General features: G+C 38.2%; 4 protein-coding genes across 7 annotated transcripts; 3 read left to right on the top strand and 1 right to left on the bottom strand.

Moving 5' to 3' along the window:
- Positions 1 to 25479: 25479 nt before the first annotated feature.
- Positions 25480 to 27802, top strand: LOC134844245 (MYG1 protein-like). The gene is made up of 2 exons (XM_063860833.1): positions 25480 to 25886; positions 27008 to 27802. The coding sequence occupies exons 1-2, from the start codon at positions 25547 to 25549 to the stop codon at positions 27706 to 27708; spliced, it is 1041 nt and encodes a 346-aa protein (XP_063716903.1). The 5' UTR covers positions 25480 to 25546; the 3' UTR covers positions 27709 to 27802.
- Positions 27803 to 27914: 112 nt separating this feature from the next.
- On the top strand, positions 27915 to 29768 carry LOC134843936 (tether containing UBX domain for GLUT4-like). Its single transcript, XM_063860289.1, has one exon. The coding sequence runs from the start codon at positions 27929 to 27931 to the stop codon at positions 29606 to 29608; it is 1680 nt and encodes a 559-aa protein (XP_063716359.1). The 5' UTR covers positions 27915 to 27928; the 3' UTR covers positions 29609 to 29768.
- A 9458-nt stretch (positions 29769 to 39226) lies between these two features.
- On the bottom strand, positions 39227 to 52776 carry LOC134843774 (ecdysone-induced protein 74EF-like). 4 transcript variants are annotated; one of them, XM_063860044.1, is made up of 6 exons: positions 52755 to 52776; positions 43135 to 43697; positions 41884 to 41952; positions 41502 to 41564; positions 40290 to 40829; positions 39231 to 40094 (listed from the first exon to the last, which is right to left on the bottom strand). In XM_063860044.1, exons 3-6 carry the CDS (start codon positions 41915 to 41917, stop codon positions 39721 to 39723), a joined length of 1011 nt encoding a protein of 336 aa, XP_063716114.1. In that variant the 5' UTR covers positions 41918 to 41952; positions 43135 to 43697; positions 52755 to 52776; the 3' UTR covers positions 39231 to 39720. The 4 variants fall into 4 exon arrangements, with proteins under 4 accessions (XP_063716115.1, XP_063716114.1, XP_063716113.1 ...); XM_063860043.1 differs by lacking the exon at positions 52755 to 52776 and having other exon boundaries at positions 43135 to 43977; XM_063860042.1 differs by lacking the exons at positions 43135 to 43697; positions 52755 to 52776 and adding an exon at positions 42275 to 42438.
- Positions 46553 to 69215, top strand: LOC134843775 (splicing factor 3A subunit 3-like). The gene is made up of 6 exons (XM_063860046.1): positions 46553 to 46743; positions 52796 to 52917; positions 57286 to 57795; positions 58467 to 58692; positions 61118 to 61284; positions 68484 to 69215. The coding sequence occupies exons 1-6, from the start codon at positions 46598 to 46600 to the stop codon at positions 68861 to 68863; spliced, it is 1551 nt and encodes a 516-aa protein (XP_063716116.1). The 5' UTR covers positions 46553 to 46597; the 3' UTR covers positions 68864 to 69215.
- The last annotated feature ends 1748 nt before the right edge of the window (positions 69216 to 70963 follow it).

The raw sequence follows: 70963 nt of genomic DNA, 5'->3' as shown, positions 1-70963 counted from the left end.
GTCTGAGGTGAGATTAGCTTGTGCAACACACTCAACTTTGCCAGATCTTCATCTTCCGTTGGTGCTAACCTCACTCGCTCGGTGGTTTCCTCGATCAGACTCGCGTGGGGATGTGGACACCAGGAGGGTCTTAATAGCTTCCATACCACTCCCAAGTTTGTGATTAACAAGCCATTTCCATCGCCCATGTTCACTTCAACTCTCTTGTTCGAACGCGGTATGCTTACCACCTCTGGTGTTTTCTCAAGAATCAGGCCCAGGCTCGGCCCCTCTTTCTCTACCGTTTCTATTTCCATTATTCTTTCTGTCCAAAACTTCAGTAGCTCCGCCACCTCGTGGTTCCTGTGAGCGCCTCCAGTTTCTGAGTCTAAGAAGGGGTTGTAGGCTATTCCCATCACTCCTGACACGTATTGGTATTCCCCCTTCTCGCTGGGTCTCGAGTACTGCTCTGACGAGGCCAGGTTACGGTGAACATCATGCTCTTCTTCGAACTTCTTATTATAAAACCTCCGTACCTCGTCTAGCTTTCTGTGGTTCTCTAGGGATAGTCTGGAACCATCTTCCTTTTCTATCCCTGTACTCTGATACACGTTCAAGATGATCGTTGAGACTCTTTTTTCAATGGTTTTACTTCCGCTTGCTCTCTGGTGGCATGCCAAGATGGTACTATCAGACATCATTGACATTATCCATCTCAAGAAACATGTGGCATCCTTCCTCCTAGCCAGGCTCAAGCCTGAATTGTCCCTGGCCACGTGTTGCATCAATGCTTGATACACATCTAGCTTCTTGCTTCCCAACTTCAGCCTGTCATACGAGGTCAATGTCTCCAACTCTATTCCCACCAGACTCCAGGTGAACATTAATTGTCCTGTAGTTCTAACGAAGGGATTCGCCATTAATGGCGGTGCTGATGAGGGTGTCCTCATTGCCTCTTCAAAATGATCCTTCAACAAGTTCTGCCAGGACCTCTTCAGCTGATTCGCCATTTCTATTTTATTAACCTCGGCCTTTTGCTGGGTGGCCCAATTGCGTCGCTTGCGAGCTACTCCACTGTCCAACTTCTTCAAGCAGTCCTCCATTTCCTTCAATGTCTCGAGGGCCACCCACCACGTCCGGGAGGTGTTCCTCGTCTTGTTCCTCTCCAATGGATCACTCGTCACTTGCTTGCCCGTGGCCTGGTGTGCCTTCGAGATCCATTCTTTGCCGACATCCACTTCCCATGTCTGTCCTTTCGTTGAACCTCTCTTTACGTTTATCTTCTGAGGCTTGAAGTCTTCCTCCGATGTCGAACTGGTGGAAACCTCTATTTCCCTCTCTACTTCAAGTGGTCTTCTGAGCTCCGAGCTGCTCTTGTATGCCGCCGTTTTGCATCGAGCCAAAACCATGGGCGCCGTCTCTCTCAAGTTTCCTTCCGAAACAGCATCCACTGAAGGACTACCCAATCCCTCACTTTCTCTCTTCCTCTTGCGAGTCTTCACATCTCTGCTTGAGGATGTTGTGGCTATCATCACTGATTCGACCTCTCTGTCTATCCCCAATCCTTCCAACTCTTGCCTCCCCCCTGCTCGAGCCTTAAGGATATTAGTACTTTTAATCATATTACTAGTCCCAACCTTATCCCTTTTTATATCATCAACTATTTTATCTACAGTTTTTTGTTTCAGAGTAGAGCTGTCCTCACATTTTTCTTCTCTAGTCTTCGATCGTGAATTCCTCAGCTCTACCAGCTTGCTCAGCAGCTCTTTTCTCGCCATCTCATCCAGGCCCGTTCCTATCAGAAGCGGTTCTCCAAATCTTACGACTGTGTCCCACAGTTCCTCCTTGAATTTGTCCAGCGTCGTCTCGCTGCCCACTTCTTGATTGAATTCTTCCAAGAACTCCTGCCAAGCATCGTCCTTCAGGGACCCCAGGAACATGTCCCTGTTCCCTTCGAAAGTGTTCTTTTCCCTTTCCTCCGAGCTCAAGAGTATCATCCCCATATTGAAGGTCTCATTTGCCAATGGCAATTCCAGATTCTTCCGGGGGGACGGATTCAGAGGTGGGGTGGCAGTATCTGCCCAATTCTCCTCGCTCAAGTCTTTCAACAGCTCTTGAGTGATGAGCTCCTCCCCTGATGGCCCTGGTTCAGGCGTATTCCCCACTTCCATGTCTTCACCGGCTTCACTGAGAGTTTCATCCATACTCTCTTCTTCTGACTCATGTCTCCTTCTCTCGAGAATTCTTTTAAACCGGTCCTCAACGGGTCCAATCCTCTTGTCTCCAGGCGTGTCCACTGACAGTGGTGATGTTGTCGTAGGGTCCAATTTCTTGTATTCCGTCAGGGCTACGTGCAGTTGACCTGCTGCATCTAGTTCTTTTCCCTCCTGTCTCATTTCCACCTGTTCTAAGCCATAGGGTGCCCTGTACTTTCTCGTTGCAAATTTCATGTCGTCCACCAATGCGACGTGCCCCTCCATCATGATCATCCTGCCATCATCCCAAATGGGCAGCATGTTCTCAAGTCCCTCCTGCTCAAGAGCTCTCAAGACCTTTCGCACCTCATATCCGGGGGGCTGCGAACCTCTCATCTTTTTCGCTTGCGTCGTCCACGAATTTACTTTCGCCTCGCTAGTATGGAAGTAGACCGCCACCGTGTAGCCGATGAACAGGGGGTCCCAGCCATCAGTGAAATACTTCTGCATTTCCTCCGTCGTCATCCTCGCCATTATGGAGGGAACTACCAAGGGGCTGTTCATTCCCAAGGTCATCCTCCTGACTATCGGGAACTCAGGCATGGTAGCTGGGAGGATCTCTTTCTCCATTATGGCCTCCAGCTCCCTCTTGACCAGCGCAAAGCATTCCTTCCAAGCAGGAATCCTCAAGATCTCTCGTCCGTCTGCCGTCAATGGGTTCAAGTTCCAAAACTTGGGATACGTTTCGATGGGGCCCTCTCGCTTGCCTCCCATTCTACATTGCATTTGCCCCCTGAAGTTGTACACTATCAGCTCGGCATCTTTCATTTTTCCAAAGAGTACCGTGTTGCTCATTCGCGCTCTGAGCACCTCCTGCTGACACCAATTGAGCGCCGTCCCATCCAGTATGCTGATGAGACTCAAGTGCGTCACAGAGTGACGATACGTTGTCACCAGGGGATCTGGGAATGCGTACGTCACTGCTGGACCATAAATGCAGGTCACCACCTCCTCTAGACACCGGATTATCCCCATAGGGTCCGACCTCATTGCCAGGCATAGGTCCGTCAACAGAGGCATCCCCATATTCATCTTCTTCCATTCTTCTTTCGAGGTTGGATTCTCATCTTCACCTGTCATGTGCCGATTCTGCATCATGAGGTATTGCACTAACAACGTCTTCAACCCTGCGGCACACTTGTAGGAGTAGGTTTCAATGCTCGAATGGACTCTCCCCATAGACAGAGGCTCTCCATATTCCATCAATCGATGAAACGACACCAATTCACCATGGGTCAAGAGTAATAGAGCCAGATACCCATCAACTCGAAGTGTCTCTACTCCTCGACTAAACATGTATGCTGGGCCCATGTTGAACAAGTATCTGGGGTAGACCAGGTACAAAGCCAAGAGCAGGCTGATGGGCATGCCCAGTATCTCCTGCACGAAGGCTCCAAAGATAGTCGCCGTGGTGCCGAACATTCCAGCCATAAATTCCTTTTCCCAGCAAGGACTCAAGAACTTGAGAATCTCATGATCCCTCCTAGTCCTCAGCTCACCCTTGGCGTGCTCTCTCCAGAACCCTCCAATCGTCACTTCATTGGCGGCCGAGACAAATCTAGCCACCGTCATGTCTCTTACTTCGGCCAGCTCCAGTTGTTTCTCCAGAAAACTCCAGACTTGTTTCACGAGGGGTAGTGCTTCCTCCCTCGTCTTATTCGTGGCGTTCTCCAGCCTTGGTGTCAAAAATGGCCACCAGCCATTCTCTTGCGTCAAGCGATATTTCATCGATTCTAATTGCTTTTCCGTCTCGGCCACATTTCTTCTCTCGTTACTAGGACCTCTAGACTTGCTGGTGGAATTTGGGATCTTCACATCCATGCTCCGAAACCACAAGCTGGCCGTCAATTGGCTTATCGCCGGGTGATCGTCCCCGATGACTGGGCTGAACTTAAGTTGCCTGGCAAAGTTCGATATCTCTAGCAAGAGCACCTCATCTAACACGATCAGGATGTCGGCTAGTCCATAAAACCCCTCAGTGCATGAGATATGTCCGCCCATGCCGCCGCCAATTCTGACTTGCGAAGCCTCAGGTTCGATGGCTCCAACTCCCGGTTGGGGGCTGCCATTAGAATCCGCCATTCATTCCCTTCTGCTATTAGGATCAAGACCGCGTACACGAATTGTAGGGCGGGTGGCATGTTCGCGTATCCAGGGGATGTGGTGAACACCACCTTCGTCTTGGATCCAAATCTCGAGATAACATTCTCTTGCACTTCATTCATCGCTGCAAACAACGCCTGAATGGCTTCCCATGTCTTCCTCGATGTCGGAATTTCATTGCCCTTCAGCTGCTCAAGAAGTCCCATCGCGTGCAGGTGATCATTCATTCCTGCAAACAACAGCAGCTCAGGCTCACAGGGCATCTCCGACTTTATTGCCACCACCAGAGTTAACATCTGGTTTAATTCAGCTCCTGGCAAAGAGTATATCAGAGTCTCCGGCCAGAACAACTTGGGAGACGTTCCTTCGAAGTCCGATCCCGCCACAATGACTACTCTCGAAGCAGCTGGATCTGCTCTATCATAAACTGCCAGGGTTTTGGCCAGCTGGGTGCTGCCACAGGGCTTCCCGTACCTGGGATCTTCCGCCAACTTCGAGCCTTTGTAAGCGGCATCTGGCAATTCCATTCCCCCTGGATTGAGTAGCTTGTCCACCACTTTCAACTGTGCCGGGGTCGCCAACCTGATCCTGGCGATGCTTGTTTGGTGTTTGGGGGGTTCTACTATGAGTCCAGGACTCCCCAACAGCTTGAGAGGTCTGTAGTTAATGGGTCCCATGATCGCTTTTGATGGAATTCCGGTCAGATCTGCGGTCTCCGTCAATTTCGTTCTCGAGAAGTGTGCCTCATGAGCTTTCAACCAGTCCACGCAATGATGTCTGTTTAAATCCTCGTGCGACACTCGTTCAATCCCCAGGGTCTCCGCCAATTCTCGCCTGCATTCCAAACCCTCTAGGTCCAGTTCTTTCACCTTCTCAGGATATCTCAAGCGAGCAGTCTCCATAGATCTCTTTTCCCGCTTGTTCTCTGCCACTACCACTGAGGATATCGCCGAGCCTGGAGGTGTTGATGACGTCACCTCCTCAGACTCCATTGGCGTGACACTCTGCAATCTGGTCTGGTTGCTCCTCGAACTGTCTCTAGTGTCAACTCTCGTTCCCAAGCGACCAGACAAGGCCCTTGAGGCAAGGAATGGTGGGTTCGGGGGTGGTCCTAATGTGAATTGGGCTGTCTCTAGCAGGTCCGCCTCTAGCGTGTTTATGTGTTCTTGGAAGACGTCGTTCAGCCACTCCGCTCCCCTTGGTCTGTCGAAATGGATTCCATCATTGGAGGTGTCTTCAGGGAATCCCTTTTTCTCCATGCGCTCCGCCACGTCCAACAGTCTGACAGGGAGCACACTTTTCCGGTGGATATCTCGGATCACCTTGTTTAGGTTCCGCACCTTCTCGTTCATCTCCAAGGCGTGCTGGTCAAACATCATGTTGTAGGGGACGGTACATATGGATCCTCAGCTCCTCAAGAAGGCAGCTCATCTTGTCGTGCAGCCTCGTTATTTTCCTCGCTTCTCCCCTTGATACATCGTTAGTCCCGATCATCAAGGTCACCGTGTACACTTTAGTCATCCCTAGCATCTCAAGCGTCGCCAACATCTGTGGCGTGGCAGCTCCAGCGAAACTCAAGATTCCTGTCTGCCAGTGCGACTGGATCCGGGTCAACACCCGCACCAGGCTGTCCCCTATGATCAGGTGGACCGCACCTTCTGGCACACGGGGTGGCGCAAGATACTCCACCCAGGCTGCATCATGAAAGCAGTCCCTCCTGGCTTTCTGTTCCGCACTCCAATCCAGCCGATTGTGCCTGTGGTACCTCTTCTCTGTATTTTTCTTATAACTCGAGATCACGACGCTCCTGACCGGCTGTTCCCTCCAAGTCGGGGGAAGCTCCGGTCTTGCCGAACTTTCACGACTTTTCTGCCGTAATTTCTCGCCCAGCTCTTTCAGACGCGATGAGCCGCCGCTCACCTGACTGTCACTCGAGGTCGAGGTTGGGGTATATCCCGGCAGCACCACATCCATCAGCGGGCGTACGGGTTGCGTCTCTAGGCTACGCAAGGAAAACGTTGCGTCATTCGGTATCCAGACTTCCAACCCTTCACTCATGTGTTCTCGGGCCTCGCGGTCAAGGTTGAACCGTGCTCTTGCTCTGGGGACTTCATCCACCTCCATGCGTGACTCTGGTCTCGAGCTGGTAACCACTCGCTCCTTCGGCCTGGCTCCCTTCTGTGCGTCAAGTTCGCGTTGTCGTTGTTCTATTCTCTCCAACTCCGACTTCAGTTGTTCACAATTCGCGGCATTCTCCCGCACCCTTAGCTCCTGCTGATGTTCAGCCTTTAGCATCTCAAGCAACCTCAGAGTCTGATCTCGCTCGTTGACCGCCTGGTCCCTTTCCAGCTGAACCTTCTCCCGATCCAGCTTTGCCTGATCTCGATCGAGGTTCGCCTTATTCCTTTCCTTCTGCGTCTTCTCGAGCTCTTTCTTTAGAACACCAAGATCCGGGTATGCCTCGGTCGTCTGTTGTGCTCGCGTCATCGATAGCACCTTACTCGAGCTTTGGCCTGTAGATCTTGCTGTTGGCCTAGTTGGTAGTGGGAATTCCCCTGCGCCATATTCGGTTTTGTTACTCAGGCCAGGATTCCTTGCCAAGTCAAAGCCCCTTACTCCTCCATCCACATTCCAAGACAACCATCTGGTCTGTTCTTGGTTTGATATACCCTCGGTGGTGTAGCCGATCATCAAGACAGCCTCCGTCGCAGACTCCCTGCATTCACCCTGGTCTTCCAACTGGAGGATGGCATTCAGCATTACCGCCATTTTCTCGTCTATCTGGGTATAGTCCAGGTCCCTCAGGCGTCTGTACAGCTCATCAAGAGTAGGCTTCTTCAGGGCCGCGGGCATGGATTTCCAGAATCTGTCTGCCATTCTTTGTGACTTCGGGATGTATACAGGTATATGTTAACCAGCTCAAGAATTACCTTACCGACTCAAGTATTACCCAACTCAAGAATTCTCTAGAAATGTTCCCTTGCAAACACTTGCTGTAGGTGTCGATTATCGCGAGTTCAATCAAGATTTCTCTTTCTGTCTCTCGCTTGAGTGTAGTTGGATTTTCAACTTTGTTTTTCAAACTTGATCTGAAAACAGAAACCACATTAAGACCTAACATGTCATGCTTCTAACCTAGAAACCCCCCCTTTAACCAGTATGGTTAAAATCTTATCATTTTCATTCTACTTAAAACGATTCAATTGGAATTTCCTTAAAAGCATGCAGATTCATTTTATGTTTTAGCACCGTTAATTCTTTTTTTAAAATTTAATTGTCTTGCCAATCACGTCTTAAGATCCCTTTACCTGTGCCGCACCCCAGTACCTAACTCAAGACTCCTCCTTCACACCCAACTCGAGACCCCGTGTCCCCAACTCAGGCGATGCTCAAGTAGTATTTTTTGTGCAGATACACCATTATCTCAGTTTCCGCAAAGACTACATGTAGGATAGCGTACAATTCCCTCGAGCTCAGTTTGCCCCTGTTTGGGTCATACACCGGCATTGAGACCTCCGTTATTCCTCTTTCAATCATGAAGTCTCGTAGTCTTGTTAGTGCCAACATCACGTGTTCGGGATCAATTGTGTTCCTGTCATTGACCCTCGTCACTAGGAAGCACAGATATTTGCCCGGGACTTGTGCTACTGATGGTGGAAGCGCTGCCATCCCTCCCAGTCCTGGTCTCTGTCTGAACAGAAACTCCACGTTCTGGTACTCTCTTCTGAAGTCAGCTTCCAATCTTGATTTGAAACTCATGTCCGCCGTGATGCAGATCGCGCTAGTCCTGTTTGACAGGATGAAGTCGCTATCCGTTATCATGATGTTTTCCGAGTACTCATTGGGTATTTCAAATTTCGTTTTGAAATTCCGACCTATGGTAGGCTCCGGCTCTTCTTCCTCCAGTTCCAATTCGCTTGTTTCTCTCACTTCCTTGAGCTTCTTTATCATCAAATTTTCGGTGTGGGTAAGTCCTACCCCCACTCCCCGGACAAAAATATTTATCGACGTCCCCGTCGATGTTGTCGGGTCTGAATTGTCCTGAGGAATGTCCAGTGGCCTGTCTGTTGCCGTCCATCCGAAAAGAGGGTCCTCTGTCTTCATGTAATTTGCCGCTGATACATCGACTTGTTTAATGCTTTGTCCTTCGTGGCTCTCGTCTTTGACATCGCGCATCCACTCTAGTATCCTCAAGTTCGTGTTCTCCCTCCTCTCTATCTCACTCTGCTCGAGATCCGTCTCTAATTCCGGCGTCGAGTGGTCTTCCTGCGGATAGTGTCCACCATCGTCAATGACCTGCCATTCCTCTCCGGCTTCCAGTTCGCCTGCGCTCAGTAGTTCCTCGCCCAATTTGTCTGGCTGTATCTTATCGATCAAGAAGTCATCCCCGTACCTGTTGTACCTCATGCCGGTGCGTTTACGATTGCCAGTCCTGGTTTCCGGTGGTGTCGGTCGATCCGGCTCCATCCACTTCGGCACCTCATCTTGCTCCGGGTCGTTCCAGTCTTCTTCTACAAATGATCCTGCATCAGACTCCCCTCCTATCTTTTCGTTGTCGTCCAAACTCAAGTTCTCATTACCATCATTTTTCTCTCTGGTGCCTTTTTCATTCACTTCACACGCTGGCTCTACCACCAGGTACTCAAGACCCTCCATGTCCTTCGGTATGCACCAATCCTCTGGGGACGGGACGTGAGGCTTCAGATTTTCATAATGTGCCGCTCGCCCAGTACTCAAGCGATAGAACCGTCCTTGTTGATGAACCTCCGTTATCATGAATGGTCCCCTCAACTTCTTGAGTAGTTTCTTTGTTCCCTTGGGCGGTATGACATTTTGGAAGACCCACACGTATTGGCCCACTTCATATGGCTTTGCTCGTAATATTTTTTCGTCATATTTCCTGCGATGCCTCATTTGCGCTTGCGCCGTGTTCCTCCTGCATAGCTCGTTCAACTCCTGTTGTCTTTTGATCGCTTCTTTCACGTATGCCTGAGGCGACGTCCTTTTCCCTTCGTATTCCGGGTAAAAGAATGTCAGAGGCATTGCTCTCTCCCTGCCCGTTAACATCATGAAAGGACTGATGCCCGTCGTTGAGTGCTGTGTACTGTTGTAGGCTCCTACTACCTGTGGCAGGTATTTGTCCCAGTCCGTCATGTATCTTGAGCAGTACACCCTTAACATGTTGACCAGTGTCCTGTTCTGTCTCTCTACCAACCCATTGGTCTGTGGATGATAGGTCGTCTAGTGTGCTTGAGCAATGTGCGATCTCTTCATCAATTCTTTTGTCAAGTCCCCCACGAAAGCTTTGCCGTTGTCCGACTGGAAAGCCATTGGACAACCATACCGCGATATCCAATGCGTTATCAAATGATCACATGTCTCTTCGGTCGAGGCTGTCTGGCACGGAACCGCTTCCGCCAACTTTGTGAAGTGATCTATTATAACCAGTATCTGGTTATATCCCGACTCTGTCATGCAGATTTTTTGATGGTCTATCTGCACCACTTCATTGAACTCTGAGCTCTCAACGGACTTGAGGGGAAACTTCATCTTCCTTGGGTCTTTTACCTGGAGACATGCCAGGCAGGCATTCACCCATCTCTCGCAAGCTTTTCTCATTCCTGGCCAATCAAACCTTTGAAGTATCCTTTGTTGTACTTTGTCTATCCCCTGGTGGCCCATCTGGTCGTGTGATCTGAAAAGCACCTCCGTCTGGTACAATTGTGGTAGTATGATGAGGTTGTGTTTGTGTAATATCTTTTCCTCATCTCTCCTCTTGCACGCTACCACCCCATCAACTGTGTGATAAAGTAAGTCTTTCTTTTCTTTGTAGAACTGGCTCAAGATCTTGTAGCTGTCTTCCTCAAGTTTCCCCTTCTCCTTGACCCCCGACTGGATCCATTTGGAGAGGTTACTTGTCATTTTGTCATTCTTCTGGGCTCTTATTAGGTCTGACAGCCTATATCTCGCCTTGACATGCTCCTTTAGCGCCATGATCTGTCCATTCATCTCACCACGGTTGTGGATGTCATCACTCAGTTTCACGCATATCATCTTTTTCACGATTTTCATATCATCTTCTGGCACCAGATTCGTTCTGATGTTTGAGTTGCATGATAGTTCCCTGTATGGTTTCCTTGCAACCGCAATTTTCTCAAGTTCCTCACCACCTCGCATCTCCTGTGTGTCCATGTTGTATGTTCCTGAAGATGGATCCGTCTGTAACTCCCTGTCGTGGTGCCTTGTTTTCTCTTCCGCCAATATCATGCACAGACTGTCTTGGTTTTCGCTGCTCTCATCCGAGTCTTCATCCCATCCTTCACGCTCCCCGGACAATTTTCCTTCTCCGGTTCCTTCTTCCGTGAACCTGGAACACTCCCCGGACTCTTGACCTAGTCCCAGGTGTTCAGTATCTTCTTTGAACGTCACTTTCTTTTTCCTAACCTTGGTCTGCTCCAGAATGTCTTCGGGGATTTTGTCAACTAGTGACCGCACGACATCTTTGCTGTCAGTGACGCTTCCTCTTGATGAGTTAGTATCGTTCACTGTCTCTTTTCTCCGAAGTATAGTGACTTCCGGTTCCTCTTTACCCTTCTCTTGGATCACGGGCTTATCATCTGATAGTTTCTCGAGCAACCTCATTAAGTCATCATCTATCTGTGCAGTTCCCTCTTCCACCTGGTTAAGATCATAGCCTTTTGCCTTGAGCGTCTCCTTCACGATCTTCGACTTGAGTATAATCTCAATCGGAATTCTCTTGCTCTTCTTCAAGATGGTCTTCTCTGGAAGCTCTTTAGGCAATTCAGGATGATCTTCTATTGGTTTGCCTGACTTGTCCAGCCATCTCGTGAGTGGAAGACTGTCGTACGTTTCCTTGTCCATGAAGGAGAAGCCATCTTTGATTTCAGGTCTGTCTGCCTCTCTTTGCTCTTGTCTCTCATAGAACTCCGTCTTCTTACTCAAGCTGTCGGCATTCTGATGTTTATCTCGTGTTCTATGCTCAATTATCATGTTGTATCCATCCATGCGAACTATCCACCTCCCAATGTAACTTTGGTCCATTGAGTACGTTTTCAGCCAGCTCAGTGCTCGATTGTCGACTCGCAACTTGAATGGCTCACTGCCCAGGTATGCCCTGTATTTCTCGACAAAGGTAACCACCGCAAACATCTCTGCTTTTGGTGCTCCGTACTTCATTTCCGTGTCACTCAGGACTTTGCTCCCGTACGCTATTGGTCTCAAGACTGTCTTCCCATTCCATTCTTGTTCTTGGTGGAGAATCCCAGAAATCGCGACTACCGACGCATCCGTGTCCAGCACGTACATCCCTTTCTCAGTCGGCATACCCAGTACTGGTGCCTCACATAGCTCTTTCTTTATTCTCTGGAATGACTCCTCTGCTGCGTTGTTCCACGTGAACTTCTTGCCCTTGGGTCTCATTAATTATTGCATCGGGTATACCTTGTCTGCATAGCCTTTGATGAACTCTCTATAATAGTTAGCGAAACCCAGGAAGCTCATCAACTGGTGCTCTGTCTTCGGTGATTTCCAGGTCAGGACTGCTTCCACGGCGTCCGTATCAGGTCTAATGCCGTGCTTGTCTACCATCCTGCCCAAGTATTTTATTGAGTCCTTGAGTATCTCGCACTTTGATGGTTTACACTTTAGCCCCGACCTCTTCATGCATGCAAACACTTCGTCAAGTCTCTCAATGTGGTCTTCCAGTGTTGGCGTCGCTATTACCACGTCATCCACGTAGCACATTACCAGGTTGCCATACTTCTTTGTTACGCCTATCAGCGCGTGTGCCATCAACCGCTGAAACGTGGCTGTGGCATTGCAAAGCCCAAACGGCATCCGTTTCCATCTCTAGTAACGTCTCGATCTCTTTTCTACACGCGTCCGATTTGTGTGGGGTCATGCGCCTCGCCCCCTCCCTGTGTGGTACCGCGTTTTCCTCAAGTTCTATTTCATGCTCAACGAAATTACAACACCCGATATCCACCTTATGCCTCGAAAAAACTTCCTCGTTCCTCTCTAGTACGTCCTTGATGGCTTCGAGCTGTTCATCTTTCAGTTTGCCCCTCAAATGTTCAATCTCCGGCAGAACCGGTTTATCAGTTTGCATTTCATCTAGTGTGGGTCGCTCTGGAAAGTTCGAACAGCTCGACAGCCCATCGTCCGTTTCTGACTTAAGTGATTTAATAAGACCTGAAGAAACTTTTATTTTCTGCAATCGTCTCAAGATACAAATTTTGTCCCTGTGATTGGGACAATCAACAACTTCATTTTGTTTTGAGTTCTCAATCGTTTCATATCGAGTTTTAACCGGTAAAGCATATCCCAGTTTCCTCCCTCTCTGTATCGTGATCGGTATATCAAGGGTATTCAACAAGACACTGACGAAGAGGCCGCTCTTCGTTATCGAGAATGATCTTCCTAAAACAGCAGCACTTTGACTATTAGGATTTGGAACTATACACACTTGCTTGTTGTCACTTAGTTCATTGTAATTTTTCATCCCCAAGCTTACGATTGCCGCTTCATTAGCTTTTAGCCTCACCCTCCTACTCAAGAATACCGGTGCTTTGTTTTCATTTGCCATTATTAAATTTACCGGTTTGATTGCGTACCTCCTATCCGGGTTCCGTATCCTGAACATTGCGTTATTTAGGTCAATCGTTACGTCGAAATTCCTGATGAGGTCTCTGCCCAAAATGAATTGTTCAGATTCATCTAGGTTTTCTACCACGATAAAGCTCATCCACAGGTTACGTTCCCCCAAATTGAGGGCTATTATCGGCGTCCTGCCCAGCACCCGAAGGGCCCCTTTGTTTGCAGCTGACAGCCGTATTCTCGAGTCTATCAAGTCACCTTTGTCAAAGCCCATACTTTCCCAAGTTTCGATTGGTATGACGCTCAAGACTGCTCCCGTATCAATAACCCACGCAACTGAGTCTTTTTGCCACTTATATCTAGCACGTGCCCTGTCACCTCTGCCTCCGTCCCGATATGCATTGCATCTTCTTCAAGCATGGCGCAGTGTCCAATCGATCTCACTTTCAACTCTTCTTTGCCTACGTAGATTTGCCCAATTAGGTCTTCGTCACATGTTATCATTGTCTTGGTATATATGTTGATCCCATCTATATTTAGCATCACCTCGTGTGGACCATAAGCTTCAGTATATCTGTTATCAACACGTACCGACTTGCTGCCCCCTCTCATGAGTAGTGCTCTCAACGCTCTAGAAGTCGTTTGTGGGCTTATACAACTCAAGTAATCTGCGTACACGTCAATGTGCATTATTGTCTGGTCGCTCGGTTCGCTCAAGTTTCTGGTTACCTCGTGGCCGCCCACTGTGATTATCGACATTACTCTCGCCCCAATTTTCGATATGCCGAATGGCTTTCCCGTCACCATTTTTACAGTGTTACAATTCCCGGTTTTTGTTGAGCCCGGTACAGCCTCTGGTGTCGGGTTCGATCCGGTTAATGCTTCGTTAAAATTCTGTCTTTCGATCTCCAGCTTTAATCGTTGCTCTATTTCTTTCGCAGCCAGATCCTGTTTCACTTTGGCAATTGCCTCCGTCGCCGCTTTCTCATAATTTATCTCTAGAGAATTCCCGGCCGCGGATTCTATCGCGCCATTAACATGTGTTACAGCTTTCACTGTCTTCGTTGGCAATTCCGTGCTTGGTGCTCCTAAGTTCCTCGATTCAAACTCGTTTTGCCTGTTCCGCTGATTCTGCACCGCCGCTAATGCCAACTTATGTTTGGGGTGACTCTGGTCCTTGACCGCTTCCCAGAACAAGGGACAATCCATTCTGAAGTGCCCCTCCTGGTTACAGAAGAAGCATCTAGCGCCTATCTTGATGATTAAGCCATTATAGTACTCGTGTTTCTCCATCTGGCTCATGTCCTCCTCATCCGGTGCGTATCCTAGGCTCTTCATGCCTTGTTTGTATGTTGTGCAGTCAGTCACGTGGTGGTCCGCTGACCCGCAGTTCGCGCATGATCTGCGCTTGTCCATATCATCTCTAGGTTTGTACCATGATGACCTCTGGGGTTGGCCTCCCCCCTGTGTGTTCCTGTTTTCTGAATATGTGTATTTCTTGGGCTTCATCAGCATGTATTTCCTTGATTTCTGTCTCATTTCTTCTGGGGTTGGTGCGCTGTCTTTCGACAATGTGTAGTATGTTGCTAACATTGTCCTTAAGTCGTCACTTTTTACCCCATCAATGAACTTCGAGGCAATGCTAAAGTTTCTTCTGTTTGTCGACTCCTCTGGGTCACTCCTTCTTCTCAAGCTCTCGAGATCATCTAGGAACCGATCTATTGACTCTTCGTCCCTCTGCCTTCTCTTTTCAAATCGCATCATCGCTTGGTGACCCTTCATGCCTGACCCGAATCGATTCAGCAATATCTCGAAGATCTTGTCCGCGGTGTCGCGTTCTTCTTCTTTCTTTGCGACCACGCATTTTAATGCCGTGTCTTCTAAGTTGCTGAGTATGGCTGTGCATGCTTGTCTTTCATCATTTAAGTTATCTTGCTCTAGGTGTAATCTCATCACTTCCACCCAAGTGTCGATGCATCCATCGGAGTCGTCTTTGAATTCCTTTGGCTTCTTGAAAGTTTTTCTTGATTTTCCGTCCCTCCTATCGCTCGAGTCAGTGTTCCTCGTGGCGAAGGCCTCTAGAGTCCTGTTCATCATCTCCCAAGTGCTTGCCCATGTCATAGCATCCGGACCTGCGTTGCTGTTAGCTGTTGAGTCCCCCGGGCAAGTCGTTGTACTTGACGTTCCATTCTTCATGATTGTTTTAGCAGCTGTTGGTGCTATGCTCACCGTATCCCGGGTTAAGGGCAACGGTGTCGATTGCCGTTTGCCCCTTTGTGGTTCCACAAAGTCAACTCTGGTGCCTTGCGTGCGATCCGCTGCCGGTCTTTCTTGTGAGGTAGAATTTCTCAAGATTGCATCCAATTTCGTCTGTATTGCACATGAACTTTCGGCCTGATTCTTGCTCATTGTGTCCATTCTCTTTTCCAGGCTACCTAATTGGCTGTTGACATCATCATATCGGTTTTTCAACTGTTGCATATCTTTTTTGATGTTCTTATCTCGTTCTTCATTGGTGGTTTCTACCTTATCTGACATCTCCTTGAGTCTCTCATCTGTTGCCTTAGCCAGGTTAAAATAACTATCCAGATACTCGTGTTTGTTGTATCTTAATTCTTTTCTTATCACTTCTCTGTCCTCTTCGCTGTGCTTCAGTTTTTTGTCGATCTGATTCAGTTTCGCCATCAAGTCACCTAGCTCAATAGTAGCCTCTTCATGGTCAGCCGTCGGTCTGTCTTCGGCCGTAGCTTCTGCTTTATTTTGTTCTCTCTTGGATTGGCTTCTGTCGTCTTCGTGCTCACTGTCCCAAATGTTCGTGCTCTTTCAGCTTTTGGTTCTTCAGTCATGTTTTCTTTCGTTTTTATTCCGACCATCATCGCCAACCTTTCTGTAAAAGATGTCTTTTTTACTTGAGAGTCTTCTTTCACCGTTTCTTCGGTGTTGACTATTGCATCTTCCACATTGTCTATTGGTGAGAACTCTATGGGTTTCGGGTTTGGTTCTTCTGCATTGGGCATTGGAGTTGACTCCGTCGTCTTTTTCTCCAGTTCATCTACGCTCTGGTCTGGTGTCTCTAGGTCGATTTCGATTGTAGGCTCCACCTGTTTTTCCCTCGCATCTTCTCGCGTCTTGCTCTCGGTGCCACTCCTCGTGCTGACCATGCTAACTGAAAAGTTATTTTTTGTTTTGCTTGGGCCCCTTGATGTCGTTCCACGCAGCGACGATTTATATTTCGTGTTTGATCCACTTGACCTTTTTTCAAGCACCGGTACCCTACTCCGTCTCATTATTTCTATTTACAATTGCTCTTATTTACAATATTATTATATACACAATTCTATTCCAAGAATAAAAAAAATTTTGTGGAAACAAATTCTTAAAAGAAAATATACAACGTGATATAAACCTTGTTCCAGTTCTCTAAAATCTTCGAGTAACTTTCTTTATTTGTGGTCCCAACCGTACCGGGTTCCAATTAGTCTTGTTCTGTCTTAATTCTGTCTTAAAACAACTTGTTGTATTTTTACTTCAATTTTTATACTGTCCTAAGACTTCCAGTTACCGTCCCTACTCTTCTTTGTACCGTCCCAGGCTTCTTTCTACTGTCCCAAGACTGTTCGGTATTGTCCCAGTACTTCGTCAGTGTCCCAAGACCCTTGTCCTGAGAGTACTATCCCAAGGCTACTGTCCCAAGGCTAGTGTCCCAAGACCAGTGTCCCAAGACTGCTGTCCCAAGGCTAGTGTCCCAAGACCAGTGTCCCAAGACTACTGTCCCAAGGCTAGTGTCCCAAGACTACTGTCCCAAGGCTAGTGTCCCAAGGCTAGTGTCCCAAGACTACTGTCCCAAGGCTAGTGTCCCAAGACTACTGTCCCAAGGCTAGTGTCCCAAGGCTAGTGTCCCAAGACTACTGTCCCAAGGCTAGTGTCCCAAGACTACTGTCCCAAGACTACTATCCCAAGGCTAGTGTCCCAAGACTACTGTCCCAAGACCACTGTCCCAAGACCCTCGTCCCAAGACCCTGTCCCAAGACCCTTGTCCCAAGACCACTGTCCCAAGACCACTGTCCCAAGACCCTTGTCCCAAGACCCTGTCCCAAGACCCCTGTCCCAAGACCACTGTCCCAAGACCACTGTCCCAAGACCCTGTCCCAAGACCCTTGTCCCAAGACCACTGTCCCAAGACCACTGTCCCAAGGCCACTGTCCCAAGACCCTGTCCCAAGACCCTTGTCCCAAGACCACTGTCCCAAGACCACTGTTCCAAGACCCTGTCCCAAGACCCTTGTCCCAAGACCACTGTCCCAAGACCACTGTCCCAAGACCACTGTCCCAAGACCACTGTCCCAAGACCACTGACCCAAGACCACTGTCCCAAGACTGTATCAAGACTGTTCTGGTCCAACACTGTCCCAGGACTTCTTTGGCACTGTCCCAAGACTGTTGACAAGTGTCTGAGCGGTGGGACCTCTTTCTTCTTCGTTATGGGGACTTCTTGATTCACTGTATCTTGTACCACCACTCAAGCTCTTGTAAAATTTTTCCAAAAACCCTCTCTTAAAAGCCAAATGCTGACCCCCTTTTTCTTATTTTTTTTTAATTACCTCTTTTTCAATGTTCCAAGCAACTTGAGACCAAAACCTGTGCGCAGGTATCTTGTGATCACCTGTTCGTATAAAAACTAAACACAAATCCTCACCAAAATGCAACAAAAATCCAGGCTAGAAAAAGTAATAAAAACGGAAAGATGAGCCCACCTAAAATTCAAAGGTGACAAATGTCTACCTTCTATCGAAAAAATGTCTGGTACCTAATTGCCACGCGTTTCCTTCCCCCCTGCTAGCGATCTTATGGGGTATCACAAAAACTGTCTATGTCCGTTCCCCCCTACCGATCCGACCAGGGTACCTACCTTAACCTAATTCCAATTTTGGATATCCGCTTCCTATGACCAACGCGTGTAAATGACTAATGTAACTAAATCAACGATGTCGACTAATTAGTTACTCTAATTTCCCCCCTTTTTACAATTTACAACCGCCAACCTCTAACTTAACCAGCACCCCTTCTAACCTCCCCCCTTTTTAGCCCCCCTTCTTAAGCCTAAAATTACTTTAAGCGCCGGGTGCTAAACCTCTCAAGAGAAAACCGTAGACCTGTCTCCAGGCCTGCTCAAGTAAAAACGTTTCTCAAAACCGGGGGATATCGCTTATCCAATTTTACACTTATTTCCTATAATGTAATGTGAATTTTAACGATACCCGTTCTGCCCAACTTGAGAACTCGAGAACTGCCAAATCCTTCTTGGCTACTTTCCCACTCGACTGGTCACCTCTTCCAGTCCAGTCTCCTATTGGTTCAGCTCAAGTGCTCCTGAACCACTTTCCCACTCGGCTGGTCACCTCTTCCAGTCAAGTCTCCTATTGGTTCAGCTCAAGTGCTCCTGAACCACTTTCCCACTCGGCTGGTCACCTCTTCCAGTCAAGTCTCCTATTGGTTCAGCTAAGTTCCAAGCTATCTGAAAACCCTTGACAACGCCCCACACTCGGGCTCTTTATTAAGGTTACTGGGTTAAATTGCTAGGTTGATCGAAACGATCGAACTTGTAAAACAGTATGGGTATACTATTTAATTAATATAAAGGTTTGATCTAACTAATCTGGTGTCAAAGTCACTGTCTTTTTTCGTTTTATGGTTTTTGTTCCTTTTTCTAGTCTTTTTTTTTGTTTTTGTTTTGCTTTTTGTCTTTTTGCTCGTGTTTTTGTCCCCATAGTTGCCCCCCTTTACTCGGTTAGCTAAGCCTCGTTCGGAGAGCGTACCAGGAAGTTTTCTCGAGTTTTCTTAAAAAGCTATCACGGTACAACCGGAAGGTTTGCACGTTCCTGTCGAACCGCACCGCCGGTACTCTAGAATGGGCATTCAGCCCGAAGCTGTCTCAAGTGGGTTCGACTCCGTAGTCTTGATGTCGTAAACACCCAGGAGCGCCATAAAAACACTATGTAACATTCGTCTACTGCAGTCACACATGAGGCTTAAGAAAAATAGGCCCTATAACTATTGGCTCAAGAGTCAAGGACACTATCTCTTGTGTTTTTCTACCTCAAATCAGTCGGAGCCAATTCGGTTCGTTTGTGACATGAGACTACGACCCGTTACAGCTTAAAGGCTACTACTAAAATATCCCCCCCCCACTCTAGAATTAAGAACGTCCTCATACTTAGGTCTCTAGATACCCAAAATACATAAACGCCATTAAAAACCGGGTTGGAACAATCCGTTAAGTTACTTTTTATTAGACAGTGGAACTTTGATCAATTTCAGATGGATCAACCTAAAACTCGCCTTACCTCAACATAACAATTATAAAACACACTCTATAAATTTTAATTAGTACTCACATTGTAGCACGCTCAAGAAAGGGAAGTACTTCAGTCGGTAATTAACTCGAGAATTAAATAATGTAACTAAAATGAGTTTAATGTTTGTCAGTTTTAACAACAAGAACAAGTTTGTACTCTAGACTATAGTTTCTCGTGAACCATTGGGACACTCAAGCTGTCCACCTTTCCACCGAAGGTTCACTCTAGTCCAGTTTAGAATAATACTCCAGTCAAGTCACAATAATCCAGTTCGTGGGAATACGCTTCTTTCTGTTTCGAATGGGACAGCTCTACTCTAGATTATTACTGTGACGGAAATTGCGAATAGCAATTTCCTACTGATTTATCTTGCAACTTTCCCGCGATTGTCACTCGATTGTTCTGACTTCTTTTTTTTGACTTTCAGTTATCGCGAGAAAATTGTGCATGACAGGCTCCATTCGAATTTTTGAAAAATTAAATTTCACCCCAAAATTAAGTGTTTTTTGCTTCTCTCAAGGTCAAACTTCCAAATATGACCGACTGGCACACTGACTGTAACCTCGGTTACTATGATACTTTTGACCTTCTGATTACCTAGTTTAAAAAAAACGAGATACTACGTAATTTCATAACACGTTTTTTCCCACTACGTTATTTCCTACGAGTTATTTTCGCCTCCCGTATTAAGATGACTTTCGGACCTGCGAAATAGCTTCTGCATATTATATCTGTAAGTCTCGACAAATCAGATATATTGATTTCTCAGTGTCGGTTGCTCCCGAGATCACCAAGCTAGTTCGTGGTTGAAATGAACTGAAACTTTGTGGAAACGCATATTTTCATCATAAGTATACGTTTCTAAGATTTGTATTTTGCTGTTTTTGCTAACTTTCTGATAAATCAGTTAAACATCATTTTTGTATTGAGATTGCAATGCTCGCCATGGTTTACTCGGATCTACTTGCATAGATATGAGAAACTGTATCTCCTGCATAGATATGCGAAATTAATTTCGCGATTACAAGTTTGTTTTTTGGGGTTTTGCAATCGGGTACTAGACTTTTTTTCCTGTAAACAACTTAGTTTACTCTAAGATCAAAATAAGAAATGGTAAAGTCAGGTTCAGGTCATTATTTTATCGGTTTAATGGCCAGCCATGTGTCTTTCGACCAGCGAAAAGAATTTGGGTGGGTGTCTGTGTTTTTGGGTGAGGCGGACTTATTAACTTCTGTCTTGTTGTTTTTTTTTTCGGCCTAATGGGTTTCTGCCAATGTACTTTTCCGCGTTGTTACCGTTTGGTATATCTTTTTCCGATACTTGTTGGGCTTTCCATTGTCTTGACATGTTTTTCTTTGAAAACTAGCCTTATTTTTTTCACAGATCTAGTTTTTTTGACATTTCTGACTTTTGTTGATTTTTTTCTGACTTAGCGGCTTTCTTGTTTTGTATTGCAGGTGTGCGAAGCTTAGCTTTGCCTCTGTGTGAGGTTTTTTGTTGTGGAGTTTTTGAAAATTGGTCTGACTCCTTTCTGCAACCTTTCCTGTCTGCAACCTTGCATGCTATGTTTATGTATCGCAAGTGATGCGAAGCTCCGCTTTGTCGCTGAGTTTTAAATATGTTTCTAAGCTTTGTATATAGCTGTTTTTGCTCTTCTCTGAAAAATCTGTTAATCATCTATTTTTGCGACTTAATATGGATGGTCTTAAACTTATTTTAATGCAGTCATGTGAGCGAACTTGCATGTTTTTTTTTGATGAAGTAACATTCAACTCCAGCATATTTTGTGCTGGTGTTAGTTTTCTCAATCTGGTTGACTTGGTTCTCAAGCATCTCGATTTTTTTCTTCACGGTTTTTTTTTACACTTGCTTAATTCATGAAGTTCCAAGTTTTTTGAGATTTGATATGATGAAGGACGAGTACAGTTTTCTCGGTGACCCTGATACCTTCTGATTTAAAAAGTTGAATATCATTCTTCTATTCAGATTCCAGTTTTTGTCACGGGTCACTCGGAGCTACTCACGTAGATAATGAATGGCTCGATATCCGTCGTCATTGTAATAGTTATAGTTGCTATTATGGCCTAGTTCCTAAAATTTTGCTGAAAATAGCTTCATGATTTGCTTTTTCACCATCAAAGTTCCTGTTATTTATGAAATCAACATTTTAAGATCAACATTAAAAAGATCAATCAAATGAGGGGTACGGCGCGGGCGTGAAAAAAAGCTTATTTCTTTTGTCGGGCCATTTTTCAAGTAAATATGCGTTGTTTGATACTTTTTTAAACGCAGTCATGTGAACGAGCCGTTGCATAATTATACGAGAAGTAAAATTGAAATCAATAAGGATATATTGATTTCAATAAGGATTTAATAAGAAATCGTGAAAATAGGAAGTCTAGATCAAAAAAGTAACACAAACATTATTCAAGTTCATTCGTATTCGGTCACTGCTAAAGAAAAGTTCCTTCCATTGCTTTTGATTGCAGTAAGATGTCGATTATCATCAGAAGTTGTCTCTGGAGATGTTGTGTCATGTCTTTTAGAAGCATCGTCTCTTGACACATCCGTGTTATGAGAAGAGTCTAAAATTATACAATATATAGCAAATGCCGAATCATTTTTAAAACCAAAATATCGATACTTGTCATTTCCGATAGATTTATTTGTCCTTTAATAATATTTAATTAAATAAGTATTATATATTAATTAAATAATTAATAATAATTTAAAAAATTTTTTATTTCAAATAGCAAAACAACAACTGATTTTATTATTATAATGATTTATAATAATTAGTTAATACCTATTTAGGCCAATTGTTCTTTTTTCTAAATTAATGTTGTCTGTCGGAACTTTTGCTTCAATTTGGGGGAAAAAATCATAATTTTTGCCTCTTGGATAGGTTAGAGCAAAGATCAGATGATTTACATGGACTCAGTTATAGTTTGCGACTTAAATATAATTGCTTTGCATCAGTTGCCAAAAAATGTTTCCCTCGCGAATAGCATCAAGCAAAGGTAATGCATCCGGCTACAAGGTTTTTCTCCCTGTTTTTACAATCAAGCTACTTACCTTAGTTGGTGCTGAAATACTTAACTCGCATGAGTTGATACTCTACAAAAGCACCATGCGAAAAACAAGTTAGGATGACTTTTGGACCTTCTAAATGGCTCTCTGCAAATTATATTTTTAAGTCACGACAAACTAGGTATATTGAGCTGTAATGGCAATAATTGTGTGGACTGTGGACGTAATAAACTGGTCAACATCTTACGAAAAATGTTTTAAGTTGACTTTCGGACCTGCGAAATAGCTTTCTGCAAATTATATCTGTAAGTCTCGACAAATCAGATATAGTAACTTCTAAGTTTCGGCTGCTCTCGAGATCACCAAACTAGTTCGTGGTTGAAAACTGAACTTTTGTGGAAACGAATAGTTTCTTAATAAGTATACGTTTCTAAGCTTTGTATATTGCTGTTTTCGCTAATTTTTGATAAATTAGGAAAACTTCATGTTAGTAGTGAGATTCCAATGCTTGTCATGGTTTACTCAAATCTACTTGCATAGATAAGCGAAACTGTATCTCTTGCGTAGATATGCGAAATTAATTTCGCGATTTCAACTTTGTTTTTTACCCTTGCGATAAACAAGGGTATTGCAATCGGGTGTTAGACTTTTTGCCCGTAAACAACTTAGTTTACACAGTGGTCAAAATTAGAAATCGTAAATTTAGGTTCAATTCAAAATGAATTCTAATTTCTTTGCATCTCCGGCGCACTTAGTCTGGAGGTAAGGAATGGGACGGCACATGTCCTGGGTTTGAATTTGACATGGCCTGTTTTTTTTTCGAACTGGAAAAAGTAAGTTTAAAAAAATATGTGGGCTTTTTATTGTCTGCTTATGTTTTGTCGGCTGAGTTGTCATATTGTAGAATTGTTTTAAATTGTTTTTTTTAGCCTATAGTTATTTTTAGTGTTCTGATTTACCTGTGCTGTTTGTAATTTGAAGTTTGATTTCGTATATCTTCCTTTAAATTTTTTTTCTGCCCAAATGATTTCGGCCTATTTTTCTTCGGCTTAGTGACCTAATTTCAAGTCGTTGCAAAGGACACATATTTTTTATGCTCACCTCTGGATCGCACAAGATGCCAAAATTGTTAATAGAATAATAGTTCAAGCTTTTCAGTGGCCTTATATTGTTTCCTTTGACCAACAAAAAAGGTTTTTTAGTGTTTGTGTTTTGAGAGTGAGTGGGACTTAATAATTTTTCATAAGTCTTGTGGATTTTTTTTGGCTTAAAGGGTTTGTGAAGTATTTTCGGCTTTGTTACCGCTGGGTACATTATCTTCCAATGTTCATTTCACCCTCTTTTGTTTTGGCATGTTTTTGTTTCAAAACTTGTCTTATTCATTTTGATAGATCTGGTTTTTTCGATTTTTCAGTTTTTGTTTTGTATCGCAAGTAGCGTGAAGCTCAACTTTGTTTCTGTGTCTTAAATGTTCTTGTTAGAATTTAAAAACTAATTTTTTTCATTTTTTCCAGAAGTCCAGATTTGCTTCTTTGTCTAAACGTGTTTTATTGAAGCTGATTTATTTTCATGACATCTTTGTGTATTTTCTAAATTTCTCATGTTTCCCTTTTTAGCTAATTGCAGATATATACTTTTTTGCATTGACAAAGTGCTATGCACTCTAAATTATTTACTGTTATGTCAGCGTTAGATACCAAAATTTCTACGTGGGCTTGAAGTGCATTTTATGCAGCTTTTTGTGCTGATTACTATTTTCAAGAAGGCATCGAGTTTCTGGTTTCTGATTCACCTCCTATAATGATTTTTGTGGCTTTAAATTATAATTTCTTCCGACCTTTTCAAAAACAAATCATGATTTGTATATGAATTTTTTGTTACACTCTGTTTTTTCGAGTTAATTTATTTGGGCTTAGGGGTTTCAGTCATTTTCTGTCGGCTTCCTCTCTGTGTATCAAAATGCAAACATTTTCAGGTTGATTTAATTAATTATTGAAATAATCAATTAATTCAATTTAATTTACTGGTGTTTCAATAGAACTTCACTATTGTAATTTTTTCCTCAGTCAAATGATGAGTGCCACTGTTGTTGTCATAGAGGAAAAAACTCAAGCAAACCAATAAGAATGCTCTTTCCGGTTATTTTATCGCCATTATACTCTGAAAGGACCGATAGAACTCATAGAGCCTCAAATTTTTTACTTGTCACTTTCAATTGTCCAGATGATCTATAGCATTTGAAATAACGAAATTGCCCCCTTTTCTAGGGCCGTTCAAAAATTAGAAATTGATTTTTTGTACATCTATTAATTGCAGCTAAATGCAGTGTTATTTTTTAAGGCCTGTATTCCACTTACTTGCTGTTCCGATTTCCTTGCGCATTGCCAAATACAAAATGAGCATCATGAAGAAGAAAATGATGCATCCAGCGGCTATGCTTCCGAAATAAGTCACTGGCTTCAAAGAGTCGTCATCGAGCAGACTGTTTTCATCTGACTGCCCGGCGATTGTTGATATGAATCCATAGCAAAGCGTAAAGATAAGTTTCACCTTAGAAACGTGGATCATATCCATTGTCAAAAACTCAACAGTCAGAAATTTTTAAATTTTTGTTTTATTATTATTTTTTAAACAAATAAAGGCGGCCTACTGAGAAATTAAATATAGAAGATCAATTATATTTGTCGTATTCTGCTGATATATGATGCTTGGTATCAAAATTACAAATCAAATAGTTGAGTGTCTGCTTCTGAGCTTTTTATTAATGCGTAAAAAGTTGATTGCCAAAAATAATAAACATAAAACTAATTTTGAACGTTTAATGTTAAATTTATTGGTGCTTTTCAGCATTTTCAAGATGTGCTCATTGCTGCGTTTAGTCGGCGTGTTCCGAAGTATTTGTTTTCAAAATTATATTTATGCTCAAACAAATTGGCGGATTTGTTTTGGGAAGTTCAAAAAGATTTGCAATCTACCGATTTTCTTCAAAAGAGATTTGTCCGATATCGGGAATCATATTTGCAATCTTGTGTTCAGTAAGCTTTGAGCATTTTGGTGAAAATAGTTCAGTTTTGGCTATGAAATTAAGCGTCGGTTTAAAATAATCTTTTTTTTTCAACGCCCGTTTTCTTTTTCAGATCTTTGTCTCAAAATAGCTTTCTGGTTAGTTTTAAGAACTGTGGGCCGTTTAGCTAAAAGAAGTTTGAAAATGGTGAGCGAGAAAAAGAAATGCAGTTTTATTGGAACCCACAATGGCCAATTTCACTGTGACGAAGCCTTGGCTTGCTACATGCTTAAACTATTACCTGAGTTTGAAAATTGTCAAATTAAGAGATCACGTGATCCCGCTGTGTTGAATGAATGTGACATAATAGTGGATGTCGGGGCCATGTATGACCATTCAAAGATGCGCTATGACCATCATCAGAAGGAGTTTAAGACCACTATGAAGGATGTACATGCACATATGGACTTTACGACCAAACTGAGCAGTGCCGGTCTGGTTTATGCACACTACGGAATTGACATAATGAAAAAAATTTATTCGGGTCAGTCAATTTTCTGTCGTAAAACAGGTTTCGCATCTCTTTTGATCTAAATCGACAATTAAGAGTCCTTGAGATTGTGTCGTGATATATCGTAATAGAAATTCCATTTAAAGTTTGGTCAAATTTCAACATATGCATGTAAAACTGTTAAGTCGGTTCACTTTTTAAGACACGTATATAGTTCGTGATCATTTAATATTATTTTTTTTGGAAGTTGTTCACGCTCAAATGTGACTTTTCTTGGTTTGGCTTATGATTTCTTGTTAAGTTCAGTTCAAATTCATTTGCTGAAAGGAAGCAAATTTACGCTTTTGAAAGAACAAAAGTTCAAACTGCGCGAAGAAATGTGAATGAATTTTCGTTCCGAAAGGGGATTTTACTTTTAAGATTTTCTAGCGGAAATTGAAAAATTACCTTTTGACCCAGTTTTTCAAAGGGGTTTAGTTTTATGGTTAAAAATCATTCGTAAAAGATTCTGTAATTTAAAAGAGCTTTAACTTGGTAAGACTAATGAAAGTAGTGAGTACTCTTTAATAGGTCTTGGAGATTTTTTTGTTTTTTTTTCTGGAAAAGCATTAAAATTTGTTCACGCTACATTTTAATTTTTCGCGGTTTGACTTGTGTTTTCTTTTTAATTTCAGTGCATTTCCATTTTTTTTTAAAAAGCAAACTCCACTAAAGCAAAAAGTGTTCAGGTGACGAAAAACTTGATCGATCTCTAATTTCGAAATAAAAGTTAATTATCAGATTTCTTAGAGAAATACAAGTTTTACCTATTAATCCAGTTATCTCAAATCGGGTTAATTTTAACGAAAAGTTGTCCATCATAAATTGTTTTAAAAATTCAATTGGCTTCAAGCCATCTGTTTTTTCTTCGAGATTAAAAAAGTGAAGGTTTTTGATAAAAACAAGTCAGTTTTTTAAATTTCCTTGTGTGCATTACTCTTTTTTTAACTGTCAGTTGACTATGTTAAATTTTTCTCCGAATTTTTATAGCTGAGAAAAGTTTAAAAATAGGTCAAAAAAATTTTTTTTGTTGTTTTCGTCAGTCCATTGACACTTCCAACTACCTGTTGGCTTTGTTTTCAGCTCTCGGTTTTAAATTTTGCACTATATTTCAGGCGAGACTGGACTTAGCCACATCAAAAATGACGATCTAAAGCAACTTTACTCAAAGGTGTATCAAAATTTTGTGGAAGAAATTGATGCGGTTGATAATGGTATAAATGTGAGCGACAGTGACAAAGTGAACTATCGAGTAACCACCACAATCAGCAGTCGGGTAGGGTTCCTGAACCCAAAATGGAACGAAGAATCTTCTGAGAAAATTCAGTTTGAAAGGTTCGAAAAAGCAATGCAGCTAGTTGGAACTGAATTTGTTGAACGTGTTTTGCATTATGCTCGCGTTTGGTTACCAGGGCGTGAAATTGTAAAAACTGCAATGGAAAAAAGACTGAAGTTCCACGAAAGTGGTCAAATTGTTGTATTTGAGGATATTTGTCCACCTTGGAAGGACCACCTCTACAATTTGGAGAAAGAGTTGAACCTTCTGGAAGATTCTAGAAGGATCTATTACGTTATTTATCAAGATTCGAATGGTGGATGGAGGGTGCAATGTGTTCCAATGGCAGAAGGATCTTTTAATAGTCGGCTTCCACTGCCTGAAAATTGGAGAGGAGTTCGCGATGATAAACTGTCGGAGATCTCTCAAATTCCTCAGTGTGTTTTTGTCCATAGTTCTGGTTTCATTGGAGGGAATTTGACTTACGAAGGCGCTCTAAAAATGGCAGTGATTAGTTTGAATCAGTTGAATGTAAACTAATCGTTTTGTTGTTTTTATTTTTGAGTTAGTTCGTGAACCCTTTTTAACAACTCATTTACTAATATACTTTTCTTTAAACTAATTTTGGGAGAGAAAGGAGAAATGAAATTAAAATGTGTGGAAATACCAAGTTTTGGAAAAAGAGTTTCAAAATTTATAGTCGAAGCGGTAGTTAAACGGTATTCGTTAGTCTTAAATTTTAGTTCGATTTCCAGTTAAGATGTCTCAGCAATCAATAGTGATTTTGATGCCAAATGGACACCGGGAAACAGTAAAAGTCACTCCAAGCACAATTCTGAACCCCAAGTTTGTTGACCTTTGCACCAAGCATGGCTTCACTGCAGATGACTACATCCTGAAATCGTCCACAGGGAAGCCAATCGACTCTTCGATACCCTTTCGTCTTACTGGGATCCCAAATCGAGCAGTCCTGGAAAGTTGTACACGGGGTCCAGAGTCGAGTGGAAACCAGGATCCGAAACTTGTAAACGTCGCTGTTCAAATTCCATCAGGCGAGCGTCAGGTCGTTGATATCGAAGATACATGTCCCTTGTGGGATGTAATTGAGAGGCTCTTGGAGAAGTGTCCTGCGTTACTTGACGAAGATGACCTTGAACCTTGTATTTCGTTCATGGGACACACGTTTCGAGGACCCGAGACGTTGTTGAACAAGACCTTGCGGGACTGTGGGTTGTCGGGACGGGCGCTTTTGAGATTGACTTTTGCTCCTAGAATCGCAGTCGACAGCACGTCTTGTATATCAGATGAAAATATGGATATAACTAAAGCACAGAATTTGATACTCAGACTTCACAAAAGGGAATCGCCTAGAGACGAAGTCGAGATCAGCAGTGCCAAAATAGCTTCACAAAGCAAAGATGAAATCATCAATGCGAATGTTTTACCTAAAAGCGAGTCAAACAATGCGCAAGTATCGCCTCAAAACAGTCAAGTCGAATTTGCCCAGCCTCTAATTTCGTCTTCAAGGTCATCTCACCTGCCTGATAATCTTCAGCCTTTTTCGTGGATACCAGAAGAGCCCTCGACGAGTAGGCCTGACAGTATGAAGGAACCAGAAATAACTGGAACCTCTGAGCTGACCTCAAATAGATTTGCCAATTTCAAGTTCCCAGAAAAGTCAAGCGAGGCAATAAATGAAGAGCTTACGAGAAGAGAAAGAAATGAGCTTCCGGCGTCTTCTTTGGAAGATCGAGAGTTGAAGGTGTTTTGTGTTAAGAATATATCGACTAGTATTGACACAGTTCCTGATGATTTCTTCGATATCACAACTGAAGATATAAAGTTGATGCAGAAGTTGCGTGAGAAGGAACTGAACGGTCTAATCAACCAGCCTCTCTTGACTGAAGAGTCGAGAAAACGAAAAATCATATCAAAATATTCGAACTTAACCATGCTGCGATTTGTGTTTCCGGATCGAATGGTAATACAAGCCAAGTTTCTCATTACGGAAACCGTTCAAACTATGTACGAGTTTGTTGATTCGGTTTTGGCGTCTGAAAATTTGAAGAGCTATTATCTGTTCACGACACCACCTAGAAAAATAATAGCGAAACGAGAGAAGAAAAGCCTATTCGATCTGAATTTATTCCCAGCTGTAAATATTCATGTTAGTTTTGGTGAAAATGACGTTGAGTCGTATTTGAAAAAGGACATTTTGGACTTGCAAGTGGCCCCTGAAATAATCCTGTCAGGAACTAACACCAGCAACCACACATATGGCGAAACCTCAACTGGTGATATGATTACTCCTTTGTCTACCGGGCAAATAGGCTCGGAACCTCCGAGCGCTTCAACTGCTAGTGGAAGCAGAACGGCTGCCAGCTCCCGAAAAGTTCCGACCGATGCTCCGAAGTGGTTCGCAGCCGGACTAAAGAAATGAAGCAATTGCGACGATGAGATAGCTTTGCTTTTGAGTGAGAGAATTATAATGTCAAACCAATTTGAAACAAATTTTTAATAAATGTTGATTTAAAAAGATTTTTTTTGAAATGTTTCGATTAACACGTACACGCCTGTATATGGGAAAATAATAATAATGTAATCTCTGATGGATTGAACTATCAGAGAAAGATCTGTTGAACTTTGGATTAAAATGAATAGATTTTGGTCGTTATTATCCCGACGACTAAGTGGAATGAATTTTTTTTTTGGTGTGTCATACTTACTTTTTCCTCGCAAAATCAGGTATTCTTAATAATTTTTCTACTTAATACTGTCCGTTCATTCTTTCATTTCGATTATATTGCTTTAAAAAGAAATATTTCTATCAATTTTTTTTTCAGTTGGATTTGAGTCATTTGATTCCAACGTCGGTGTTGTTTTTTCAAACAAATTTTTATTTCGAAAATTGTGCGAGTAAATAACTTTTCCTGCAACAAGAGATGATTGAGTTGAATCATGTAGTTGATTAGGTTCTTGTCTATAGGAATCAGGGAGTCATATGATAACTAACTGTATGCTCGAATCAAATCCAATTAACTAAGCGTGCGACTTGAGCTTTGAGGTAACGCCCATGTTTGGTGGCCCACTGCGGGAAGATTTCCAAGTCCGGTCGGGACAAGTAGTTTCCACAAAAGCTATATTTCAAAAATGTTTTTTAAGTCTGAACTAGATGAAATGAACTTGTGCCAAAGTCACTAAAATATTTTTTGTGTCGTTTGAGGGAAAACTCGATTTTAATTCTCTTGTGTCCTGGAAGCGGCGTGTAAAAATTAAGAATTTCAGAATTTTTGAAAGGTTTTCATGATAATTTTTTTTTCGACCCAATGAGAGTTTACCCAAATTTGTCGGGTTAGTTGTGTCTCGATGAAGGTTTCTGAATACTTTTGTAACGCCTGTGATTGTGCTTCTAGACGTCTGTTCTTCATATTGGTTGAGTGGTTCAGAAGATTTGCTTTCATTTTCTGCCAACTAGCTTGCTGTGCCATGTTTGTATTGTATCACAAGTGTTGCAGAAAACCGCTTCGCTTGTGTTCGATTTCGTAAAGTGAGCTTTTTTTACATCAAATTTGTGTAACAGTATAGCACGCTCGTGTCTACCCTAAAAACTAGAAATATATGCCATTTTTTCTTCAGTCATTTTTTCTACGCATGAACCATGGAATAATTTTTACTATCACAAGTGACACGAAGCTCCGTTTCGCCTCCATCTTACACGTGCTAGAGCATGTGTCTTTTAATCAAGAATTAGACTTTTTAAACATTGCGATAAGAAAGGGTGTTGCAACCGGGTACCAGACTTTTCCCCCGGAAACAACTTTGCTGACAACATAACTGAATTTTAAGTCATCTCCAAGTCTGTACTTTTTCAACTAAGAGACCAATTTTTTGAGCATGTCTGATTTTTAAATGCCCGGTCTTTTCGACGTTTTTTTTTCAGTTTTGTTTTAAATTTGCCTACTTTGGAGTTTCAAAGATTCAAATATACAAATCAATGTTATTACCAATCTTAATATGATGCTGTCAATGTAGGTCGGTTATTATCTCGAACCTCTAAACTCTTGAAAACATGCAAAAATGTGTTTTAAACTGGGCAGCTGGATAAAAGAGCTACAAATGTATTATTATCGAATGTAATTTATTACCCCTCTCTTTATATATGCAACTACAGGAGTTCTTCTTCTATCGAAATTACTTAGGGTTAGATGTGTTGTTCAGCAGCCACAAAGGACTGAAGTCGAGACGATTCAAATCATGTTATATTTTTCGTCACATTTTGAAATCATTGTCAAGTTTTTAAATCTGATTTTTGATTATCATTTTGGCTTTTCTTCCCGTTTTTATTATGCTGGCGTTTATCTAGCGTTATCAAATAGGAAGAAAGAATTTTTCGATTTATCAATTTTTTAACAAAATCATTTAATTCGTTTGGTGAACTCTTGTAATTTGACATCATAACAGATATATTTTCAGCATGTATGTATTTTGGACACCCTTTCTATTCAATTTTTTTAATGTTTACAAGTTTGACGATTCAGACTTGGTCCATTTCAGGTTTTTCTGCTATTTTTTCTTTCTGTTTCAAATGGTGATGATTTTTAATTAGGAGTCGATGAACGTATTTTCTCGATGAACGTAATTTACTTTTTTTTGCGGTTTGATTTTTGATTGATTTAAAACTTCAGTTCATTTCCTTTGTTAAATTGAAGTCAAACTCCACTATTGACAGATAAAGTGTAAATAGCACGAAAAACATGATTGTTTTCCAGCTTCGAAAGTGTAATATAGCTTTCAAATTTCCCAGAGAGTTAGAAAGATCAGCTATCGATCCAGTTTTTTTCCTATTTTATCAAAAAAGTGTCAGTTATAAATTGTTAAAGAAGTTCACAGAGCTTTGAGGCCATCTATTCTTTCATGGAAGTTCGAAACTTTTCAACTCAAAAAGTTTTTTCAAAAATAAATCAGTATATTTTTAAGAGTAATGAACGTAGTGAGGGCTCTTATTTAGGTCTTGCTGGTTTTTATCCATTCAATTTTGATTTTTCGCGGTTTGACTTGTGATTTCTTTGAAAATCAGGCATTTCCCTTGTTAAAAGGAAGGCAAACTCCACAATCGAACAGCAAAAGTGTAAAGGTCACGAAAAACGCGATCGACTTCGAATTTCAAAAATGGAATTAGTTATCAGATTTTTTTTCTTCTTGAAATGAAGTTAAACAAATCGAGACAAACATATGGAAATTCTATTGGTCTTTGTCGACCTTTTTTCAATTTTTTGTCTCTGTGCTTCAATTATCCTGACGATGCACTTTTTCTTGAGAAAACGTTTGAGAATTTACTCTTAAACTCTATTTTCCATATTTTAGTTCGGATCAAATAGCAGCGAAGTAAACTCGCGTAGCATTCAATCATCTAACGCTTATTAAAACTAAGTCACTTTCGCCTTTGTTATGTTTAATTGAACTTTATCTGAAGTTTTTAATCTAAAACAACGAAATAAACTCGGGTAGGATAGCATTCAACCATCCAACGCTTAATAAAACTCAATTTTTTTTGGCATTTGCTATGTTTAGTTGAACTTTATCTCAAGTTTTTTTAAATCTTAAACAGTGGAATAAACAGTGGTAGCATTCAACCATCTAGCGCTAGTTTATTTTTTTATTTTTAGCAATTATTATTTTTAGTTGAACTTTATCTTAAATTATTGACGGAAAACAACGCGAAAAGTTTAAGCAATGAAAATAATGTAAGTAGCTTTGATGTTTTCAATGGCAGATGCTAAATGAATGGAAGAGAAAATAGAAAAAAACGAAGCGGCTGACAGATCTATTCTGTGCTATGATTGGCTCTCTACAAGGAGGAGTATTTTGTTTAGTTGGCAAATACCAAATGCATGGCAAGTAGCTCTTGCTTATGAAGCCTGTCTGCTTATACAAATGAATTTAGAAAAAGAAGGTAAAAAAACTGAAAATAATATCAATAAGTGGCTCAGCGGTCGATTAATGAGTAGTAAGCTGCCGTGTAATTTGAGTTACTGGTTCGGGCTTAGTGGAAGCGATGATCTTGCATGGAGCGGTATGCTATGCTGCCTCTGCGCTGAGTATTCTGAAAATTCTCGCGACGATTTCTTATATTCGAAGAAATTCTTCAATGGAAGACGGGGGGCGGTGCCTTCTTTCGAGGCTATTAACAATCATTATGTAGAGCCTGATGGTAGTGTATTTTGGAATTTTGAAAGATCTTACAAAGCATCGATTTCTAACTCAACATTTTGCTTACTTTGCTTGTACTTGTATAAAGCTTTAAAACAAGATTGTTATTTCGAGGCAGCAAAGAAAAGTGCCAATTGGCTTCTTTGTGAGTCAAAATTGTTGTGTCAAGTAGATAATGGCCGGGGATTGCGCGATGGAATAAGAGAGAATGGATCGTTCGATAATACATTTTGGACTTACAATCAGGCTGTAATTTTGAAAGTTCTAACGGAGTTGTATCAACTCACAGGCGAAAAGTGGTATTTCGAGACTGCGCTGGAAATTGTCGATTTTGTTCTGGCTAATTTGGTTGAACGACGCACAGGTTTGCTATGTGAGTTTGCAGGAAAGAGCATTAGAGCTAATTTATCGACGGATGCGAGATCTTTCAAGGGCATTTTCATGCGATATTTTGCAGAATTTTTATCTGATAACTCAGAATTGATAAACCCTAAAGAGCGACTGAACAAATATTGCGCCTTTGTTCATAGCAATGCCGAGTCAGTCTGGGTTCACTGTAAAAATGAAGAGCTGAAGACATTTTCACCCTACTGGCATCTGAAAACTAGCGAAATTGATCAGAATGATACACCATCATTGGTCGCTGCAATGTCTTTATTCACAGCTTCATGGACCCTCAAGTTAGACGGACTGTAATAATCTCTCTCTAAGTTAGGCTGCTGCTTTTTTTAATTGCATTTAGTTTGTATTAGCTGTATATTCGATACCAGCGAAATATGATGAATGCTTATCTGGAATCGATTTAACTGGTATTAAAAGCTTTTTCAACTCCGCACATTGATCAGCTGTTTTGTATTAAACTTTCGCTTGAATTCTTGAAAGTATTCTGAATTTACAATAATTTCAGAATGAGAAGTTAGATTTATCTGAGTTTTGTCGACCTTTTTCTTAGGTTGACTAAATTGATTTCCCGAGCTCTCCCAAAACACTAAAAAGACCCTGTTTCCGCCACTTTTTTTGCGCCGCAGGCAAAATTTTGAAAAAAAAGGCGTTTTAAGACACTTTTGGATAATTTTGACCAAAAATAGCGGTTTTTTGGCGCGCGCTCCCCCCTCAAAATTAGTATATTTTGGCGCCAAAGCCGCCTTTAGAGAAACTTTAGGGTCAGTCTGCCAAAAAAAGGGATATCTCAAAGTAGTACAAAAGGGGGATCCTTTAGATCGGCAGGGGGTCGAATCCCCGAGGGAAAAGGGCGTCCCGTCCCCTATATCGTCTGGTGGTTAGTAGTGTAGGTAATTTACACTAGGATTAGTAGGTGGGGATAGCTTTGCTTGCGTTCTTTTAAGTTCAAGTTCAAAAATGAACAGAAGGTGAAACCAAGCTATGGATCAATCCCTAGTTACAAGTTTTTGTGCTCTTGCTCCAAGATAAAACTAAAGATTCTCAAAAAGATTTTTATCAATTTCTGATTCAGAGCAACTCCAAAGAAGTCCAAATCAACTCAAATGTTGTTTAAAGAAAAAACACAGTTCCAGCAACCTTAGCTTTCTATTGCATCAAAATATAACTTCAATCGCAATATTTTGAAAACTATACATGTACTTAAGTTACAACGCTGCATACTGTTAACAGGAATTTCAGCACTTCAAATGAGCAGTGAAGCAAAAAAATAAATTTTTGTAAATGTGAAATTTAGAATTGTGAAATCCCTAGCGAAATACTTTAACTGCTAAAGAAAGAAAGAAAGAAAGAATTTATTTCTCCAAAGTTATATCAAAATAATTAACTCGGAGAGGATAGACAAAAGGCACATTGAGCGCCCACTTATAGTCTACCCGGTTTACATCAACAATTCAGGTTATTTAAACAAAATAATGATAAAAATAAAATATATTTTTGATTTTTTGATATTTCCATTAAAAAGGCGATATTTCGGATATAATAAAACTATTGGGGGCAGTCCTTCTATTGAAGCACTGTCACCGTTGTTAGAGGATATATGTAATTGTGGAAAGAAAAAAAAACAGCTGGAAAAAGTCTACAGCGAAATACAATTTTGGCGCAATTTTCGGAATCTTAGTTCTGAGCTGCCAGGGATTTCGTCAAAAGACAGGCTATCAGACACCGACGATGATTGAGACGACAACAAGTCTAGCTCCGTCAACCGCTTCTTTGAGCGGCACAACAAAATTTTCGGTGAGGTCAGGCGAGTCTTTCAGCCTTTTGACCAGTCTCCATTCAACTTATTTGAGTCCAATTCTTTGGGTTTCCGTTCGAGAAAAAGTTTTGAAATTGCGTGACAATTCTTCAAAGCGTATATGTGAAACGTTTGTTTGGTTACCCTTTTCTTGAGATTTTCTTCATGTTTCATACTTCTGGTACTGATATCTAGTTTTATTTATCTTCCGGCGTGCAGATATTCTGGCTGATTCTTGTTTTTTGCCTCTTCTTAATTGTCGCTTTCTGTACCACCATTGAACTCATCATTTTGTCATTCTGTTCTTGGTCTCGCTCCGTGTCAATAAAATCAGGTCAATTATGGACATTTTGGGCGTTGCAGTTCGTCAAATGCAGGGTGCTCGGCGTCACTTGCATCTTGCTAAATCTTACAATTTTTGTGTTGGAATAACTTTGCCTCATTGTAATTATATGCCAATTTTGCCCTGTCGAATGACCCTTAGATATCTTCAATAGCTTTTTCGAAAACATAAATAACAGTGATGCTGTCATTCTCTTCTGAAACATAATTTTTCCTATATTATATCAAATAAACAACTCGAACATTTTTCGGTGTTTTTTTTATAACTATGGGGCGATATAGCTCTAAACTATTAAGGGAAATCCTCTAATGAGCAGTGTAGAAAACCTAACTCACCATTTTAAGGCATCATTCATGTTCAAAACCTTGAAATAATTGCACGTTAAGTTAGATAACAAACTTGGTGCCAGACAGTTTCATGACCTTCAATTATTATTGCACATCGGGCCAAGGAAGACTTGGTGACTCAACTAATAGGTTTTTTAGTTTATTGACCTCTAGTAATCTCTGGCCTTCAATGAGTGTGTAAAAGTAAGAAATTTGGATAATTTAAGGTAAGAAGTTTTACAAAATTTTAATAAAAAAATTTCCGTCTCCGTTATTCAAACATGAATTACTCTCTCATTCACTGCCACCGCCCTTAGTGCACAAACCATCAAAATTAAAAGTCAAAAACAGTTTATGATTTGAATAATGTGAGTACTTATCGCGCCCATTGAGTTGTGTATATAAATATGTGCTAAAAAACGCGCTCGCTGCCTCCCTATTTTGATCATCGCTCCTTTTGTAGTCACAATTGATCAGATAATAATCACACTTGCGAGAGCAAGTGTCTTGTAATCGGGAGCTGGACTTTTATCCGTTAACAACTTTTCTTAAAAGAAATTTAACTTGCTTTATTATTGAAACCTAATAATTTCCAAGTTCCTTTCAACTTGACTTGAAGGTAATGCAGTTGCGTTTGCAGTTTAAGGTCTGGGGCTTGAATCCTGGTAGGGCCTTGTTTTTTTAACGTGTATGAAATTGGGTTTTTTTTCTTGTAAAAGTTGAATTATTGGACTTTCGTTTATCTGCTCATGTTTTGTCTGACTAGGATCTTGCTTGTGGCGTAGGATCTTTCACATCACGGATTTTTTTAGTGCTGTAAGCAAAAATCGTGGAGGTGCAGTCTTAGGGGGACTATTAGTTTTTTTTATTGTTTTTCTTACAATCAGTTTTCTATGGCACAACTGGTGTCGGCTTTGTTTCTGCTTCGTAAGTTTTGTGATGTAGCTAATTTATAATGCAAATGTCTTGCATGGCATTTTGAGCGAGAATTTTTTTCGATAAAATCAGTTTTTATGAAAAGGTGTGATATTGGTTTTTTTTAATGTTTGGAGACGCTTTCGAAATTTTTTTCACCTTTTGCGAAAATTTGTTTTTCGAAAATTTAACTATCTATTTCCAAGAAAAGAGTATCAGTGGAAATACCTTCTACTTCCCTGTGTGCCTGCATAATCCTTTAGTTTCTTTTTACCTTACCCCACTGTCTGCAGCGTTCGAAAAAGTCTGTGGGCTAATATTTGACCCTTATTTTTTCGTTTTCTCAAAAATTACACAGAATTTGGGTTCAATGATTAAAACGAGTTAAGTGAAGCTCTCCTGCGTAAACGGCTATGCCCAAGTTTTTTTACACAAGAATCTATGGCCCTCGGAATATTCAAATGTTTGATTTTTCAACATTTTTCGTTTCTTTCCGAGTTTTCCCGATAGCTTACCATGCAAGTTTGAGTTTTTTTGGTTCAATTCAATGGCGTTTGGATGAAGCTCCCCTTCTACGCTTAAATTTTATTTAAAAAACTTATGGCTCTTATGAAAACTTATATGTCTATTATAAAAAACTTATTATAAAAAGGTATTGATTTTTCTCGAAAAGTACCTTCCCAGATCTGCGATTTTGAGTTCAATCGAAATAATGGGTGGTGATAAGCTTCTCTGCATAATCGACTACGCTTCGTTTTTTACACAAGTTATAGCTCTCGGAAAAGTCAGGGTTTGTTTTTTTAACCGTTTTCTTAATTTATTTGGCTTTTCGTGTTTAATCGAAATAACTGGTTGTGTGAATCTCTTTCGCATAAGCCAGATTTTTGATTTTTCACACGGTTTTTGGAAACATGAGTTTTCTTGAAAACTTCCCTGCCAATTTTTAGCTTAAGTGTTCGAGTAACCCTGTTTTGGGAATGTGCTTAAGCGGCTACTATCTTCTCGGTTGACGGTTTTTAAGAAACTTTTTGACTTTTCTTAGAAACTACTCTGTCAAATCTGAGATGAAGGGTTCAACCGAAAGAATCTGTTGCAAAAATTTTTCCAATAGAAACGGCGACTCAAGAAATATGTTGTCTTGGGAAGATTTCAATATCTCAAAATTTTCGCTTTTTCTTATTATAGTAGAAACACCTAATGTTTTTGGGCAAAGTCAATTTTTTAAGTTACTCATTTCATCCCACATCAGTATCCCAAATTCCAAAATATCAAACAGCTACCTTCAGCTTTGGCCGGGACCCTAGTTATATTTATCGAAGCATATGGAAATTTTGGTTCACCTAGGCTTTTTTCAACAATTTTCTTTTTACACACGATCAAAATTAAATTAAACAACTAAACAATTTAAGCGAACGCATAAACAGTTTGTAAACAGAGCGAGAAAGTGTTTAGCAAATTTAGTGAACTTCTTAAAATTTTGAAATGACATTTGACTTTGAGAAGTCCAAATAGCCGACTATTTATTTGTGCATGTATGGTAGTATGTTCTACTTTAAATGTCTGTACTGCAGGAATCAGAGTTTTACAAGTTGAAAACAGTTCTGCATGGGGTGTTCTTGAACATTTGTACCTTGAAAGGCCAATTAAATAATAGATAGATTAGAATGAGATTTAAGATTTAAAGGTTCATCCAAAATGAAGGATTTGAGCAGTGAAAGTATCTTCAGTTCGCAAGTTATGCGTCTTCTTTTCTCTCCAATCAGCAAGTTTACTTCGGGTTGTTAACGAAGAAAGTTTTTTTCCGCGAAGCATCTTTATTACCCTTGCGATAAGCAAGGGTATTGCAATCGAGTACTAGACTTTTTTCCCGTAAACAACTTTGTCCACACTTCTAGACGATCTCCTCTTATAGAGGATCTTCACTTCTAGAGTATTTTCTGATTTCAGTTTGGTTGGGTCGTAAAAACTTTTGAAATTTTTATGACAACAGTTTTGTTTTCGGCTGAACAGGTTTTTTGACCCAAAGTTTGTCGCCTTCGGTGGCGCTCGGTGAATGATTTCTATTTTTTGAGATATATTCAAAAAACTTGATATAAAACATAATTTTACATGGTTGTTATAGTGATGACAACAATCAGTTAAGCTATTTACAAATATTTTAATCAATTTTTCAAAATCAGCTAGCATGCACAATACTACAGCTACAGCTATGGATGACAAAAACATATCACATATTACTTTCATTCATTTAATAGGTTTTCCCATCAGTTTAAAGCACAATCCTAAGGATTATTGGATCAGGCAACTTTTATATTATTTGTGTGTTTTTACACAGTTTTCTGTTTTTAGAGAGATTTCTGACCTCGCAGATAGAAGTTTAAGCTGTGTTAAGTTAGTTAGTTTGAAGTGCAGAGGCGGTTAGTAGTGAATTTGGTGGGTAAGCTAGTTGCCAAGCAGGTCATTTATCGACCTTTTCACGCAATTAGTAGTCTTATTAGGGGCTATTTTTCTAGCAGTATTTTCAGTTGTGACAGGAGATTTCATGCTTCGGATCTCTGTCATTAGAACATGGCTCCCAGGGGACTTTTTTCCCATTCCTCGATACTTTTCACGGCGTTTTGTCGTGTCACACCTCGGTGCCACTCTTGTGCGTTAGGGCCGAACATGTACTTGTACTTTTTGTTCACGGGTTTGATCACGCCGTCCTCGTAATAGTGGCGCAGTGCACGCGTGATGCTGCCAAGTTTGATCTGTTTGTTGGCGCCCTTTTTGGTGAACTGTTTGTAGTTGTTGTACACTTGTTCCAGAAGGTCGCTGTCACTGATGTGGAAGATACCGGACCCCTGGCTCTCCCACTTGATTATATGACCGTACTTGTTTTGGTTCAACAGTAGCCACAGAAGCAGTTCCCACAATTTGGCCGTGTTCAAATTTCCTGCAAAAAAAGCGTTTATCATTTCCACAAACATCTGTTGGTGTAATTTGCAATCAAAACTGAATTATTAACGTTTTTCATTATCACTTTTAAAATGTGAGTTTAATATTTGGGAATATGAGACAAGATTATTGCGAAAATTCTGTTTTTCTTTAATGAGTTTGCGTTCCTGAAGATAAGTTGATCAGTACGTACTGGTGCCTTTATTGGGTCTGTCCTTCTTTGGCTGTCTTCCCCTGGCGGGAACTGACCATGGAACAGATGCATGGGAGCTGTCAGAATCACTGGCACACAACACCGGCGATTCCAGAGCATGTGCTGCTTCCATGACGTGTTCAAGTGGAGATGAAATCATGTGAGCTGGGGGAGCTGCTGTATTCACAACTTGGTAGGCAGTGTTCGCCATATGAAAGTGTGTACCTGATTGTTCGCTCGGGGAGAACTCGAAATTGGACTCCATGATTCCGCCGGGGTGACTTTGATGGCAGGGGGGACTATGTTTTTGCTCGTAGCGTCTGTATTCCTCGTACCAGTAATGGTAATCCTCTGGCTTTATCACCTCGTTAGTCTTTAAGTGCATACCAACTACGTGATTCAACTGTTGGACATTGTTGTGTTGCATTTGCATGTTGTACACGAAAATTGGGTTGTTATTGTTCAAATCCTGAGATTGTCTTACGAAAGAAGAGAAGTTGAATGGACCGTTGAACCCTTTTTCGGTATAGTATCGTATCTCTAAAACAAGGACAGACTCAAAAATCAGCCAGAGTTCGCTTCTCGCGAAAAAATTTAAGTCCGAAAACTGGCGACACGGTGAGTGTACTTCTTGGTTATTGGTTTCTGCCTTTGTATCAATAAACTGTGATGTAGTAGGTGTTTGAAACCTGTTAGATCAGAAACTGTTCTTGAGACCAAGAAAGAATTATTGAAACCATATTTTCAAAGGATATTTTTCATATTTGTCAAGTAGATAAAGATAAATGCTTATGTGGTGATTGTTGTTTGTTTTTATAATTGAGTAATTTTTGTGATTGATTTTAATAGTCAGAAAACTGTCGAAAATATATTATTAAAGAGTTCTATGATATTATTATTTTAGTTAATGTTTTTCATTATTCTTGCAATGTGATGCACATTTTAAGTTTTTTTTTGTTGTTAAATGTGAACTTCAAGTCCATATTTTTTTCCACAAGCATCAGAAAACTGTCGAAAATATATTATTAAAAAGTTCTCTGATATAATTATTTTGAACTAATATTTTTATTAATCTTGAAATTTGATCCACTTTTTTTATTTATTTTGTTGTTAAATGTGATCTTTAAGTCATATATTTTTTTCCACAGTCATAAGTTTTGCAGTCAATGAGAAAAATCTTGATCTTGAATTAATATATTTAAAAGTACTCACCCGAGAATTCCTTGTCTGCAATTCCGAATGAAGTAGCGAGTTGACTGTCTTCGTTCGACCACACTTAAACACAGCCAAAATTTCAAACAGATGAAAAATGAAAAAAAAAAGAACTGCTATCACATGTTATCTTGGGTGATAAAAAAATTTGATTGTTTCGTATAATTTTTTTTCTTTTGCAGTGGGAATACAATCATTCATAAAGTGTTTTTAAGAAGGAATCACGAATTAGAGGATTGAAATTTGCAAGGGAAACTAGAATCCATTCGAGTTTCAAATGATTGCGAGTATTGTAAATTTGAAATTATTCTATCCGAAAAACTTTGAAAAAAAATTTCTTTTTTTGCTTTTTTTTTCAGTTCTGCTCAAGAAAAGTACTAACAGCTCGGGCTCAGTGGAAGTTCTCTGCTAGCCATGTCCTCTCAATCAACAATTGGAAACAAGTGGCTGACTAAAACAGCACCAATCCACTTGAGTTTTTTTATCCATTTAGAAAAACTGCGTTTGAAAATTTTTTTTTGTTCAAGAATTGTTGTTTTTTTCATCCCTTTAGAACAACAGTGCGTGTTAAAAAAACTAGGGCAAGACACTAAATTTTGTGGCAAATTTTTCCTGAAAAATCTACAGAATCCATTTTCGATGTTATTTCTGAAAGTTTCTGGAAGAAGCATCAAAAACTGGGTGACCGCTGGGTTTGGTAAGTTTGATGCCAAAACGCCTTTTTGAACGGCTTCGCGTTTTTGATCACAATTGATTATATTTAGACGTCTTACCTTTTTCGTGCAGCGTTGTTGATTTTATGATCGAATTAAGCGACAGAGTTTTGCAAGTCGTTATTCAAAAATAAAAATTGTTCAAATTTTTTGGTCTGGCAACACAGGTCAAAAATTGACCGACGGATTTTCTCGTGTGCATTTTTATATCTGCTTATGTAAAAATTATGATTGAAACTAAAGAAAGCGCATGTACTTTTTTCAATTATTATTGAAAATAAAGAAACTGCTTTTGGTTGAGTTTTTCTTTAATTATGATTGTAAACAGAAAAAAAAACGAGTGTAGTTTAGTTGTGCTCAAATGTTAAAATAAGTTGTATAATACCACAATCAAAAAATGAAAAGCTTCATAAAATATGAAAGACTTTAACACAGTGCGAATCATGCTTTTTACTCCAACAAATTGGCCTTTAGACAGTAAGACAAATTCGAATGAAAAGCACATAAGAGTATTTAAACCTAATAACGAATCGTGTTATTATCAATTAAGTTGCTATGTTATGGTAGAGAAAAAATAAGTCTTAAGATATCAGATGGTGCCTAGAAACCAAGTTCCTTCAGAATAGAGCCTCCCCCCCCCCTTACGCACGTGTACATATCGTCAGCCCAGCCCCAGCTCATAAATTGAGAGAAGGCTATTTTTTTTTTAAAAAGGGGGTAAATAGTTATAAACAGAGATTCCTGTCGAGTCGAGTTCTTCATTTGACCACGAAGCATCTCAGAATAGAAGACAAAAATGGGACCTCTTTAACTATTCCCCCTCCCGTGTGCAAAAGGGGGGAGATTCGTAACTGGGGGGGAGGGTGCAAGCGAGAGAGTTAGAGAAATGCGAAATATGAAAGAAGATGTGATTTAATTACCTGAAGAAGTCATCGACCACTGTTGTAAAATGTGAACACCAACACAGCAAACGCGTTCAGTCAACTGAGAAAGAAAAGTGATGGCCGAACGAGCTAGAGATAGTTTACTACAGTACAGTTCTAGTTTGTGACTTGACTTGATTTCTGGTTTTATATATTTACTTGGTCACCGTAATGTATTCTGAGAGCATAGAGGACAGAGGTGTGTTATGATGATATGCTGGCTTGGTGTTTAGTTGATTAGGCGATTCGTTTCTTGATTGGATTGTGTTTAGGTTATTTTTGCGATTAGCTCGGGTTCGGATTCAAATCGCCGCTATGCTAGACAAGCGCTGTGACTCCGCTCAAAGCAAGTCAGTTTGGTTTATTTTTGTTTGCTCTCAAAGTCCGAATAGGCCAAGTTGATTTGGTCTTACGTTGATTTAGTTTTGTTTCTTTTCCTCTACCCGATGGTATAGATATGAACTGAATGATATGATGATGATTGTAGTTTTTGTTGTTGGCCCGTCCGTGACTAGTTGAAGACAAGCGTACTGCAATTACCAGTAATGAGCATTCAGCTTCTAAACAACTGAAAGTATTACGCAGCTCTACTGATTGTCAGAAAATGCCTTGGCTTGTTTATAACTTTTCAATCAACTGTTTTTTAAAAAGAGGAATTAGTTTGAAATTGGGGACAAGACGTGGGTAGATGTATTTACGGAGGGGTCCTTTGTGGTAGCTAAAACAAACGGCTACGTTTTCAATTAACAGCGGAGTCAGATTTATTTTAAAAATAAAGTGTAATTTGTTTGTATTGTTAAGTTGACAGTAATTATAAAGCAGCTAATAATGATAGAACCTCACACGGTAAATGTAGACTCAAAGTCTCCAATTTTTTTCACTTTTCCTCAAAAACCATAAATTTAGCTTGTGTTTAAATTGAAAAATAAAGGTATTCTGACTTACCACGCTAAAAGGAGCTGCGTTTCCTTTTAATTGATGTCAGAACAGACGTTTCGCGGAGAAACATTATAAATAATTGATTGATAGTTAGTGTTGAAGTTGCCAAGTTAGTTAACAGCCTCGCAAAATGGCGATTTCCTCTAAAGAAGCGATGGTGACGTCTTTAAACTTAACGGAGTGAAGCTTAACTCAGTAAACTCAAGTGGCCCGAACTCTGTTAATAAAAATATTGTTATGTGCTGCTAATGGTGTAAAAGTGCTTTTAGTTAGCTAAAATTGCTTGAAAAAAAAGAAGCGAAACTTTTCTCCTATGCAGATGTAGTTCAGTTAGATTTTTAAACAGTTTAAATAATAATTTAACTCGTTAATAGAAGTTCTGAAAGAAATGATCAACTTTTTAACGAACCTTTTTTTATTCAACTCGTATTTCAAAAATTAACAGCATGAAATAATTCTAGATCGAATAGTTTTCGCTAGAGATGGAGTTAACTTAGTCTTTTCAAGGCGAAGGTGAAGTTGATTGGCGCAATTTTTGGTTTTTTATTTCACGTTTAGAAGTTTTTTTGCGCCTACCTTGGGTGAGAGTAAAAAAATCATCTCATAGAGTTTTGAAAACCAAGGAAAATTCCTAGTTCAATTATGCTGGGTTCGATGTATTTTGCGTGGAGTTGGGTACAGCTGCGGTAGAAGGTTTCCTAAAATCTGCAAGATCCGGGTGTGATAAATGGTTCTTAAGAATTTTTAAAATTCATTTCTTGGGTCTCCCTCCAGAAAAACAATCAATTGGAATGAGCAGTTCGACAATTTGGGGTCATTTTAGTTTGTGGTAAAGCCCTGTATAAATTGTTGATAATGATACCTGTTTTTTTATGATAATGCGGAAATTTTTTTTCACGAATGTTTATACTTGCAGCTGCAGGGACGCTGCATCGTAATCGTTCTTCTAGCTTGATATTCCGAGCCACTTTGAAACACAATAAGTCGCTACTGCGTGAAATTGCTCTTTAATTTTTGCAAACTGTCGATATGAAGCTGCCAGTACCGTGCCGAGGAAGCCGACACCCCCCCCCCTCCCCCCTCAATTCTGGACGCCAAACAAACCTAATTTTTTGGTCAAAATTTTCCAAAAAAGTGCTTAAAAACGCCTTTCTAACCTGTTTTTTTTTATTTGCCTGTGGAGCAATTTTTTTTTTGACAAAATAAGGTTCCGTGTAGTATTTCCCGGAGAGCTCAGAAAATGAAATAGTTCGACCTAAAAAAAGTAGGCAAAATTTTCGAAATTTTTTGAAAAACCGCCCCCCCCCCCCCCCCCCCCCCATAAAAAAATCTACATCTAGTCTATTGATTAGATTTTTGTATTTCAACTTTAATCCTCATTTTTGGAACTTACAGAATTGTTGGTTTTTACTCCCCTTTTTGTATGTGTCAAATTTAATTTGATGCGATTAAACATTTTAGTTAAGGTCAAAAAAAGTGAAAAACGATTTTTTAAAAACGGTGCCGAAGTTCTTTAACTCCATTGACTTTGTAGTAATCGATTGAAAAGCGGTAGCTACGGTTGGCTATGTTTTAATGTAAAGGACGAACTTAATTACTGTAATGCTCCATTAATTGGGTAATGGTGATTTATTCAACCCAGTTAACTCTCTGTATTGATCTACCTTATTCAGAGCAGAGTATTGACATCTCTTTTTAAAATCTATTTTGCTGTCACCGCTTTCAAAGACATTATTACTATTCGCTCATGTGTTTTCATTGCTTTTCGTTTTAGTCGTACAAATAATTGGGCAGAAATGATTTTTTTGATCACCGGAAAATTAGCCAAAATAAAAACATTTATAGTCCGTTACCTTCTTCGTAAGCGTGAGAAATTTCGTTAATTGAAGCAACAAGTATAGAGTATAGTGTTTTTTTTTTGCAAAATTTCGATATTTCATGCATTTTTGATTCGCTTTTTTGCAGCTTTTGAAATTCTTGATTGCTTTCGCTTATAAGGTACGACCGGCCGAAAAAAAATTGTTTGAATATTTGTTTTCGACTGTGAAGTTTGTGCCAACTTTGGAAACCTCAAAAATTGCAAATATTTAGTTACCCAATTTATGATAGTTTTTATGGTGTTTTATGGATAAACTGACAGAGCGGTCAAGCTTATTATCTCGATTGATAAATGTTTTTTCTTTTCCTTATTGATATTTTAATAACTTTTTGACTCAAATGTGAAATGAAAGCGGCGGAATCTGTCGTAAATGCTGTCTGTTCTTAGATTAAATAGGATCTGCACTATCACTTGTGAGTCGAAATTGAATTCTGATTTCAAACTGATTTTAAATTGTGATGAGTTTATGCCATGTGACTTTTTTCAGTTTTTCTATTCAAATAGTTACTTAGATGAGTTTTCAGATGAAGCTGATGTTTGGGATGAAACTCTGCCTTTTCTCTTTTGAATTGTTTTGTTATGTGTAATTTCAGATTGCTGTGTTGAGTTAATTAGTTCATAGACTGATTACAACTGATTTGTATGGAGCCTGTTTTGGAGCAGCAGCGTCGCTACCACGAAGAAAGAGAGAGGATCATAGAGACATGTGTGGCTGAACAGATGGCAAAGCATGAGACGCACATTGAGAAGCTAGCCGGACAGCACAGAGTGTTTGACCTCCGCCAGAGGTCAATTGATCTTTAATTTTTCTTTGCTATGATAACAGCTGAAACGCATATAACTGCTGTTACCAGACCGTTCCCCGTCTTTTTTCAGCAACAAAAATTAATTCGAGCTGTGCACGTGGTTTCTCTTCGAAAAAAAAACATTTTAAATTTTTTTTGCTCTTAAGTTTCCCAATTCTTTGCTCCTCACGTAAAATAGTACTTTGCCGTGAGGGGTGGTGTTAATGACTGCAATAAACGTCTCACATTTACAAGTGTTGGTGCAGTTTAGAACTACGAAGGTCATTTTGTTCATGCTTTCGTAAATCGGGTTTCAGAAAAAATCACAACAGACACTGGAAAAAGGTCACAATTTTTTATACTATCAGTTTTTGCAATTATAAATTTAATTAGAAAAATATGCGGCTGCTCATGTTAATTGACTTAGATTTAGCTGTGTTGCCGTTTTTTTTCCAGATGTTTTAGATCTTAGTATATCAAGATCCAGTTACTCATTTTTTCGGTTTGGCATAAAGTTATCGTCTATGAAGTTATTCCAAAAAAAATAGTTGTAAAGAAAGAAAGAATTTATTTCTCCATATATTAAATCATTACATTCATCAAATGAAAAATAAATTCAAAAGTATTTTTCATAAATAAACAAATCAACATGAATATGGAGAGGATATACGAAGGTCAGAAGATGTGTCCACTTAGAGTCTATCCATAATGTTCTGAGATAAAAAACATAACTTAACATAAAAAAGTTAATGAATCATTCTACGTTTTTAATCCATTTATTATCCAAGTTCCGATGAACCACAAGTTACCAAAAGATTCAAGCGCTGTAAAACTCAAATGGTTTTCAATTATTCCTTTTCAAAGACCAACAAGACTGCTCGTATCAAGGCGAAGCCCTGAATGTTCCGACTGCCTTTTAAGGTTTTATGGAGCAGTAATAACATCAAAAAATTAAATCTATCAAAATAAATTGAAATTTTTTTTTCTTAAATTTGAAATTTTTTAATGAAAATCATCCCCCCACACGCCATATTAAGTACAAAAGGATAAATTTCGCTCCTTGTAACAAATCAATTATGGCAAATAAGATTCTTTCAACCAATTTGGAACGATTTTAAGACAGATTAAATCTCCGCTTACGCGTTAATAGCGCGAAATATATTGCGCGTTAATTGTCCCAAATTGGCCAAAATGGCAATCTTTAAACCCCCATAACTTTACGAAAAATGATCACAGGTGAAAAATCTTTTCAAATTTGAGCTCAGGACAACAATACCTTTTGAATGATATAAAAAATATAAGATATGAATGATATAAGAAATTCCGTCAAAAATGGCTTGTCAAAAAGTCGAAATTTGTCTGAAGAAAAAAAAACTCACCCCGAGCACAAATATTCCGTTACTTTCGTATCGAAAGTCGGAACAATAACTATAATCACACTTTCTGATTAAAAAATGGATACTTTGCTTGGGTTTCTGTGTACTATTGTACTTTCAATACTTTGAATGAACTGTCTTGTATAAAATTGTTACACGCTTTCGGATAATTTTTTTTCTCGCATTCAGGGACCGAAACAATTAAGCTTGATAATGCTGTATTTCGGTGTGCTCAGAATATGTAATTTAAATGTGAGAAATTATATGATCAAAATTTCTTTGCCGATTTGTTTTACAATCAACTGATGTAATTTTCCTCTTTAGCAATTAAGTTGCTTTTAAATTTGGTGGATACAGTTACTTGAATTGAAATACTTGAATAAAATGTTGGTTGATATCTTTAGAGTGTTTTGATGAGAACAAGACCGAGTTCTCGGTCATGATTTTTTATACTGGAAGAAAACTATGGCGTAGGGTGGGTTTTTCCGCCGTATTTTAGGGACTTTTGAAAAATTTTGCACAGTTAAGTTTGGTATCATGTTGAATCCTTCTAAAATGTGATTTTGTTCCCAAAAGCAAAATCGGTGAAGTTTTTGAGAAAATTGGTCTGATTTTATAGACTTATTTCCAAGGCAGACTAATTCAAGCCCTGTGCTACTACGCTCCCACTCTCCTTTCACTGTTATTTTTTAATAAATTTTTTAGCTTTTTTGTCTTTCAAGCTTTTCGCCGTTCTAGCTTTTGTGCATTTCAAAGGTTATTATTATTATTATTATTATTCCCTTCCTTGCCTAAGAAAACAACAGTGAAATATTTTTTGAACTAAATAAAAGTGCAGCAAGTTTAAATCTAGTGAAAGCAAAAGCTTCATTAACTTTATGAAAGCTCACACGTGAATATTACGGTATGACAAAGTGGTTTTTGATGTTCTGTGAAAATTATGTTTTTCTTTGGAGCTCAACAAATTATCTCCCGTTGGTTTTCAAAACTCAAGTATTCATCCAATCAATGCTACTTTCTCAATATGGTAGTTCATAAGAAATTTATTCACTGAAATTATAATTTTCTGAAATTTATTCAAATATTTTTGTTTATTCAATAATTTTATAATAATCTGATCACCTATATTTCTTTCAAATCTATAAGGGTGCGAAGGTATTTCTAGTTAAATGAAACTATAGTAGAACCTAGTAAGAAGTTATTTTTTTTAATTGATGGAATGAAGTGAATATATTTGGTTTTTGGTAAAAGAATCCTAAATTTAGCCCAGGTTTGGTTTGTCAGCCCGTCTTATCTTAAAAATCTGTTTGTAATTTTAATTTTTTGGTTCAGCTTACTTTAAGTTTCGTCATTGGACATTCGTTTAAAATTAAAACTTTTCTTGATTACTGATAATAAAGTTACCAGGCGCCCTGTCGTATCTCAAGTACACAAGTGTTGCTTTTAGTACTCAAATTTTAGTCTCAAGTAATGAAATACTGCCGATTAACAGTTGATTTCAAGCGTTTGATTGGAATCAATTGTTTTTCAGATTTTATCAGCGCTATATTTTAAAAATTAATTTGTTCACGCGTTAAAACTGATGTAACCTGTTTAACTTGTTCACGTTTTTTAAAAATTGTAATTGTTGAGTCATGAAAATTTTTGCCAATCAAATTTTGATTCAACTTGATTAAATTTCAGAAATGTTGAACGGGATATTATCATGTTTTTTCAAAGTTACTTGCTAAATATTGGAAAATGCTAAAAAGCATCCAAAATTTTCGTTTCTTTTTTTGTTCTATACTCAAGTTTCATCTCAGGTTTTATCTCAGTTTCGACTTTTCGAAAGTTTATTCTGTTTCATAAGTTTTTACCCGCGTATTAGTTTTTCTATCTGGTAAGAAAAAAGTTTTGGCTTTGATTATTTCTTGATGTGACCAAATTCATGAGCTAGGTCAGATAACACAATTCAGATAGAACCGTGAGCTATTGTACCGTATTTTAGTTGTTGTAAGAATGATTCAGTCGAGAAACAGTTTCACTTGTCGGAATAGTCGGCGTCCTAATACGACTAGAGGTCTTTCTATCGAAGCGGTCATTAAGTTCTTTGTTTCGGCGAGACTAATTGGGCTGTGACAATTTACTCTTTAAACAGATTTAAGTTCAGTGATATGATATCCGTATTTGGGTTATCACTATATGGTTCTTTTCGCTCTCAACCGGTTTATCTTGTTTGGACTGAATTAGACGCCTTAAAGTATAAACGAGCCGCAAATAAGTACACATGCATCGTAACTAGTCGAAAATAAATGTGATGTTTTTGGGTTGCATGTCATATCAAGTGATCGCTGTAAGTAAGTATTTTTTCTCTTGCGAAAGCAAGTGTCTTGTAATCGGGAACTAGACTTTTTAGCATGTAAACAACTTTTCTTACAATTTTTGCACTTGCTTTATTATTGAATGTTACCAGCCGATAGGTTCTTTTGCACTTGGCCTAGTGCTAAAGCCATCGTCTTTGCATCCCAAGGTCTGGGGTTCGAATCCCGGCCGGACCTTGTTGTTTTTTTTCACTCTATATGCAATTGAAAACGTTTTTTTTTTCGGTAAAAATTGATTTTTCTGACTTTCGTCTTAGTAGGCAAATCAAGTATTTTTCTTGGGCTGTAAGCAAATATCATGGTACCACGTTCCTTGCAGTTTCAGGAGCGACTTGAAATTTTTTAAAGTTTCAATTTTTTTTGGCTCAACTGGTGTCTGCTCAAAGATCGTCGGCTTTGTTTCCGCTTAGTTTGTTTTGTTCCGTTGCTTATAGACAATTCAAATTTCTTGCTTGGCAGGTTTGCCTAGATTTTCTATTTAATAAAAACAGGTATTATGAAAATGTATGGGATTGGGCTTTGTTTTATTTAGTTTTGAAACGCTTAGGAATTTTTTTTTACTTTCTGCAAAAATTTAAGTTTTTCTGAAAAACTATTCTACCAATTTTAAAAAAAAGTTATCAATGGAAGAACCGTAACCGTTTACTCCTGTGTGTCTGCACACTCCACTAGTCTCTGTTTATTTTGCCCCTTGTCTACAGCCCTCGAAAAAGTTGGTGGGTTAATGTTTGACCCATGGGTTTTTCTGTTTTCTCAAAAATTACCCTCCCAAATCTGAGATTTTGATTTCAATGAGTAGAACGGTTGTTGGAAACCTCCCCTGCCTGAGCGGCTACGCAAAAAAGATTAACACCTAAAGTTATGGGCCTTGGAATAGTCAAATTTTGATTTTTTGATCGTTATTGGAAATTTTTTTTAAATTTTCTCGAAAACTACCCTTCCATATCTGAGATTTTGGGTTCATTCTAAAGAAAGGTTTATGGGAAGCTTCTTTGCATAAGCGAATACGTCCAAACTTTTACACAAGAAGTTATGGCCCTCGGGATCGTCGGAGTTTTGATTTTTTGACCGTTTTTTGAAACTTTTTGACTGGACTACCTTCCAAGTTTTTTGGGCCCAATCTAAATTATAGGTTGTGTGAATATTTTCTGCCCAAGCTATTAGGCTCAAATTTTTTCTACACAAAAAGCTTTAATCCTCGGAAATGTCAAATTTTTTTGATTTGTAGACCGTATTGTAGACTTTTCTTGGTAACTATCCTGCCAAAGCTGATATCATAGGTTTAATCGAAACTGCAGGTTGAAAGTCTAATTTTCTAATCGGCTACGCTGAATTCCATTTAGATAAAAATATGGCTTTCGAAAGAGTCAAAGCCGTGTTTTGGAATTTTTTTGACTTTACTCGAAAACTACTGCGCCAGTTCGAAGCTTAAGTGTAAAGTTTTAAGATTTCGGAAAGTCAAATATTTGAACTTTTTAACGTCTTTCTTAGAAACTTTTCTTAGAATTTTCTTAACAATACCCTATCAAAACTGAGATGAAAAGTTCAATCAAAAGAACCGGGTGCAATAATTTTTCTTGCAGAAGCAGCGACTCTTTCTTTTTCGTAAGATAATTGTCATGGCTTTGCGAAAATTTTAATGTTTCTAAGAAACAGCTAGGGTTATGGGCCAAGTCCAATTTTTGAAATGACGCATTTTGTCGCGCATCAGTATAGCAAAAACAAAAAAATCAAATAAGTACCTCCAGTTTTAGCTGGGCCCCTAGTTGTCTTTTATCGAGACTAGAAAAATTTGGAAAAGTTTGTGTTGTATCGCAAGTGGTGCGAAGTTCAGCTTCGCTTCTGTGTATTATATATAAGTTTGTACAAAAATCGTATATTTGTGGTAGAGAGGTTTAAAACTCGAAATTTTGCCTGAATTGGTAGCTAACAAATCGAAGTAGTCTTTAATTTAGTATCCGGACCCTGGTTATGCGAAATGAGCGTTAAATGTTTATTAAATTAGGCTCGGATCTGCTTAACAATCTCCCCCGTTCAAGAAATGGGGGGATTTTTAAGTAGATTAAGTTAGTCGAATTTCTCACCAATCAGAATGCAGCAAAATTAGAATTCGCAAATAGAAAGCTTTTGTGCTAATTTACTGCTTTAATTTATAGGGGTGGAGATTCTTTAGTACATACCATAAGGGATTGATAGGTAGGTCCTAAGGCTTGTTTTGAGCATTGCATAACTCTGATACAGGGGCTAATTTTTACGCCACGGAAGAGATGAGACTTACGATGTGAAGATGTTGTTTTTGATGATGTTTTTCTGGTGTAGATATCTGCAGACCACTGGGGAGTTGGTGGATCTTTACAGAGATAGAGACCACTCTAGGAGAGATGAGATCCAGGCCATCTCAGCCCCAAACGAGTTCGAGGAGTTCTACAACAGATTCAAATGTGAGTCAATCGAGTACTTAACCACCTGCATTTTTGTCAGAATACATGTAAGATGTAGAAAATCATACACTGGAGTACAGTGCTGATTTAAATTATCCGGACAAAACGAACAAAACTTGAATTTTCAAACGCGTTTTTCTCAAATTGGGTTAAGATTAGACAAAAAGTGAGGAGAACAAAAATTGCTTAGAATTTCACCAGAATTAATATAGTGCCATTTTTTCGCCGAAATTCTCAACAAAAATTTTACCCCAAAAATGGGTCATTTTGGCTTTTTTCAATTAATTAATCAAGAATTACGCTGCAACTACTTTGTTAATTGATAAGAAAGTTATATCACAGGAAGCCTTTTACGCAGCTCAACAAAGTTTAAGAAGGGTTTAACCTCCAAAAATTTGCGCAAATTGTTCAAAATTTATTTTTAAACAGAGATTCTGGGTTTTATAGTAAAAATCACATTTATTGATTATCAAGTGAAATTTTTTTCTCTTATATTGGTTTTTAGAGATTTAACCCTTCTTAAACTTTGTTGAGCTGCGTAAGAGGCTTCCTGTGATATAATTTTCTTATCAATTAACAAAGTAGTTGCAGCGTAATTCTTGATTAATTGAAAAAAGCCAAAATGACCCATTTTTGGGGTAAAATTTTTGTTGAGAATTTCGGCGAAATGGCTCCATATTAATTCTGGAGAAATTCTAAACAATTTTTGTTCTCTTCACTTTTTGTCTAATCTTAACCCAATTTGAGAAAAACGCGTTTGAAAATTTAAGTTTTGTTCGTTTTTTCCGGATAATTTAAATCCGCACTGTAGAAGAGCATTTTCAATAAATGGTTCAATAGTAAAGGAGGTTAGGTGTTTAAGATCCCACAGTTTATTAGTAAACGCCATGGTCAATGAAGCTTGCCGTTTGGTTCTTTTCTGATACACTCACTGCAAACCCACAATCTAGAAGTTTCCATCCGAAGGTTTTTTGACACTGATTGAATGAAATTCATATTTATGCTTAAAGCTAAATTCAGACATTGAGCTGAGAAATTGGCTTTATTCGATTTTTCATTTGGTAGATTAAAAGAAAAGGTTGAGAAAAGTCTCACTTTTCTTATAATTCTAATTAATTGTTCCAACCAATTGTGTACAGTGGGAAAGAACTATAAAATAGTGTGAATTTTTCCAGCCGATTTTGACTGTCTCAAAAAAAAACGCGAACATGTTTAAATGAGACATCATATCAAAGCCACTTCAGTCTTGATTCGAATGTTGAAAGAGGTTTCAAAAGTTTTCTAAGAGAGAAAGCTGGTCTTTTTTCTCTGATATTCAGACTCAAGTTGATATTTTTTGCTAATCAGACTAAAAAAAGCTTATTATCAGCGAATAGTGAAGACACATTATGAAACTATTTCAGTTGCTTGTACAATGTGATGTTTACTTAATGAGCTTTAATGACTTAGAGAAATCTGTGGTTTTGTTAGCTGCAGGTTTATTCAGGTCTGTAAGAATATATTTAAATGTGTTTTTTTTAAATAAAACAAAATATATTTTTTATTTCATCGCTAAAAATGAAAATATTTAAAATGTTTTTGGTAATTTTTTGACAAAAAATGCTATGGGAGCATCATTTATTGATACTTGTTCAAGTCGTTACATTTCAGTGACATTTTTTTAAATAAAAAAAATTGTCCCTCGAAGTTACATGTAAACAAATTGCTTCAAACGTGTAAAGTGGATTGCGGTCTATATTTAGACAACCGCGTGTTTAGACACTGTATTAACCAATCAGAATCGAGACAAGGAACAAATGAATTTGTTATCTTCCTTTTCTCTGTTCTGATTGGTTAATAGTCCCTGGGTTTATTCACTTTCAGAGTAAACTTTTTAATGTGTTTTTGTCGTTTGAACTTAAGAAACAATTATGGGAGACAGTAATGCAAACAAAAGGTAAACAAGGCGCCTAATTAAAAGGAAGTTATTATCCGAAAATTGATCACTATCTATTGCAACTGTTAGTCTAATTTTTGTTTGATTTCGGGGCAAGCAAGTTGTGAACGAATTACTTGTTCGCTGCCTTATTCGTTCATTTACACGCTAAAACGCATTCGCTTTATTTGTTTTGCTTATTTTTAAGTTCGTTGTTTAGAGCAGTCCCATCTCCTTGTCATTCACTGGGTTATCCTATGTGGCAGTTCAAATAGCTGAAAAAGTGGCCTAAAAATATGATAGGATGGATTTAATATCCCGGCCTAAAAATCAAAGTGCTTGTTAATGCATTTCTGTAGATAGGGTTAGTTGGGGAGGGTTCTCATGTTGGAGGGACCGAATGCTGGAAAAATTTCAACCAATCAAAATCGCTAACCGTTCCTATTGGTTAAATGCCTTTCCCGCAAAATCGAAGTCAATATTAACAGAAAATGATATAATAAATATACTAGATGCAGGTATAATAGGTGAAGGTATAACAAAGTTGAAGTCAATATTAACAGAAAATGATAATATAATAAAGATACTAGATGCAGGTATAATAGGTGCAGGTATAACAAATTTAGTTTTTTGTTAATCCTTTTTTCGTTAATCGGTATCCTAGAAATATTAAATTTGTTCCAATCCTACTTCGATCCGGCATTAATTTCATACATCTGCTTATTATATAATCGGTCATTATTAACACTAATGGCCTGGTTTGTTTTTGCTGAATTTGAGATTTTTGTGCGATTTTCCTGAGATTTTTGAATACTCAATTCTGATTGGCTGAAAATAAGCCTAAATAAATTTCAAGCATTCGGTCCCTCCAGCATGATGGACGCCACCGGGTTAGTTTTTTGAATCATTTCACCTACGTGCTCAAAGAACAGCTGCGTTTCGGTAGAATGATGTATGAAATCTTGAAGTTCCTGTCATTTCATATTTGTAGATACATATTCTTTAGAAAAGGATTTAAGCAAGAGTTCTTAAATCTCTTTGGGACATTTGGTTTTCCTGAATAGCAGCTTACTCCAGATTTTGTCTCGGAGGATTAAACTTTTAACAGAACCTTTTTATAAATTGGTGATATTTTCCTTTGAGTTTTGAGGTTTTTGTTTAAAGTATTCTTGTGCGAAAAAAAATCGATCAAAGAGTAAAAGATGATTTTGCTTTGGTACTGGTGATTTTGAGAAGAACGTCATAGCCAAAGGTATGACTGATTTTGAGCTAATAACTGTCGCGTTTATCAACGGCAGACAATACGAACCTTGATAGTGATAAAATAATATTTGGGGCCTAAGAAATTAGACGACAAACAAATTAGGCGACCGTAACAAAACGGAATTTACGGACAACCCGTGTTTACTCAGCCAAAAGTTATTTTATGTCTGTAAACAAAACTCACGCAATTTGCACGCAAGTTATTGTCTTAATACCGTTATTTTCTGATCGTCTAATTTGCTTGTCGTCTAAGTTCCTTAACCCCAATATTTGGATAACCGTTCCAACTGCTGTATTTATACTCACGTATAATTGGCGCAATTTGTCCTAGATTGATTTCGATTTCTTACATTTCTAGGTTTCGATTTCTTTGTTTGTGCCTTCCATTGCAAATCAGAGATTCAGTTTATCATTACATTAAATTTGACGCCTCTTTCGGGACAGAAACTGACATGATGATTTATTTTGTTGTCTTTGATGTTAAAGTTAAGGGCATGTTTAACCTTGATTATACTTCGAAGAATAAAATCTGGGTTAATTGAGTTTAGGGCGTTACATCTAACGATCTAGAAATTTTTGGAATATCCTTAAAGGTTTTGATCGATGATGAATCGCTAGTTAAAAAAGACTATTTAAGACTGTTTTTGTCGATTTCATTTCATGAATAAAGACTTTGGTTAAGTTAGTTTGCTAAGTTTGTTTTCTAGGCTAATGAATGGTTATAATGGTTATAAGTGGCGCAATCGAGCTAAATAACATTTAATAGTTTAAGATTAATTCAATTACAGAATGCATTTTTACCTTAATTTGAGGTTGGTTGATCGGAAAAAGTTCGTGCAAAATAAAACCCTAGGGGCTTAAATTCATGAACTGGTAGTAGGGAGAAGGGGGCCTAAATCCATCCACGTTAAAGGCCTGGATTGTTGTTCAAAATGGTTGAATCAGATATCTACGAGATATGATTGCTCGTGTTCCAGCTGAGTTATTTCAGGATGGTTCTCGATCTCTTTTGCTGATGATGTGCTGGGGCAAAATCGACTGCTTGAAAAGTTTATATTTTTCTATAGTATTAGGGTGTGTCTGATTAAATTTCACTGGCATAATTTTTTAATTTTTCATTAAACAAAATTGGTAGCTCGAATAAATGATAACTTTAGGTTAATATCGTATGAAAACTGCTGCTGTTTTAGCTATCAAAGATTTTCATCGACGACACCCGGGTGAAATCTCAGTTCCACTCTCAGTCGAGTTCCAGAACATGCAACTTGCAAGAGGAGATCCCAAAAAGTGCGAGGAGTCGCTCCCCGTTTTGTTTTCAGACGAAGAGGACTTCGGACGCTACCTGGACATGAATGCGCTTCACCAACAGTATTTGAACTTGAAGTCAGTCACTTATGTCGACTACATCACATATTTGGCCACTTTCGACCGCCTGTTCGAGTACCCGCGCGAGAACAAAAATGCAGAGTATAAACGATATCTGAATGCAATTGTAGATTACTTCTATGATTTTTACACGAGAGCAATGCCTCTGCATGATATAGATAGTGAGATTGCGGTTTTGAAGGATGATTTTGAAGTCAAGTGGGAAGGTGGAATTTTTCCAGGCTGGGGCAAGGATGGATCGGGAGTGTTAAGTCAAAGTGGAACCAGACTTGATTTGTCAGCATTTTCATCTTCAGAAGAGCTTATGTCATTAGGTTTGATTTTTTATCACGAAGAAAAAAATGTAAATGATTTCTTAATTGGCTTGACTATACAATAAAATGATGACTGTTAGGAAGTTACTCGAAAAATGAACTTTCTGGTAGATTAAAAGTACGATTGAAAAGTTTTTAAGGCTTCTATCGTACTTTAAATCTGCCAAATAGTAAAATAGTTTACAAGTATCTCTTAAATTGACCAGTAGTTGCAATTATGTAGAAAAAGGCAGTTCAATACATCGCTTTTCAAAAAATTAACTGTTTCAGTACATACCACCTTTTACTTTAAATCAACTTAGTGTTTTAGTGTATATGTTTTTGTTATTTTAACTGCTCCTGAAAATACGAAAATTAAAAAATCAATTTTTCGTCTAAGTATCAGTTATTGGCTTTTACCTCTTCTAATTGATAGCGATAAAAAGAACGCCAAGTTATCGTAAACCGCTAGAGGTAATGGTATCTCAAATAAATAATATGGAGCTGTATGTTAAAAAGTCAACCAAAAAGACAAATTGCTCGATTTTTTCTAGGAAGGCTTTCTCCGAATTTCTTAAAAACAGTTAGCTTGTTACTTTTCGGAGCGATAGTCTAATCATGGAACCGTACTGAAAATCAGATTGGGGGAATGTTTCGCAGTTAATTAGTTTTCAGTTAGTCTAAATTTTCAGGCCTTGACAGACTAAAATCAGCTCTTCAAGCTCTTGGGCTCAAATGTGGAGGCACGTTAGAAGAAAGGGCGAAACGTCTGTTTGCAACGAAGGGTAAACGAGTCTCGGAGCTGGATCCAAGTCTGGTCCAATCCGGAAAGGCCCTGAGCTCGTGGGGAATCACTGGCAACATGAAAGCCAAGGAGATTGCCAGTCTGGAAGCAGTCATTTATGGACTGACGGAAAAGTGAGCTAATGAATGTTAAAGTAAACGAAAAAAAAAACGTTTCATTTTCTTGCTTTGCAGCGATGTCCTCATAAATTAAAAAGGAAATTTAAAAATTGTTTTGAAAATTAATAAAAACGGTCTTCACAATTTAAATTTTCTCAATAGAATTGTAAATTGTCAGCAAGCTAGAAGTATTATTTCACTTTTAACAGTTTTGAGCCTTTTTTCCAAACATTTTTTCTCAAAGTCACATTTGTCACCAATTATTTTAAATAGAAAACGCCAAAAAACTGATAAATCCAAATTTAAGCGCTTGCAAACAGGAAGTGGATTTTCCAGATAAAACTCTCATAAAAAAGTCTCATCCGTGCAATTTAAATTGCTGTTTTCAAATTTGAATCTTTTGTTCAATTTCTTTTCATCGGGAAAACTAAGAAAAAAAAGCTAATCGGAAAAATCTAATTTGAAAACAGTTATTTAAATAGGAAATTGTCTGGAAAATCAATTGAAATGAATTGAACATTGATTTTAATATTTAAATAACTCTTCAACTATTTTACCGCCTATGGTACAGACCAGGGGCGGATCTAGGATTTTCTCGAGAGAGGGTCGGATTTCCAAAAAAAAATTGGAAACTTTGTCGACCTTTTTATTGGGCCGACCAAATTGATTCCCAAATCAATATAAAGACCTCATTTTGACCAATTTTTTTGGATATTTTGGAGGCAAAGGCGCCTTAAGAAAAGGTTTAGGGTCAGCCAGCCATAAATTTTTATCTCAAAATAGTACAACAGGGGAGCCTTTAGGTCGGCAGAGGGTCGAATACCCCGAGGGGGGAGGCGTCCCCCCTAAATATGCTGGTGGTAGGTACCTAGTAACACATTTTCACCCCTAAAATGAAATATTAGGATTATTAATTGCAAGTTTCTATAAATAGAAGCTCATTAGAAAGATCCGAGAGCTTGCAATCAATGAAATCTCGCTACGAAAAAAATCTATGAACTGTTTGATGTCGCCTACATTACTACAATACGTCATCGGAGATCGTATTTTAAAGTTGACTGAAATGTTATACAAAAAATATCTAAATGTCCGTAATTTTAGAAACAGTCTGGTAGATGTTAGTGTTTGATTTTGCATTAACTGCAATTATTAATTGTTTTTGTGTTGGATTCAAGCAATTGGATTCAAACATAGATTTTTCGACAACTTTTCGGTAAACAAACAAAATTAATTTTCGACAACTTAGTGATTACCAAATTGAATGATTCGTTTTTTGCTTGGGGTCTACAGATGAAGTCGGATCTTGTTAGCTAATTTTCCCTATTTTACCTAGTAAGGAATTGCCACAACTGTTATCAGCTAATTCAACATTTAAGCATGTGTGAGCTTTGTACCTATAACTTTTAACAAATTTATTGGACAACGTCTTAAACTTTTGAAATAAATTTGACTTTCAACCTGAAATTTGTTAGGAATAGTTCTCTGAAGTGTTGCGTTTGCCTTTTTGTTTTTTATGTGTTCTTTTTCCATGTCAAACTCGCTGCTGAATTTTTTTTGTTTGTTTTAAAGTTAGGGGCTTGAAGTTTTTTTTTTAAAACTGAGCTATGAAAAAGTGCAATCATTTTGGTTTGCTCCTTTGACAATTCTAACACAATTTTGAGAATTCGTTCGCAATTTCAACGCTATTTCACTGACTCAAGGTCAGAACTTTTTCAGAAATTAAAGACGTTGTTTGATAAATTTGTTTGAAGCTATAGTGACGAATCTTCAATAAGGGGGATAATTAACAAGACTACTCTGTTGAATAAGACCAATCAATTTAACTATCCGCTTTCAGATAAGTCATCAAGTCATTCTTATCAAGTTTAGCAGGCACGCGCATGTGAAATAATTCAGTTTTTGGGGCTGACCGGTCTTTCGAGATAGAAACGAACGAACTGATTTTTACTCATATTATTCGTAATTTAAAGTTGTATCATAGAAATTAAGGATATTCATAGTTTGCTGGTTGAAAAATTTCTCACCCACTAACGCTAGTTTTCTCAGGGGACCACTCGATAAGCTCAAATGCTTCTTGGTAACCCGTACCGTCAATTTCTAAGTTTGTTCTTACCGATTGCTTTTTTTTTTAGCTGCTTAGCACTTGAATCTTGAAAGATTTAATTTTTTAGATTTTTCAGAGCAATATAAAGATTACCTATTCATCTTTTTTCTCATATTTGGTTAATTCTATAAAAAAGTGTCAAATATAAACTATTGCGTTCATTGACTCTTTTTCAACTGTCTGTTGGCTAAATTTCAAAACATTAACCCCACATTTAATTAATGCGCCAATTTTTATTACCCCTTTTAGTGGGTCAATTTTTATTACCCCTCAAAAACGCTTAAAGAACAATTTTAAAAACTAGCACTCAATTGTGAAAAGAGGGAAAATGTTTAGATTGGGTGACATCAGAGAAAGTACTCAGGAGAACGCACAGAGGAAACAGGCGAGAAGTGCGGCTGAGAGACAGGAGGAGTTGGAGGGGGCTGAGGGGGGAGGAGGTGGGGGTGGGGGAGTGGACGGGGAGGGGGAGGAGAGCGACGGGCCAGATGAAGACGAGGACGGTGAGTAGCTGAGTTGCATTTAAATAAGAACTTGGGTTTTCCCATCAAAAACGGATGTGAATTGCTACTGCGTTTGAGGTATGCAATTTTTATGTATTGAACAAAAACCATTTTTAGGCTGTTGTCTTATAAATGGCAGAACTTATGTTGTCATTCAAGCCAAAAGAGACACAAATTTAACGTAGTTCAGACTCTTATATAGCTCGTGGTCGTGATGATTTTTTTTCAGGAAAAGTCTAAAGATGCTTTAGTATTTAATAGAAGTGCGTTCATACATGCATTTATGAATACTTCTAGGTATATATGTACTATTTGAGTTCAATTCAATTTCTTCTGCTAGAAGTTAGGGAAGCTGCACTTTCAAATTACGAAATTGTAAAGGTCACGAAAAACACGTGATCGACTTCTAATTTCTAAAATGAAATTTGGATATCAGACTTCCCAGTGGAATAAGAATTTTATCTATTGAGTGAGTTTTATCAAAAAACAATGTCAATCTTAAACTGTTCTTGAAATTCAAAAAGCTGAAAAGCCATATAGTTTTTTTTTTGAAATTAAAAATATATTTTTTTCGGTTTCTTTGAGTTTGTTGACTCTTTTCCAGCTGACTGTTAGCTATGTTTTCTATGTGCGATTTTTTGTTTGGTTATATTAACGCCCAAGTATGGTTTTTTGTTGGAATTTTGGTTTCTGTCTAAGATCAAATCAAATCATTTGCTAAAAGGAACGCAAGTTACGCTCTCTCATAACAGAGAGGTATTTTGAGAAGTGCAGGTGAGGAAAATATTCGAAACTCTTCGAAATAATAAAATTACCTTTGATCAAATTGTCTTTTGTTGGTTTTTTTTAATGAAAAAGTTTCGATCCTAAATTATCTTGTAATTAAACGAATTTTAACGTGAACTAGTTTCTTTCAAAACATTCAATGTCAAAGTTTTATTTTTTTTCGGTTTTTTTGAGTTCATTAACATTTTCCCAACTGGTTATGGGCTGTGGCATGGGAAGGGAGGCGCCGACTTAAAGATTATGGCAGAATAATTAATTGGTTAATTTTTGTATAACATAAGATTGTGTTCAGTGAGAAAACCCTTGTCATTCGATAAGGTATTTTTCTCAACATTTTTTGCGCAATTTTTTCGGCTAACTTCAGTATTTGCTTTGAAATTCTGAAGTTGAAGTTTAAAAAAGTCAGTTTATCTCTTTTTTTCCCTTGCGATTATTGAATCGTTTCCAACTGTTTGTTGGCTATGTTTAAGTGTCATTGAAATGTGAAGTTTGTCGATTCGCCGATTTTGATCTTTCGCGATTTGAAGTTTTGATTTTAAACTTGAATTCAAATTCATTTGTTAACTAGGAGGCAAATTACGCTGTTCAATTAAGAAAGTAGGATTGGCGCGTCAAAATGTGAATGACTTATAGGTTCGAATGTAGATTTTAATTTTAAGATTTTGCAGCGGAATTTAATAAACTACCGATTGATCTAGTTTTTTTCTGAGTGGGATAATTTCTCGAAATTTAAAGAGCTTCAACGTGATGTATTTTTTTCTTCAAATTTGAGAAGTTTCAAAAACTTCCAAGTTGTTTGTTTTCCAGCTGTTTGTTGGCTATGTTTTTTTGCTTTCGTTTTTGAAGAGTGTGTAATTTTTAGACTTAGTTGTAGAAAAAAGATCTTTTGGCTAGTCGTAAAAATTGTGGAAGTGAAAGAGCGTTGAGGTGATTTTTTTTTTGAAAGATAATGATTGTTCCGGAAAACAGATTTTTGGTTTCACGAGTCTTTTGTCATTTACCATTTCTGTTGGCTATTTCGTACTTAATTTAAGTACGAAAGCTTTGTTTAAGTACGTAATTTAAGTAAGCACTCCTAAAGCTTTGTTTCAAGCTTCTCTCATAGCAAGTAGTTTTCCAATTGTAGCTGTGGTTGGATCGGGGGTTGAGAAATTAGACAATAAGCAAATTAGACGCAGGTACTTAAAAGGAAAATAGACGATTTTGCAAAACTGCAATCGTGAGAAAATAGACGAAAGTGAGAGAGATTAAAATTGTTTACAAACAAATTGCGTGAGAAAAAAATTAAATTGTTTGCAGACAACAGTTAAATTTGGGTGGCCAAAAGTTTTACAGGTTAATCATGCATAATTTATTCAATTCAAAACTCTCCTGTAATAATCGGATTTGACATTTTATGTTTATTTAAACTAATTGTTTTGATAGGTGTTGAAATTTTGTTTTTTGTATTTGTGAAACTTGACTCTTAAGAAAAAATTTTGTTGGCCCTTTCCTTTTCATAGCTTTTTCGTCTAAAATGCTAGATCTGTAAAAAATAAATTTCGTAAAGTTTTGTTTTTGTAGCATCCGTCTTATTTGCTTATCGTCTAATTTCCTAGGCCCCGGTTGGATCATTCTATCATTCTACTCGCTGTTTGTTTTTGTGATATTGTAATATGACTGATTATACTTCAGGCGAACCAATTGTTCGATAAATTTCAATCTCCTGATAGCCTCCTTAGCCTATAAGCAAGCATTTGTGCAATAATCTTCCTTTATTACGAACAAGTAATTGTGCTCAAATGTTTTCTTCTTCAGACAAGTTTCGTCTTTTTTAATTAACAGTTTTTAAGGAATTTTTCTATACCGTCTGTAGATATTGATGCCAATACGTTGAAGTTAGTAATCACTAGCAATCATTTACGGCCAAGTTAAAGGGCTTTAAAATTGCCTCATTTAATGAATGGACGTTATGATAGTCCTGTAATAATGACTATCGGCAAAGTTTTTTTTTAGTTTGAATTGAGGCAATCGAATGGGTCCTTTCAAAAATCCAAAAAAGCACCATCGAAAAAAGTTCAAATAAGCAAAACTTTTTCAAACACTTAAAATTTTGGCAGTCAAAATATTCAGGGCTCCCCAATAATTTGTATTAACATAAGCGAGTGTAGCGTTGTATTACGAATCAACTTCTTCTGCCCCAAGTAGCAAATAACATGGTTCATTTGGTCGGACTTTTGGTACGTGTCACTGGTTATTAGAAGTCTATTGGGGCAAGGGTTTGACGATTGTCACGCAATCATGATGTGGTTGCGAGTACCTGTAACTCATGATTGGGGTTCGATTTTCCAGGCTTGTTTTGATCTTTTCTTTTTCACTGTTTGACCCTTTTAGAGCTAATTTTTCCATTTTCTAACTTAACTTAAATTGCGCTTTGTGTTTCGTCTTTTTGTAAGTGTTCCAACTTTTAGAGAATATTACGGAATAGATACTGGGGTAGTTTTTTCATACCTTATTCGGTTTTTTTTTGTTCAACAATCTTAGACGGATATACCATCTGAAAAATATTGATGTTTCGAGCTCAAATAAACAAAGATGTTTCACCATTTTTGTTTTTCGCAAAAATATGAGGATTGAATATAACCATTATACTTACTTATATCTACTTGTAGCTATATGGCCAATTTGTGTTAGTAGATACGAGTTATATCACTGCGTCGCTGAATTTTTCTTCCGAATTTTTTTTGCAGTCTTCTTACAGTCGATGAACTAAGTGAATACTTCTGTGTTTCTATATAGGTCTTTATTGCTTCTTCACGCTCACGTTTGATTTTTTGGGGGTTTGATTTTTGCTTTCTTTTCAAGTTTATTTCATTTCTTTTTTTAAAAGGAAGCAAACTTCACTATCGAACAGCAAAAGTGTAAAGGCCACGAAAAACGTGATTGACTTCCAATTTCGAACGTGGATTTCCCTATATGGAAATTTTACCTATTCATCTAGTTTCTCAACTTGAGTTAGTTTTATCAAGAGATACTTTTTTGGAGCTTTAAGGAAACACATATTTTATTTTGAAAAATTGCTGGGGAAAAACAAGTCAGTTTTTCTTTCCTGTTTTTGTGGGTTCATTGACTCTTTTCCAATTTTCTGTTGGCTATGTTTGCCCAAGACAGTTCAAACATTCAAGAGTTTTGCCCTGATACGATCAGTTTTTTTTTTAATTCACGATATCTGAACCGAACATTAGCACCATTTCTTATGTTCCAAATTAAAGCTGAGTTGTTGGTCTATGTTGGCTAAAAATAACTTTGTAAGGCTATTGGTACAATATAGCATTATTGATTGTATCTAGCGAGGGAAATTGTAGTTATCTCGGTCCCCTTCTTAGCTTAAATGATGTTGGTTGGCGTAAATTACTGCCTTAGTTCTATTTGAACTTTTTCTCGACACTGGAAAATTCATGAAACTGTAAATGTTGAGCGAATCACGAGTGAACTAACTCCAATGTGGTGCATCCTGTTGACCACGAACGAAGTTTCACTGTTATATAAACCAGCCGAAGTATCAACCAGCCGAAAATACGTATGTGTTATATAATAGTTATGTAACAATTATGTAACAGTTACGAAAGTTATGCCAATTCATTCAGATGATGAAACTTTTCGGATGGCATATATACTCCGCGCATTTTGGGTTGGCTTATTCTTCGGCTGGTTTATTTACTCTCGAAGTTTCGTGTTTGTTGATTTTTCAAAACAACTCAATTTAATTTTGTTCACATTACTTACATTTATAAACTCTTACCTTTTCCGGTTTGCCATCAGGTTTGTCCTATGTTTCTGAACACGTGATTTTCATTTGTTGTGCTGATTTCCTTTTAGCAGTAGCGGGTCCAGGAAGAGGGGGATTCTAGAGCGAAAATTTTACTAGCGGTCTGTCTTTTTTATTTTTTATTTTATAGCACTCGTTTTTGCGCGAACAACCTTAAATTTTTACTGGTTCTAACAAAGACGGGAAACCCAGCGCGAAAAACACAATTTTGACCTAAGTTTTTCAATGAATGCTCAAAAAATGTATTCGATTTTTAAAAAATTCTCACTAATTAAGCAAAAATTTATGAGAAATATCGTCACTGAAGAAGGGTTTTGGTAGTTCAGAAATTGGAAAAAATGATCTAAAACAGGATAAATTTTCTCAAGTGACCTGCCCCTCGTCAAGATATTCCTCTGCTCACCACTGCATTGTTGATATATCAATTATTTCCGTAAATGGTTATAAAAGCAGACAGCTGCAGATAATGGATTAGTCTAAATGAATGCTTGTTGACTTGTTCCAAGAAGAATTAAAGGAATGATTCTTAACCACAGAATTACTCTGGTGCTAAGTTTTCATTCAAAATTGTAACTGAAAAATTGAATTTTTGGAGGATGTAGCTTATGAATTGTTTGCTGACGTACCTTGGTCACAGGCCAATTTAAATGATAATTTTTTTGCCAAGCAAAAATCTGTAAGCATATTTACACCGAAGACTTTAGTCAAGGTGTTATGGTATCGTGTAACGGGTTTTTTTTTAATGTTGTCTGTTGTCAAGTGTCGACAAATAACGTCCACAGTTATCAATTATCATGTGGGCTGGACTATATCGCGCTATGTCACGTGATTGCGTATGTTTGTTTCTTTATTTGTTCATCTTTATTTATTTAATTATCTGTTCTTCTATTTATTTAATTATGTTTAGTTTGCTTATATTTATTTATAATTTATGTATGTACATATTTATTTTTGTTTATTTTTATCACGTGTTTTGTTTATTTATTTGATTATTCTTTCTTTCATTTAGTTTTGCTTTTATTATTTCTGCGTGTGTATTTATTTAATTTATTTATTTTCATTTATTTATATTATGGGTCTGTTTGTTTGGTTATTTGTTCATGAGAAATTTTGGTGTATACATGTGTTAGTACGATTTTTAGTTCTAGAACTGTTATTTCAGGCTCTTTCTCGATATAGCAAAATTTTGGTGTATACATGTATTAGTACGATTTTTTGTTCTAGAACTGTTATTCTTCAATTATTAGTTGTTCAAGTTGTTTGGTTTTTGCTTCAGTTTCTATGCCTTCGGTGTATTGCGCGTAGCGCCTATTTTAAGTAACAAGGTTGTAAATAAATGTTATTTTTGTTTATCACCACGCCTCGAAAAAATAATGATGCGAGAGTGAAGAAAGACGTCAGAAAGTTTGCCGTCAGCTCCCTAAACTCAAAAGTTATCTAAGTTATGAATTCGAATTAAAAATAGAAACAGAATCAAATTCATACCTGCAAGCTATATTTTTCGGTTAGTTAAACTGTTTTTTTTGTCTAATTAAAATTTTTCTTTTAAAAACCTTTTTCTAGTCTGACTCTGTTGCCTCCCTCGAATCAAATCTGAATAATGGTTTTTATTCGGTAGATTTTTTGACCTCAATGGTATTTGTAAAATTGGCGAATATATATGTTATTGGGATAAAACATAGAAAGGGGAGTTCGTTCAATCGGGACTCATTGAAATAAAAAATGTTCGAGTTTAAAGCCTTGCTCAAAATATAATTCAAAACAGAAGTGATATGTGAATGATTTGAATGTGTATTTTGAAAAGGTTGCTATCAAATCTACACTTATTACACTGTTTTGCCTCGAAAAACCAATTGAAACGTGAAGTCACAAGCCTTTTCTTGTCTGTCACCTCTAATTCTATCAATGGGCTTAGATTTCGTTGGTTCAAAATTATTCTGCCCTATTCAAATCAGAACAGAATTTTTTAGGCTAACAACTTGTCAAACAGAATCGCAATCATTTTAAGTCAACTCTGAGATATTGACAACAACACACATATTTGAGCCCTTATCAATATCCATTTGATTTCAAATTTGTTTTGTATGCCGTTCATAAATTTATTAAGATATCGGTTATTTTCTCTTAATGGCTATAACTTCAAATCTCAAAAACACTTCTCCAAAAGTTTCAAGTTGGTCGAAAAATAGTACCAAAAATAGTTCTAAAGGTAGCCCATATGAACAATCTCTCCCCTAAAACTAAATGGCGAATTCAAGCAGTAAGGCCTTCTTGTGCGAGGCCGAAATCTGATTGGCTGAAAAATTTTACTTTCAGCCAAGTGGACGATATCCTCCCTTATTTTATTTAGGGAGCAGATTGTTCACTTGGTGCCCTATAAAGACGTTGTGTTTAAAGACGTTGTGTTCACTTATAAAGACGGCAACTAATTGCCCGTTTTTAATGAAATAACGAGGCATTTTGAAGGTTTTGATAGCCCATAAGCCTTGTTTAAAAAAGTGATATGCGCACCCCAGTAGTAATCATATTTTATGAGGGGTGGGTCGGCCGGGCCGGGCTAGAATGTTAAAGAGCCAATATTTTGATCGATTGGTTTGTGTTTCAGTACCGTACAATCCCAAGAAACTTCCTCTGGGATGGGACGGAAAACCGATTCCCTACTGGCTCTACAAACTGCACGGACTCAATATGTACTACAAGTGTGAAATATGCGGAGGCGCCGAATACAGAGGCCCGAAGGCATTCTTACGTCACTTCGCCGAGTGGAGACACGCGTATAACATGCGTAACTTGGGTATACCAAATACAGCACATTTCGCTAATGTAACTAGTATAGAAGACGCCAAAGCACTTTGGGAGAAGATTAAGAATCTGAAGACGGCTGAAAGATGGCAACCTGACGTGGAAGAGGAGTTCGAAGACAGTGTCGGCAACGTGCTCAACAGAAAGACTTTTGACGATATGAGACGTCAGGGAATTCTGTGATTCTGTTATTTCCTCTTTCACTCAGAATAGAAGCTCGAAATTGTAAAAGCATTCAAAAGTCCAAAAGTATTCAAAAGTAAATTGCCAAATTATTTGAAACTTGTAATACGGCGATTTTGTGGTCTTGTAGATATCATTTGAATAGCAAGATCAAGATAAAATTAAAAGACAAATTTAGTTTACAGGGCTCGAAACATATTTGAAATCTTTAATGCGTGCTTTTGGACCGTTTAATGTTTTTGATCAGTGCATTTGATAAGCTAGAGACTATTTTGAGCTGAACTAAACTCGTTTCCTGTTTTAAATAGATTTGTGAAGTTAGAATATATCTGAATTGATTTTGTCTTTCTGTTCTCGTTTTGCTCTTTTGCAATAAATAACAAAACTATCAGAAATTGTGGTTTCATTTTTGTCATTACACATGCCAGCTAGTGAGCTTTGTGTTATAATACAAACTTTTTAATTTTTTTTTCTAATTTTTTCTCCATTAAAGATGTTCACTTTTATAGTTTAACATGTGTTTAATAGAATGGAGTTTCTTTAAAAGCATTTGGCGCATGTGAGAACGCGTGAGACTCTTAATTTATACGTCGATAGTTCAATTCAGGATCATAGAAATTTTTAATTTCTCAATTCGAATTTTTTTTTGTGCCTTTTTTCTTTTTTAATAGTAAGGAACCTAATGAAAACTCTTGGATACAGTCACGGGACGTAGAAGTTGCAATTTTTTTTTATTTCAACGAGAAAATGAAAGAACTTTTTCTTCAAGTTTTGTTCGTTTTCTCTGCAACTATTTAAGATAAAGGGTTCAAATTTTGACAAATGTAGATGAAATTATTTGAAAGGGTTCAACCGGGCCAACATTTGAGAAATCTTGTTTTGAAGGCGTAAATTAGCCAGCATAACATAACTAATTTTAGAGGTGTTCTTGCTGTGGAAACAACCTCACAAACAATATAAGCAATTTGAATTTATGGCCTCAAATAAGTTTTTTGGGAGGCTGATGGGCTTGACTTACTCCTAATGTTGCGTAAAATTGACAAATAACAGACAAGTAAAAAACGGCAAAATTTTTATTGATTGTTTCGCGCTGATGATCGAATTCAGTCAATAAAAGAACCATTCCAGCAAATATTTCGAAAAAATTAATGCTAATTTGAAGCACATGAGTCCCAGCAGTTTTTGTGGTGTGTAATTTTAGAATCAGCTCAAGAACTTATACTGCTTGTGTCGTGAAAACAGATATGATCGTTTCTCGACGCGGAACCAAGTAACTCTTATAATTCTGTTATTTGTCACTTTTAGGCAGCATAATGAGTAATTCAAAGTCATCAGCTTCCCAAAGAACTAATTTGAGCCCATAAATTCAAATTCCTTTTATTGTTAGTGAGGTTGTTTCCACAGCAAGAACACCTCTAAAACAAGTTATGATATGCTGGCTAATTTACGCCTTCAAAACAAGATTTCTCAAATTTTGGCCCGGTTAAGCCCTTTCAAATAACCTAATCTATATTTTGTCAAATTTTGACCCCTGTATGTCAAATAGTTGCAAAGAAAACGAACAAAACGTGAAGAGAAACTTCGTTTATGTTTTTGGAACTATTATGTCCCGTGACTGTAGTGTGGGTCTTCGTGATTTTAACATTTTTTTTCATGAATTGTTCACGCTCAAGTTTGATTTTTCGCGGTTTGACTTTTGAATTGTTTTGAATTCAGTTTATATCTTTTGTAAAAAGGAAAGCAAACTCAACTATCGAACAGCAAAAGTAAAGGTTGCGTAGTCGAGTTGTAGTTTCGAAATTGGAGTTTCATTTTCAAATTTTGCAACGGAATAACACATTTATCTAATGATTCGATTTTTATCAATTTAGGTTACTTCTATCAAAGAACACCGATCATGAAATGTTTACTCTTATATAAGTCTTGCTGATTTTTTTTCAGAAAAAGTCTTAAAATTTGTTCACGCTTAACTTTGGTTTTTCGCGGTTTGACTGGTAATTTCTTCTTAAGTTCAATGCATTTCCATTGTTAAAAGGAAGGCAAACTCCACTATCGAACAGCAAAAGTGTAAAGGTCTCAAAAAACGTGATCGACTTCTAA

Source organism: Symsagittifera roscoffensis, chromosome 4 (assembly GCF_963678635.1).
Source record: "Symsagittifera roscoffensis chromosome 4, txSymRosc1.1, whole genome shotgun sequence".
Lineage (NCBI taxonomy): Eukaryota > Metazoa > Xenacoelomorpha > Acoela > Convolutidae > Symsagittifera > Symsagittifera roscoffensis.
This window is presented reverse-complemented; position numbering and strand designations above follow the sequence as displayed.

Excerpts from the sequence above, each read along its gene's own strand:
- LOC134843775 (XM_063860046.1), top strand. The coding sequence starts at position 46,598 with ATGGAGCCTGTTTTGGAGCAGCAGCGTCGCTACCACGAAGAAAGAGAG. Across the intron at positions 58,693-61,117 it reads ATTTATGGACTGACGGAAAA|ATTGGGTGACATCAGAGAAA; the intron begins GTGAGCTAATGA and ends GAAAATGTTTAG. Across the intron at positions 61,285-68,483 it reads GCCAGATGAAGACGAGGACG|TACCGTACAATCCCAAGAAA; the intron begins GTGAGTAGCTGA and ends TTTGTGTTTCAG.
- LOC134843774 (XM_063860044.1), bottom strand. The coding sequence starts at position 41,917 with ATGGCTAGCAGAGAACTTCCACTGAGCCCGAGCT. Across the intron at positions 41,565-41,883 it reads ACTTCCACTGAGCCCGAGCT|TGTGGTCGAACGAAGACAGT; the intron begins GTTAGTACTTTT and ends GCTGTGTTTAAG. Across the intron at positions 40,095-40,289 it reads CAGACCCAATAAAGGCACCA|GAAATTTGAACACGGCCAAA; the intron begins GTACGTACTGAT and ends CTTTTTTTGCAG.
- LOC134844245 (XM_063860833.1), top strand. The coding sequence starts at position 25,547 with ATGGTGAGCGAGAAAAAGAAATGCAGTTTTATTGGAACCCACAATGGC. Across the intron at positions 25,887-27,007 it reads AATGAAAAAAATTTATTCGG|GCGAGACTGGACTTAGCCAC; the intron begins GTCAGTCAATTT and ends ACTATATTTCAG.
- LOC134843936 (XM_063860289.1), top strand. The coding sequence starts at position 27,929 with ATGTCTCAGCAATCAATAGTGATTTTGATGCCAAATGGACACCGGGAA.